Below are 72,089 nucleotides of genomic sequence, written 5' to 3' on the forward strand. Positions count from 1 at the left end.
GGGTTACTTTCAGTTTGATTCAGCCATAACTTTAATTTGTAGGCGTTATAAAACATATAAATTATATACATCATTTGCAAGAAAATAGAGGCCATGAAATCTATGTAATACTACAAGTACACATTTAGTGTTTTAGCGTTTTGTCTTTTTATTTATTTAACGCTTGCCATGGACTGTTTAATAAAAAAAAACATTTGAGAAGTTAAAACACAGTTACGCCCGAGTAATTGCAAAAATTGAAAAAAATTATTTGCAGAGGAAATATTCTTAATGAAGTGTGTCTTAATGTGACTTCTTTTCACAGAAAAGGTGTAATTCTGTCTCTCGAGGAATATACGAAATGAGAATCAGAAGGTCCTTGCAGTCCTTAAAATCATTATGTAAATATGTGAAAAGTATTCAAGTTCTGAAGTTTCGTTAAATAGTGCAATTCGAGGATAATCGTCAAGGATATCGTTTTAATAGGTCGTAATTACAGACACTAGTATTCTCTTGTTAATTCAAAACGCAAATTTGGATTGAAACCAGGGCACATAGCATTTAAAAACCCCTTTAAAGGTCAAGTTCAATACGAATAGCGTTTTCTGTGAAGAATTTGAAATAGAAGTAGATTTTTTGTGTTTGGATGTTTAAATTTTTATATGATAATTAACACCGTAGCAACGTTTCTTCTCTTTAAACACGTCTTAATTTAACTACATGTTCATACGATGATTTTTAAGTCCGAGAAATTGATATATATTTTTTGTTAAGGAACCCTTTGATTACAAGTTATATATTTGTTTCATTTATGAAAACAAAATTTAAAGGTAAAGTTAACCTCTCTCCATTGATAATTTGTTGATTCAATAATGTGATTTTCTATATATTTTTATTCAAAGTTCTTTTTATAAATCATATTTTTCAGGTCGGAAATTTACCGTGTCAATTGGAAAAAGAGCAGAAATTGTATATCTTTATATACCGGTTCACTGGAAACAAGGATTCGTTGATTTATTTATATATCGAAAGCAAGAATGATTTAACACACCCCTCTTTTTTCATCAGTTATAGTCAGTTGTCAGAGATATCAGACATAAGCCTTTCCAGTTTGTAGAATTCCTTTGTAGTGTTTTTTTTAAATAGATATATTGTAGGAGTCGAGATTTGCGTATTTGTGTCAAAGGATTGATAAATTGTTAAAGATGTTTAACATAAACCTAGACAATTATCTACATATATGAAAACTAACATATGATGTAATTTTCTACAAAGCCAACTGTGAAATTGATTTGATTACAATTTCCATTTTTACTTTTACGTAGAAAATTACACGTAAAAACGAAACGTGCCTTAACGAGCAACATGAGTTAAAATGAAAATATAGGCCAGCAAGAAAATCAAATATCTAGTGCATTATAGTTGCTTCATGAAATATGCCTACTTGACAATGCTTTGTGCTTAACACACCAATAGAACTCAGACAAAACTGAAATACATTCCTAATTATTACCCATCGTAATAAAGCTTTCAAACGAAATGATGAACCATGATAACAATAGCTGATCGAAAGTTATTGATATGTATATAAAAAGGATTTATAGCACACCATGACACAATAAGGATACCAATTTCTGCATAATATGGTTTTATTAAAAGCCATTTTTAACCAATCTGATTGTAATGATAACTTCACCATTTTTTTTTATATTTCAATGTTTTGCAAAGTTTTAATAAAACGAATAAGCACAATAATTATCAATGCTTTAAATCTTAGTATAGTGGACGGATAACGAAGTCTGAGAAGGAAACAGAATGGAAGATAACACGCGAGAAAGTAAAGTAAGATTTATTTATATTTTTACATTCATACACTATGTAAAATAACTTACTGCAGTCTTTATATTATTCCTAACAGCTTCATTTCGTCGTGATAATTGAGGTCAAAGTCATTAAATATATGTTACCAGTTTGTAGTTATATCTAATTATAGGACATACGTACACGAACGCTTCAATTTAGGGTTTCATTTATCACCGTAATTTGTAAAAGGTACTTTGGCTTAGAATTAGTAAAGATTGTAAAAGTATCCATTACTTTGATTGTAGATACACATTGGGCATGAAGAAGAAAATGAGGACAGCAATTCAGAAGAAACTAATGTAATTTCATTATCTTTTTTTTCAAATTTTAAACTGGCTGCATGTGTTACATAGTAGCAGAGCGCGTGCTCTAGAGTCGCATGGTAAAGAGTTAAATCTTACGTCGATTCTAACTGTGTGAGACTGATTATACCAGGGCCCTATACATATGTTGCAGTAGGTGCTAGCACGAGAAAGGTAAATCACCATTCTATGTCCCTGGATTCCGAACATCGCTCAAAATTGGATGTCCAGCATGGGCGTCTCTATGTACGCGTGAATAAGTAGTGGCCACTCAATGTGAGTGAAAATTTATTTGAAAGGAAACTTTACTTTGGTGCAAAATAAGTATGTTAATTGGAATTTAAAATGTACTTGCAGCGGAGATTGATAGACGCACACAAACATACATGTATATGATAAGTTATTTTGCGAACAAGTATGAGCATGCTAGTAGTGCATTATTTGTGAAACTCTAAAAATTATCTCCATGTGAGAATATCAAACAATTCATAATTTTTTTCGTAAATTTTCCAATGTTTGACAAATATCTTAAACTACGACGCGTATTAGTGCCATTTTAACAATGATGGATTTTTTAAAGTCGTTTGTACGATTTGATAAATCGTTTGTACAATTAAATAAATCGTTTGTACGATTTAATAAATTGTTTGTACGATTTAATAAATCGTTTGTACGATTTATTTAATTGTACAAACGATTTACTAAATTTTACAAAAGATTTATGTAATCGTACAAACGATTTATTAAGCCGTACAGACGATTTAATAAATTGAACAAACGATTTAATAAATTGTACAAACGATTTAATAAATTGTACAAACGATTTAACAAACAAATTGTACAAACGATTTAATAAATTTTACAGATGATTTGCTAAATTGTACAAATGATTTACTAAATAATACAAACGATTTACTAAATCGTACAAACGATTTACTAAATCGTATAAATGATTTATTAAATCGTTCAAACGATTTAAAAAAAAATATCTACATGGTTAAAATGGCACTAATACGCCGTTGTATTAAACAGACATCGTGACAAAAAAAATCGGAAAATGGACAAAAGCAGGGTTTTGCATGACCTGATTTGTTCTTTTCTTGAATATATGTTTTCATAAATTTACATTTTCTAAAATTCAAAAAACATCTACCTTTAAGATTGATTGATTGCATATTATTTAAAGTCCCTCGAGTTGATTGTATGTTATTTAACGTCTTTCGAGTTGATTGTATATTGTTTAACGTCCCTCTCGAGGATTTTTCAATCATATTGCGACGTCACTACCTGCGGGTGGAGAACTACAAATGTTGTCCAATGCTCGGCACTCAGGGCCATTGACAAGGGAGGGATCTTTTTCGTGCCAGCACTTACTGTGACAAGAGAACTCGGTATATACGGTCTCATCCGAAGGGCTGGTCTCTACCCCCGAAGTGGGCTTCGAATAGGAAGAGAAGCAGGCAAAACTTAGCGCTTAATATAAAAGACATTTTAAATTAACATGGTCAAAATTGACGATAACAATTTTCATTTCAAATCTAATGTTCTAGGAAAAAAATGACCATCTTAAAGAAGACAAAGAGATTAGTTCAGATCAAGATGAGGTAAGATTTTTTTTTTTTTGGGGGGGGGGGGTGGGGTGGGGTGGGGTTGGGGTGGGGGTGTAATTACTGGATGAGCGGGTGGCTAAACTACTGTTTGATTGATATTCTTATCTTTATTTTAACGTAATGCGACATATTTCTCAAATACATTATTGGAAAAAAAATATCCATAGCATTCTATTGGGAATATTATACGTCTGTTTTTAGGATTTTTTCTAATACATGTATAACAAAAAAATGATATAGGCCATTCAGAGGATTACTTACATGGGTTATATAAGAAATATCACACTGTGGGTATCTAGACCAATTGCCTGATAAGGTACCCTCATTTTGTGAGAAAAACCTGTTTAAATACAGTGAAAGTTCTTGAGAAAAATATTTTAAAAATTAAGGAACATGTCGTCTAACCTAAAGAAATAGCAGAACTCTACTAACTTTTATTTTTTGTCAATTGTACCTGATTACAAGATTCCTACAATCGTTTTCAATCTGAAACCCTTGTTGAATTAAATATTGAAAGAAATAATATTGCCTAGGCATGAACATGGTATAAAACCGGAAATCTTACATAGTGCAAAAGTTGAAAAATAAAATATAAGATCCTCTTCCAGAAAAAAGTCTTTAAAGATGAAGGTTATTCAAAAGACAGCAGCGACGAAGATTCTTCTGGATCATATGACGAGGTCAGTTTATTTAAAAATACCCTAAATTAGGTTATAGCATAGATTATTTCTCATAATTTAATTTCAACGAGTGCAATTCAAAAGGAGTAGTTCGTTTTTGATGTACCTCAAGGTGACACATATAGCCTATGTTATATGATATAGATCAAATCTTTTATCCAATCAATTGAAGTCTTACAATTAGATTTACATTAGTTATTTAATATCAGCATTATCCGAGGTACTGCGTGTAACGTTTTAATGATTTTTTTTTATCAAATACAAATAATGAAAGAAATGGAACAGTTCTGATGACAATGTAGATAAACAGAGGAAAGGGGTGAGCAGTCATAAGCTTTTTACTTTACTAGTATACCATTATCTTCAAGGAATGATAATTTGATATTAACCATAACATTTACGATAAATGTTCTATCGACTTATAAAAAATTTTATACATTAAAAAATAAAATTATGCATGTATATTTAAAAATTATGTTTTATCTAGGATATCCAGGACCACCCTACGATTAAAGATAAGATCTATGACTGTGAAACATTTGCAGGATTTAGGATATCCGAGGCATACGAGGGAGGTGGGTTCTTTTAATTATTATATTAATGAATTACATTGAACACTGTAGATTGAGAAAAATTCACGATGGTTTTAAGAAGTTGGTTCACTTTACGCATTAAATGGCCCTATAGATATACTAATTAATTTATTAACACTTGATTCTCTATTTGAAGCTTTAAAGTAAAGTAGAGAATTGATATCCTATTAAAATCTTTCTCCTAAAAGTTCAGGTCTTGGAGAACTGGCTCTTTGAAATTGCAATGTTCTTGAATTTCTATGTAAACAGGTAAAATTGAGTACTTTCAGTGAAGAAAAATAATATGAGCGCACTCTCTGATCTAAAAAAATTCAACATGTCAATTAATCCTCAGAAACAGTTCTATCATTAACTAGTTGCATATTTTAGATCAGAGAGTGCGCTCTATATCAAATAACAAGAAATAGCTTTAAAAATTGGCCGTTTTTGTACACTTTTTTCAGAATATGAGGAAATTGACGCATTTCGTGACGTCATAATGCACTGACTTCCCAGAATATGACGTCACTTTTTATTGATACACAGTCACCAAAGATCTACGTGATATTTAATGCAAATGTTAACTAAAATTATGCAGTTTCAGTTTTTCAGAAATTCACAGGGCCAAATAAGGCAAAAGTGAACCTTGTTCTTTCGCTATGTTTGCAATTAATTAGTTTTCCGCGAATAATTGTTATTAGGTTTTACTTATGTTAAATTGCTTACACGAAATTTTGAATTAATTTTTTGAAATGTGAAAAAAAAACCATCGCAAATGGTACTTTTTGAGATATCGTGAACTTTTATCGCCGTAGAATTAAAACGATTTACAGTAACTAATTAGTAATTTGCTTATAGCATAGAATTCACATTTTTTCTTAATTTAGAGAAACATATTTTTTTTAATAAAGAGTATAACTTTTCTTGAAAAAAAGAACGTTATTTTCTTTAATTTCAATTAGATAAAATCAAACAAGGACAAAGGGTTGTGCAAAATCCAGAGGTCCTTAGAAATAACAGCAGTACTAAAAGAAGAAACTGCATTGGAACCGTAGTCCATACTGAAGATAACAAAGTCCTCGTGCTTTGGGATTCAGAAGATGACCCAGAGGAATATAACGTACAGGATACGACAGGCGAAACTGTCCAGTACAACCTACAGCTCTTTGACAATGCTCAGACTGGTAATTTTGTAGCATACCTTACTAAGAAACTAATATACTGGAACCAGAAATGATATATTTATAGATGTTGCCTTACATTCAGATATAAAAATTGATAGCTATACATTCAAGAAAATTAATTTTGTTCTGTAATGAAAAACATTGAGATAACTAACAGTGTTAAAGCTCAAAAGAACAGTGTAATTTTCTTTACTAAATCCATTATATATATATTTTCTGTGACTATGATATTTGCAAATAAATACATAGTTCTTTTTTAAATCTATTCATTAAACTCACCAACCTGTTCTTTATTTTAAGGAGCTAAGCATGAAGCCCACGAATGTGATAATTGCAGAGAATATCCAATACGTGGTATCAAATGGAGATGTCTTTATTGCAAAGACTATGATTTATGTACACGCTGCTACATGCAGGATAAGCATAATATTAACCACCCATTTCACAGAAAACTAGACAATAATTCCAGGACGTAAGTCATGTACATGCATTTTCAATATTAATGTCAGGTAAAAATCTTTTTCTTATAAAATATGTTTATTGGAGATAGAGAGATTTAAATCATTTTTATCTAATGAAGTATTGAAGTTGGTGTTCGCGGAATGGATTCCAAAGATAACAGCCATAAAAGCGTGTGTGGGATATTTCCCGGTGCAAAAGTCGTTTTAAGAAGAGACAATAACATAAAAGGTAACTAAAGAAAACTTTTTTGATTTTGATTCATAATTCAGTTTCTCTACTTCTAAACAACAGAAACAAATTAAATTTCTGATGAATTCTATTACTAATTAATACCTATTTTTATTATATACGTAATGTGTATCACCCAATTTTACTGTTGAATTTACGCTATCACGTGACGTCGTGATCCGATTTTCCGGATCACCAACATGTTGTTGTCTGAATCCATATCACCACTCTCTGAAACTGATGACGTAGTACGAAGAAATATGGCGTTATTTTTCTTGCATGTTAAAAAGGCCCTTGTTATTACGCTTTCTTTTATGGATAAATGTTATACGATTGATCTCTAAAGTTTTTGCAATATTTTGCTAGTTATGAGGGGGTATATAATAAATTTATCATTATAACAGTAACTTGATCCGAAGAGCCGTATCACGTCTCGTTGACAGGCGCGGATCATCATATCACACTCGACGCTTCGAGTCTCGTTAGATCTGATGATCCTCGCCTCTCAACTCGACGTGATACGATCCTTCGGATCAAGTTACTGTTATAATAATATATATATATATATATATATATGATATTTTTTTCTTTTAAATCATGTACACACACAAGAAGATTAATAGAAAAATATAGCAATGTCAACTTGTGCATTTTAAGAACCTTAATTGCATACTTTAAAAAAAAACAAACAATCTAATTTATTTGAATGTTTGATAAATATACACACATAGAATAAAAAAAATGAGGTTGTGGAATATAGCATGTATTTTCAAAGACTCTCCATGATTGCTTTTGACACCAACGTTTGTTATTGTTAAGAATGATTATTTTTAGGAACAGTGGAGGAACTAAATAATGAAGAATCCAGTCTATTTAACTGCGATGCGTTCGTGAATTGGGATGACACAAAAAGCGAGGAACGTTACAAAGTTGGAAGGAAAGGGAAAGTAGATTTGAAGTGCGTAACTCCAGGAAAAGGACTGAAGTATTATGAAGAACATTTGGAGATTATAACAAGTGGTTCGTAAAACAAATTCAGATTCAAAACCCGTAACGCCAATTAAACAAACGAAGACTTTAGTACATGTATACCTCTTTTAGGAATATCAAATACAGTGATTGAAAGCAAAAAAAAAATCACTAAAAAAACTTATTTAATAGATGATAAAACAAAAAATAATAGCAAAACATAAAATGCTTATATTATTTTTGAGTAGGTTAATTATTCAATAATATCTCAGATTTACAATCATTGTCATAATTTTCAGGGTTACAATTTTTTTTTCTCCATAGAAAATGCAAAACCTGGAATGCGAGTGGTTGCAAAATACAGAAAAGGAAAGAAGGAACAATATGTCGGAACAGTAATTTCAAATGAAGTACGATTTTTTAAAATATATATATTTTTCAAAGATATCGTTTATTCGTATTCCTGTTACATATCTAAACATACTCATCGTCTGTATAAAAATCAACAAAACAAACCAGAAATAAATTTTATTTACACTTGATAGAGAATATACGATAATAATATTTTACAACATAGCCTATCATATTAAACGGATAATCATCATTAATAACTTTGAAATGCAACAAATAAGCAAACTCACAATAAGACATTCTTTTTGTCATACTTTTATCATAAAAACGAATTATTAATCTTACCTTTAGAGCATTCTCGTACAATGTTAAGGGTTGATTTAAATTTCGCTTTTTTTTTGTAATATTGGGGTATTTTTTTATCCAGACAGGAAAAGATTCAAAATTCTTAGTACAGTGGGATGGTGACGGAAAAATAAAAGAAATTGGGAAGAAGAAAACAATATTTCTTTATGATAACAGTCAAACAGGTAAACTATTATCTGTTATACATCTCTGTAGATTAATATTCTGCTTTTCTTACTTTAAAAAGGAGTTTTTCTTAATGATTAAAGTTTTAATGGCATACATGGCGTAGTGGTTAAATTTTTTTTTTGGTATAAGGTGTTGATCCTTACTTAGCGGGTTCGAATCCCATTGTGAGACATGGAGACCAGTCTTTCGGAAAAGATTGGATAAACGGAGCCGCAGAATTGGTGCCATGTTTGATTTGGCATACCCTCTCGATCGGTAACACGCAACGTGTGCTCCCTGAATATACATGTAACTCATCATTTGCATTCGCACTTCCGACAATTAAATAGCAGAATCAAGAAATGATTGAATGAATATCGAGAGTGTCCACTTTATAAAAGAGAATTTTTCCAATATTTAGCTTAATTTTACAGGTATTGAACACAGTAACATTCGATGTGATGAATGTGCAAGGAGAATGAAGGGCGTGCGATGGAAGTGTGAAAGCAAAAATTATGACCTGTGTTCAAGATGTTACATGTCTGGTAGAGGAGAGATGAAATTGAAATTCTGCCGAATGGTAGATCCTTCTAAAAGGTAAGAGAACTCACTGGATAGAACTTTGCAAAAAAGAAATGAAAACTTTTCCTCTTTTTTATCTTTTGGGTTTCGGAGAGCAATAACTTCTACTTTTTAGGGATATTTCTTTTTAACAACCTCTAAATCATTAATAATCTCAATTTATTGGAAATTTCTAGGAACTGTGATTTAGCCACTATTGATGATTGTTTACATAAGGAATTAAGTTTTTTTTTAATTCACTGATGACAATCATTTATTTACTGACTATTTGTTCGATCTATTCGTAGAGAAAAATTAAATCAACCTCGATCGGCGCTTTCATCAGAAAATAAGATCCAAGCACTTGGACTATTTGAAGGTGCAACTGTATGCAAAATTGAAAGTTCAAACGGTAAGCACTTTGGACATAGCAGAGGGGGGATAAAAGTTTTTTTTTTCTTTTTAATTGATGTGTATATGATTTTTCTTAAATAGAAACAAGACAAGGAACAATATCCAGGATCACCGATTACAAAGTTAACACGGGGAGGAGTGTAGTTTCTGTGAAATGGGACAGCAATGATTTTCCAAAGAGCGGATGGAAATTCACAGATCTTAAACTGCTAGAATCATTTCCTTCTTTAAGCTTTTATCCTGCTCATCTGCCAAAACTTCAAAACGGTAAAAGATTTAGTTTATTATTATTTTTTTTATCTGTTTTTATCCTTTTTTTCTTGAATAGAATATGTATTTCTGAGAATTTAAAAGAACCTTGATGCACAGTTTAGAGGTAAAAAAATAAAAATAGCGGCATGAAAAAAATCAAGCTTCATTTTGAGACTTTTTAAATGAAATTATAAACTGAAGATTTGTTATTCCTAGCTAAGGATCAGATAACCTTAAAATGGAGACATTTTGTAAAATCAAAAAAGTATTTAACACTCATACCATATACAGGTTGTTTCAGAAAATATGCAACCATTTAATTTCCTCACAATATTGATATGCAAGCAGTATCAATTGAAAGTCTTATATAAAACTATGCTAAAAGGCCTCAAGTTTTTATCAATATCAAAATTTTTGAAAATTATTACCATTTTGATAAATTATGACGTCATATTTGACATCACTGAAAAAAAACGAGTTCAACATTTTAAATATTTAATTCAATAAAAATCAATCATCAGGAATACCGATACTGCTTAATCAGAGCATGTCGCCAGTTCATTTTATTACGGTAAAGCATAGAAATAAGGTTTACAGAATGCAAAGAACTTACTGATAGCAATATAAAGTGGAAGTTGTATAAATCTGTTCAATTCTGTAGCCAATGGAATAGTTAAAACTTGATCAAAGAAAAGGGAGTTGAGGTTAAAAAGTAGAACACATTAAAACATTTTGAATGTTACTAAAGAGGCATTGATCCAGAGACTCACGTACAATCCTTTTCTGAAATAACCGAGTTGTGAACAAATGAGTGAGTAAAGTGTTGATCAGATGTTGAGATACATGTACGTTTTGAATCTTAAACTTTGGACTTGGTAGAACATATGTTAGCAGGACCATTCAACTCTTTCAAAATCATTAAACTGAGCTCCACACTCACCTGACTTAACACCCCTTGACTTTTATCTACGGGGATATTTAATGGTCAAAGTGTTCAACCCCCCCCCCCCAAAAAAAAAAAAAAAATTAAAAAAAAGAAAAGAAAAGAACTCAAAAATAGTCTGAAAAATGAAACCTTATTCATTTCCACGAAACTCTTTGCAAAAGTAATGAGAACTTTCTTGCATCGGATAGATTTTTTTCTTTCAGCACAAATGACGCCGTTTAGAGCATATTTTTAAACTATAGTGAAATTTAACTAATTTCTTTTTTCTTTTTTAATTCATTTTCTGTTTGCCGTATTAACTTTATTTTTTTTAAGAATAAATCTTGAAGTTGTGACTTTTAATTAGATATGATGGGGCATGGTATTGGTCAAAACGCAATTAAAATCTAATCGATGAAAATGGTTGCATGTTTTCTGAAACACCCTGTATACAGTGTATGACCTGATGTTATTGAGTTAAAATTTATATATCAACTTGTATTTATATGTGTGTTGTTTTGTAATTGATAAAATGTAACAAAACCTTAAAAAATAATCTACCCCATATTAAATGATTGAATATATTTGTCAAAAATTGACACAAAACATAATTGAAGAAAATTGGTATTTTAAATTGATAATTGCTCTTATTTACGCTTTCAATACAGGTAACTCTTGATGGCTCGAACTTCGATCTCTCGAAGTTCTTGATCGCTTGAAGTGAGTCCCCGGTCCCAATTTTTTTCCCTATATAGCTAAGCAAATTTACTCTTGATTTCTCGAACTCTTGATCTCTCAAAACCCTTGATCTCTCGAAGTAAAATTTCAGTCCCGCTATACATATTCTATTGAAATTCACCCTTGATACCTCGAAGTGGCTTTGTGTATACGAAGTTACATAATTAGCAACTTTACCTGGCCATTTAATGACCGCAGGCATAAGACGCGGGTCTCGTGAGACGGGATGTTTATTTAGTTGACACTTATTCTGCAAGGGGATAATTGATTTGTAATTAATATCATTGTACCTATATGCTATCAAACTAATTATCATCGTCTGTATTATGATAATTCAGAAACATAGTGTCGCTGAGAAATTGTAATTGCAGATTACGAGACGAAACAAGTACAATGAACTAATTTTCTAATTTCAAATCGTTTCAAAGTTTAACGAAATATGAAAATTCAGAAACAGCCTCGCTGTCAATATGACGACTTTTTTGGACAAATTCATACAGAATTTCGTTCAATGTACATGTTTGGAAAAGTCACAATGCTATGTACCACGCGCGACGCTGGTCTATGCCGTTTTCATTATATAACGAATGAGTAGAATGATATCCGTATGATAATAAAAAAAATTAAAAACACTAGCTGACGATGTACATTTTTTGCTTTACTCAGTTTAATAAATATTCACTTAAAATACAAAAACATATCGTTGTTTTGTAAAAACCACGTGTAAAATGTTAGAACTGCATGAAAATCATTACATCCGGTATGACTTATTTTAAAACCCGTCAAACAAACCCGGAAAAATCCGGACTCTTGAAAACTCGAACTCTTGATCTCTCGAAGTTTTCCATCGGTCCCGCGGACTTCGAGGTTTCGAGAGTTACCTGTATAAAGAAAACATAATTACTGTACACAACGGAGTTTATTTTGATCTCGAAAAAATATTCTTATCATGTTATTAAAGAAACAATATAATAAAAAAAAATTATAGTAAAAACCTTAAGAGAAAAAATAAATTTTAGCATTTAACGTCGCATATTTATGTGATGTGTGGTTTCAGATATGCATGGATATATCAAAGCTGGGGATGATAAAACAAAGGTATGCGTAAAATTTAAAAGGAAACTCTTTCATCTTTGTTTTAACCATATTACCTTTAGATAGTATTGTTGTCATCTGCAAAGAGAAGTTGCAACATATAAAAAATACGGATTGTTATTTTTATGTAATGGAAACGAACTACATGTATGTCATTAAAATATAATTATGCAATTTCGGATAAAAAGAAGCACCTGTTTTTTTTTTAACAAATAACAAATTTCCAGTATTGCATGTATTTTAACTGAAATAACCTATAAATGCATGACAAGTATATTTCAGCAGTATGAATATATTTATATTTGAAAGAATTAGTATGAATCATATTTATGCACAAGAAAAATATTACTATACCTTTGAATTTATGCGACAATAAAACAAATCCTTAAAAAACCTCATTAATAAGATTTTGTGCTTGAGTAACACGTGATTGATGTGTTTTGTGACAAAGTTTTCTTTGCGCTAAAACATTTAATGGACCAATGAGAGCATATGGATGTCAAAGAGTTCTTTCTTTCATCAACATGAGAAATGATCCTATTGCTAGCCATACCATATCAGAAAACGCTTTGATGGGGCATGTGAAATGACCTAGTTGTTCTTCCGATCTGAAACCTATTTACATAATACAAATGCATGAAACGTTCTTTGGGAATGCATTTTTAGTTCGCTCATTATTTTTCCTAATTGAATAGAAGCGTCAATCAGCCTCGAAGGAGGATTGACAAAAGATCCTACATGATAGCTTTGCGTGGTTTATTGGAAACATCGGGTGGTGACATAAATCAATCATCGTTCACTGGAAGGTCTTGCAAAATAATGACTTTCCTTTTCATAAAATGATTTGACTTTTCTTAAAATTTCTTAATTTTATGTCGATACCTAAAGTAACGAATTTAAGGGTGGCCCAATGGAATAATTCGTTGCTTGTTTTTTGAACAAACAAATCAAATTCTCTATTTATTTTGTTAAACTTCTAATGTAGAATGTAATTCTAAAATCAAAACTTTATTTTAATTTAATGGTCAAATATATCTTTTGAAATATACGTACCTTGGTAATTCTTATCTTTTGTCCACTATATATGCAAAGAAAACATATTTATTAAAAGTAAACTATGTGCTGCTTTAAAGATATAAGAAGAATTATTATAATTTTATAATCATTTCTTTACTCAGTTGAATATTTTGTGTTTCATTTTTTCAAACCTTCTCTTTTTTTGTTCTTTTCCATCCCTTTCTTGTGTCTTTTTGGGTTGAATAGATGTACTAGACAGTTTTAACAAATTTTATTTTGTTGGTATTCTGTTTACTAAAAATGTTCCTTGATTAGAATCTGCAGCTACAATGCCCTAAATTAACAAAATTTGGGTAAATTACACTTACAAGAAGATTTTTTATCATTTCACTGATAAGCTGTCAACTTTTAGCAGATTTACAAATCTTAATTGAAAGACGAGCAGAACGCACACATCATATTTCTTTAGTTTGAGAACTCAGTTTGTAATATGTGGAAGGTTGAATGTATCATGTTGTTTTCACCATTTCGCAATGCAAAACAATTTTTACTTCAATCGTTATTTGAAACTGCAGTAGGAATTTTGTTTCAGAAACTACACTCTGCTCTATTTTAACCATTTCAAATTTAACCTCGTTTGGGAAGGGTAAAGCGAAGAATTAATTTTAAAAAAAGAACAAAATATTTACTGCATAGGGCATCTTGTATTATTATTTCACAAAAGTTGACAAATAATCGTTCATTTTCATTCCATGAACATCCCTTGTTCTGCGACTTTTAACGCAAAGGGATCAGTGGCTTACTAGATGATTAGAGAAATAATTGAGTGAATTTTGCCACTAAATATTGCCATAAATATAATTTTAAGTAGATATTGGATACATTTTTCACTCAGTCTTCCAGCTTTTTTCTGATAATGCAATCTTGATATACAAAATAATTAAAAAATAATAAAAAAAAATAGTTTGATTTCTATCTTCATCGATATATAAATTATATATTTTGTTATCATTGTGTGTTCATTTTCTTAACAGAAACAAATATAACAAGACAATTACTATTAGAGTTTTATTTCACATAATGTTTCAGATTTCCGTCGACTTCTGGTTAAACGAGAACGAGGCCCATATAAAGCAGGAGAAAGTTTTACCATATCTACTGTTCGCGAGTAATCCTTACAAAGATGTAGAGAGTGAACAAGAAGATAATGAAGAAAAAATCATGCAGGACAGAAGCAAACTGCTGCGTATCATAAGAAGTGTCTCTGGTATGTAGAATAATGAGGAATAATAATTCAAAATTGTTTGTTTATTAGATTGTTTTCAGTGAAAATATTTTATTGATTTTTTATTAGAAAAATCAGGGCTGCCATGTTTGGACATCGTTGAGAAGACGATGTTCTTTCAGGATAAAGTTATCATTCACCAGAGAACAACTAAGGAAACGATACAAGTAATATTCTTTTAACTCATTGAAACGTACTTACATGTATTCATTGGCTGAAAAAAATGTATAATGTAAAATCCCTGTGGCGTAGGTCATATTGGCTCCTGTACGTATAAACATCCATTTGCTTGACGGTTTCAAATTGATGTAATTTATTGAAATAATCAAGGGGGAAATTTATAATTTGTCATACGCTAATTGCTATAAAATTAGATAAAACGCTAAGTGTAATATTGATAGCTTTATTAAATTAATTTCTTAATCATGGTAAGTTGAAATGTATCTTTGTATGTTAAAGCATATTCATAGAACATGCAAGGTTGAATGTATTTATCTTGAAATGTTTTAGACCTATACAAGCACTGTATATTTTCAATTGTTCTTTCTCCATGTAGATGTTAATTAAAATGGGAGAATATGCGTTCGAAAGAGGCGATTCGAAATACAAAGAAAATGAAATTAAATATTTCAAACGCATGACTGAAGGTACTGTATATGATAAGAATAGTCAATATAAAAATTACAGAAACTGTGAAATCACAAGTGTTTGGGATGGGAGGTTGTTTAATTTCTTTGAAACTTTCCTCAAAACTGTTTTCATTTTTCAATGTCAATTTAAGTAGATTGCTTTTTTCAGTTTTAATCTAGTTTGAAATCTAATCTTGATACACCAGGTTCAGTCTCAGTCAAACTACAAAATTTATTTACCCTTTTTATTAGACTTCGCAGGCATTCAATTGATAAGATTGACAATAAAATTGAATAATTCCAATTCATTACTTAAACAAAAAATAATAATTAGTAATTTTTTTTCTGTTAATATGTGAGTATTTTTACAGCTTACTCTGGTCACGTGGTACTCCCTGTTGCCTTATCACTGGATAACGGCGGATTTCAACAAGAAATTGTTGCTTATGCTGTTGACATGAAATTTCCTATATTATCTTCCAGGGTAGGTTTTACATAAATTATGTTTAATAAAGTGACTAGTTTTACTTTTTAGGATTACAATTTTTTTGGGTGTGTGTGTGTGCAGAAGTCGGCAATATTTCTCTCATAAATTGATATTCAAATAGGCAACATGCATATGATTCTACCTCTGATGTTTTGAAGGTTTGTGTTTGGTTTTATGGACTTTTGATCTTGAATACTGTTCATCAATATCATAATCATAATATCATAACATCATAATCTCAATATGTCCCATTTTCAGGTTAGTGTGACAATTTTGAAAATGCTGTCACAATGTTAAAAATGTGTGCCAAATTTTGAAAAGAATGACTTGGAAAGCGATACAAAGTGGCTTTCATAAGGACCAAAATATATTGATGTATAATAAGGGATTGATTATTCAAATCATTTTCATTCATAATCAGCCAAAAAGTAATGTATGCCCATGCGTTGGGTTTTTTTTTTTTGTATGCACCCTCAAACCTGGTATTCTGAACTTTATATCGGGCTTACCATACAAATATGAGGTAAAATATATACATTATTTTTATTTTTTTTTTCAAGAAATCTACAAAAGATCCAACTGTAACGTTAATTGACCATTATGGGGACCATCACAACAAAGAGGAATATAGCCGTGTTCTATTAGCAACGAAGTATTTATTCAATGTTGATATTCCCTGGAAAGTAAAAATGGAATACGACGCTCAAGTGTTTCGTTTTGATGTGTCCACACTCAAAGACGCAAATGAAATATCGAATACTGATGAAATGCCACATGATCTTTACGAGTTGGATACAATAGTTTGTTGTACTGTTATTGCCGGTACGTATTTATAAAATTGAAACGCTACTTCAATTCTCATACTTTGGGTTGGGGGATACGTAAAATATAAATAAAATTTAGCGCATTAAAGTATAATGAAAATTAAACTGATTAATGTGTATTTTGGAGAGGATCCTTAGAGTGATTTTTAACTAAATATCTTGAAGAGAAGAAGTCCGTATCGTAGAAATGACACAATGCACATTACAGTTGTCGTTAGTTTATAGGAAATAACACATATATGGTTACCTTTGTTCTTTTCGACGTGTTTAGGATTTTTATAAATTCTTTGGTAGAAGTATGATATATAGGGCCTATGATAAAAGTATCAAATATAACTATCATATACATCAGCATGCCTTTAGGTGTCTTATTGTAAAACTAACATAATGTTTTTTTTCAGTGTATTAATAATATGATAAATTATCAAGTAAGTCAAATATTATAGGGTTATTGAAGAGCCAACAAGTGCCAATATTCACCAATAAAAGTTCAATCACTCATTTATTATATACATGTAGCTAATAAATATTCACATTATTTATTATAATTATTCCAACTAAACACCCCTCAATTTACTGATTTTTCGGTATCGGTGTTCAAATTAACGTCTGCTCTGTTAGCGTTCAATATCGCATCATTCCGATGACCCTACCGAGCGATATAATTTGCTTATTCAGGTTTTAATGGGTCGAATAGGTACTATATTTTAATAAATAATTACATTTTGTGTGTGAAAAATAAACACATCTTACACAGATGCCACTTCTTTTCTTTGATTTAGCTCTGAGAATTTGACCGGACGACTTTTTTTTGTTTACAACGGGGCGTTTGATATTGAACGCTCGTATTCGGAATGTTTCGGGCATACTCATATTTGAAATACAAAGTTAGCTTTCAATAAAACATCTAGATATTGAGCGTTAAAATTCGTTAGATTTTTGGTTGTATTTAATTAGAGACAATTTATTAGCTATATAATAAAATTATGACATTGATCTGTCTTATAAAATGTGCTTTTTACAGTTTGCATGACAGAAAGAGCTCCAATGGATTTCAAGGTACATGTAGGCATAGAAATATGTGATAGTAAGATAAAAAGAACCTCATATCAAAACTTTATTGTTAGATCGGAAAACAGCAAAAAGAGCTACATGTATTTTAAAAAAATATGATTTCAGGAAAAATATGCCAATCCTATTTGCATGTATCTTCTAAAAAGTGGGAAATGGAAAATTCCGAAGGACTGCATCAAACACTTTTTTAGTCATCGGTCCATTGAATATATTTTTGAAAAGGTATGTAATATTTCATATAAGTACATAATTATAATTTTCTTTATTAAACATTTTTTTTGTATCTGCTTATCTTCGGACCCAAAGAAAATAATACATATATACATGTATCTTGAGAGAAACGTTTGCAGATTTTCTTTTCTTGAACATTCTTTTTATATTCTATGCATTTCTTTAAAAGAACATGACAGAGGACTTCAAAAATGGTCTTTGGGAAGATTTAAAAGAAGCAACTAACGATGTATATGAGCCACCTGTTTGGAACGGTATTGTTTTATTCCGCTATTTATTTCCCTTTCAAACATCTTTAAAGTAATGTTAAATTCTCTCTTCCGACTTTTGGTAAACTTATGGGGTAGATCGGTCAGTGGTTATTTTTTTTCTCCTGAAATGTTAAACATATTCATAGATTGAACAATTATAAACATATTTATAGGTGGAATAAGACAGAAATTTAAATATATTTTTTATGGCCTGGAATGTTTAAAAAAATTGGGTCAAGCAATTTTTATTTTATCGGCCGGAGAAAACGACTAAACTTTTTATTAAAAGATGGCCTTGTTACAAATATTTTTAAATGGCTAAGATCGAAATACAGAGATGTATTTTGAAATTTTGCGATATCAACTATCAATGCGTGGAAGTTAAGTACAATAATAATTTTGAATCATTCTTGGAAGTAAAAAACAAAGAAAATCATGCTTAATTCTAAGTTGTAAAGTTTAACTTGGTTTGCTTTTTAATAAATTCCTAAAATTGAAATCAAATATTTTTAGTGATTTATGTTTTTTGTTCCCCTGCTATTGATATACTGAAAGGAAAAAGAAACGCAGGGTAAACTTTTGAGGTGAATTAAATTTGTTTTTCTCAAAATACTTTATAGTTTTTCTATCTACCTTTCAAAATCATCTTTCAAAAAGATATAACCAAATGCTCATATGATTTTGTCTAATTATTCATGAGTTATTAAAGCTCAAATGACGAAACCCCCTAAAAGTGAAAATCGAGAACTCCCGTTATCTTCAATGTCTATCTCGCGCATTTGTCATAGTCTTATTTCTCCTTTGCATGAAATTTCATCAGATTGTTTATTTTTCAAACCCTGGCTATATTTAGCATGGGTAACCAGGCAAAAAATTAGGTCCAATGGCGTGCGCATGCGCCAGTGAAAGGAAAACAACTGTAAGTTGACTGGCTCAAAAAACCAAATTGCGGAATTGTTTTCTTTCAAATTTCGTATGAATGTAATGATTATAATCATCTACTCTATAAATGGCTGTTTTTGTGTTAGTAAGGCAGCGATTTAAGAGATGGCAGAACGAATTACCCGCTGGTAACATGGCTCTGTTTCGCGTAAACGTCATCGTCACGGTTGACTGAAAACCACTCCAGACCCTCTCTGACAACGGGTAACAAGTTTAATGGGGGGAAATTTACAAGAAACTGCCTAGTTAACCATTGTTGCCTTTTTCATTAATCAGGCAATTCGAAAATAAGACCCCATTGAACTTCCGTAAACTTTGCAAAGATTGCAATCAATTCACAATGTCTCTTAATACTGAAAAACGATGTGCAAACTTCATATGCATCAAATAATGCAACAAGATTTGTTGACAAACTCGTTGTTATCAAATTTCACGTGTTTTGGGCTTTTTAGCGTTTTCCCTACGTGACGTCATAAATTTTGCGCTTGAGTAATTCTGAATACTGATAGTGATGCACAGTAACTAAATTGCCCTTCTGACCAATTTTCGTAATTTTCGGTCATGTGGTCAAATTTTTATCGAAAATTATGCTACCCTGCGTTTCTTTTTCCTTTCAGTATATGATTTAGAATAAAAGATTATCTCTTTTGTTCACTGATTATCTCTCTGGTGTTTTAGAGACCAGTGTTTACTCTGTTTCAATATTGTTTTGTTTAATGAACTTTTGATCGTGAATACTTTTCTTTATCTCCATATATTTGACTACCTTAGGTAAAGAGCTTGAAACCTCAATTTCTGGGCTGTTTGGACTCATCTTTCTGGCTTTGTTAAAAGAAAAATTCTACGCCGGCGCAAAGCAATTCATTGAAACAGGATGTGTGAGTTCTTATATATATACAATCATTTCTTTTTTTTAAATTTATTGATTTATATATTTTTATCATTGTTTGTTAACTAAGTCACTGGGATATATTCGTTAAAATAATATAGCTGGGGATCTTAGCTTGCTATATCAATTGATTTGCAATATCCCTGATCATACTTAACGAATATTACCGTATTTACATTAACATTCCAAATAGGATTCTACATTGTCTCTTTTTTGCCCTGTTAAATTATGAAATTCGAAACTTTTAAGTTAAGGGTGACATATTACAAGGACGGGACCATTTCCTGCATAAATTTACCTTTGCTCTTTAATGATCAATGTGATATAATAAAACTTCAACAAGTGACTTTTGATAAACATGATCACAACTAAATGATGACTAAGATGCAAGACGTATGACACAATTTTAACCTTTGATTTTCGTTGGAGCAGAAATAATCCTAAATGTTTATTTATCGGATTTGCTAAGCAATCTATATATACACATACGATTACGATAAAACAGAACAATTTGATCTTTGTTAAAAGTTGTCTGCTCATTTCATTCATGTTAGTTTTGTAGTTAAATGTAACCAAATGAATGTAATTTTAATTCTTTATGTTTGTACTGTCATTAACAGGTGCGTATTCACTTCATTCTTGTTGGCTGTGTCATTCTACAAGAAGCAGTGGACGACTGGAGAACAAGTGAAGCGGATAAAGAGAAATTCGAACTGATGATAAAGTAGGTGAAGAAAATATGAGATGAAATAGTACATATGGAGATAACAATAGTATTCAAGATCAAAAGTCCATAAAACGATACAAATCAGGAACAAAATAAAGGCGGGCCTCTAAAACTTTCATGGCAATATATATGTTACAGGAAATATGTGAAATCAGGAATTTCATGCATTTCTTAAAACATTCAGTAAATACATGTATTTCCTGGCTGTTTTAGGAAATACATGTAATTACTGAATAGCTAGGAAATTCCTGTATTTACTGAAAATTTAAGCCAATTTTACACGTTTTTTCTGAACAAAGCAGGATGAATAATATATGCATATGCTTAAATAGGAAAAAAATTTAGTTAGCAATTTCTTTGTAACCTGACAGTTTGTGAGATCGATGCACAAGAAGTTAAGGAACTTCCTAGGGATCAATCTCCTAAACAATGGGCATACAGGAAAACATGTCAACCAAACGTTATTCCTTTTTAAGTGTCCTGATGCGGATTTATGATATTTATAGCCAAAATTAAAAAAATCAATTTTTTCCTGTAAATTTATAGCCCATTTGGGATATTATATCCCAAACAGACTATTAAATCGCATTTGGGTGATTGGTCCGAACCTGTATATGGGGTACTTCTGTTTATTCGAGTTTCACATCTTTAAAATTATGTTAAAATAGATATGTTTTAAAATTTTCAGTTAATTCAAACTCAATTTGTTTTTTTTTATGATGAATTATTAAAATTCTAAGGATGGAAAATTCCTTTTGAGGAAACAGCATAAAAACGTTTTTATTTGTAAATAAGATGCTTCAGGGTTTTTAATTTCCTGTCAAAAACTGTAGCATTGTATGAATATCTAATAAAATAAGAAATGCCAGTAAGCGAGTTTAGTATTTTTTTTTTTACATAATAATATATATAAATAAATGAAAGTTAGTTAAAGTATGTTGTGATATAGAAAACACATTCCAGTGAAAATGAAGCAGAGCATCATTATATTTTAAGTTAATATTTACAAATAATACATTTTGAAAATTTATACATAAATAAAATTTTATTTCAAATATTTATTTATTCACATATGGTATGAACACTGATATGAACATTGATTATACTGACCATCTATTCATATTTTATGATTTAAATTTTAAATTATCCCGCGAAAACATATAGTTGGTAAATATGTGTAAAAAGGAATTGAAAAGTTCAGTAATTACGTGTATTTCCTAACTAAAATTAAAAAATACGTGTATTCCCTAAGCAGAATAGGAATTTCTTGTATTTCCTAAAATTTAGGAAATACGAGAAATTCCTGGTTACATATATTTACTGTAACATATATAACAAATAAGACTTAGAAAACAAACAAGTATATACTGTATATAAAAAAAAAATCGAGACACGTTATTTTCGCGGGATAGTAATTAACTCTTTATTTGCATGATATAATTTTCACGAATTGTTCTTATTCCTTGATAAAATTTTAAGAAATACTTTCATAGGCCAGAAAAAAAATATTGCGTGCTCTTTGTCTCGCTTTGCTTCGAGAAAATAAAGTGGATTAAAAGTGATTTAAAGTTTTAAAAAATTATACATTCAGTACGACAGTTTCTTGTAAATAAGTCTTGTACGTATTATTTTAAAATTTTTGCAATGTTTATTATTCAACAAATCAATGTATTGATTCAGAAATATACGTATCTAAGGTGATTTCTTGTTAAAATATTGTATTTATCGAACTGTCTTAATTTTGTATATATCTTTCAATAAGTATCAATAGGAGATTTACACATCAATTTATTCGTATCCTCAGATCAGATGCGTTATGTGTTAAAATATTGTACTATGTCAAATGCGGTCTGACGATGTTCATACTTATTGTTAGAATTTAAACTGTCCACGTTTTTTCCCGGTACTTCCCAATTACGACATGGAGTACACGGCAGATGTGATCGGTCGTTAGGGGATGCTCACTTTTCCATGGCACCTGATCCCAAAGCTGATATTTATGACCATGATTGCTCTGCTCCAACTTTGTATTGTTAAAAGGACTTTTGAGCTTCTTTACTGTAAATAATGTCAATATATTTCATGCTTGTATTATTAGGATTTCACAATCGTTTGACTTATAATTAATAAACTATCTTGATTATATTTTCAACATTTATCATCAGATAATATACAAAGAATTCTTCTTACTAGAATATGCTTGCTTCAGAAGGTTTCTTGTGAAATGCTCGTGTTTTTACTGTGCAACCCTTATTTATTTATTTAAAAGGTATTACCGCCTCAAAAATTGTATTTTTACTTTACAATTACCGGTTTACATTCACTAAGAAATATAATATTAAATAGACACATCTATAACACTGACCTTATTTCTATTCACGCTTTAAATGTACTTGGACACAGATTTGAAGTTATTTTTTTCATTATAATATCACGACTTTTATATTTTAATAGCATATTACACAAATATTAATTAAAAATCTTATTTCGTTTAAAAGATATTGAAATTTCAATTTTTTCGGCGGGTTTGATTGACATATCCTTGCACTCTCACAAATTATATTTTATTCTTAATCCTTAGGAAAAGTGGCAATCTCGTTTTGTATATAATGAAAAATATTAATACTATAATCCAGAAAATTCAGAGTAGACATGTTCGAAAGCAAAACAAACACACAGTATACTGTCCGTCCGTGCAGCTGTGGTAAGCAGACTGTGATGATATAACGCACCCGGTGAATTCTAAACATAAACAATAACAGAACTCGAGCCATGTTTACAAAAACTGCGTATACATAACACGAATGTGCTCGGTTTGCTAAACTCTGTACGCATCTCTTAGTTCGGAATGACGATACTTGTGAAGGTGTTTTGCTTTCTAACATTTCTACTCTGACTAAAATTATTTTACTTGATAAAAGTTTTAATATTTCTCATTAAAACACATCAAAATTGCCACTTTTCCTGAGGATTAAGAATAAAGTTAAAATTTGTGAAAGTGCAAGTATGTGTCAATCAGACCTGCAAAAAGTTTCAAGTTTTAATAACTTTTAAATGAAATAAGATTTTTAATTAATTTTTGTGTGAAATGCTATTAAATCATATAGTTCGTGATATTATACAGAAAAAATGAGAAATTATTAACATCAAATCTGTGTCCAAGTACCTTTAAATGTATATCAATAGAAAGTATACACATCAAGCTCTGCGAATAATCAGCTGTGTACATGAAGAAGACAAACAAAGAAATGCAAAAACACAACAACAGGAAAATAAATCGAAAGAAATCACTAAAGAGGAGCAAAAAAATTGGGGCGAAAACATTCAACATTCTGGAAGACTTCTCCTCAACCATGGTTATCTAACTGGTGGCATTCAAACAGAGAACAGAACTTTTCTTGACAATGAAGTTGTGAAAAACATTCTAAACGAAATGTGGTACGGTGTTGAAAAGGTTACCAAATATAAAGTAAGTATAAATACTTCTCGTTACTTTTGTTCATTAGACATCACATTTAATCTAAAGAAAGGGAAACAGGAGATTTGATTGCGTAACTATTTAGTTGAACAAGCTAATTTAAATACCAGTTTTGACAAAGTATTGGCATGATTTTAGAACTTGACTTTGTCCTATATGTCACTCAATTTTCAGGTACTGTGTTTTGTGCTATTGGCAATTCTTCATGTCATTCTACTACCATTGCTGATGATAACACTAGAAAACAAGCCTCTAGAATGGTAAGAGTGTAATATTGGAAAACAAGCTTCTTAAATGGTAAGATGTAATATTATCATTTCAATTAGGTTTTCTTAAATGAATGATATGTGTATATATGCATGATCTGTTGTAATATGTAACTTTTTTTCAGAATTTCTTAATTTTTTATAGGTGTATGTAAGTTTTTTAGTCTTTCTTTTATTATTTAGATTTTTATATCGATGTAAAGCGCTTTAGAATTCACAAAAGATAAGTTGCTATATAAAATTTTATTATTTTATTATATGAAACTTAACTTGCATGATAAAGTGGTCTCGCATTTTATTCTAAGGTTGTACAGACAATATAAAATTCCATTCATGAAGGTTTTCCTGAACGTGGTGAGTATATTTTAAAAGAATTGCAAACGATAGTATTGTTCTCCCGCCTACGATCAAGTCAATTTTTCAAAAGTTAACATATTCGATGAATTTTTAATATTTTTTACATAGATTATTAATTGGATTTTCAAAAAAACGTACTTATTTGGGAAAACAAAGAGAGATAACTCTAAAATTTTGGTAAAACTTGTGTTTTTCACTATAGAAATAAACGGAAAGCGGAAATATTTTTATTACATGTTCCCCCCACCCCCCGTGTTACAAAAATTCCTTTTCACGGGTAATATGGAATGCTCATTCACAAATTCATACCAAAGGGGGGATATGTTTATTGACAAAAAACGACAAAAATGCTTTTTTCCACCAGTTTCAAAGGGACTTACAACTGAAACATTATATGTTATTGATATATTTATGTTTTATTTATTTGCTTAAAACATAAGAAATGCTATATGGAAAATTTTATCATATCCAAGACTATTTCAAAATATGGTGTTGCTTGAAACTCTGGTTTCAATGGAAAATATCGTCTACCCCGTCTTTTAAGAACTGGAATAATGGATAATTTACTGTGTAGCGCTGGTATTAAGTCAATTCATCAATTACCATTGAAATGTTTTTTTGTATTAAACAAAGATTTTATGGCCAAATTGCTATTTATATTGAATTAAATGCTTATAAAATGTAGAAGAGAATCGAGTTAGCGTGCGTATTTCTTTTAACGGGATGCTTTATCCTTATTGCTATTTGATCCTTCCCATAGAATTCCCAAGTTCCATGTTCATGCCTTAGTTAATGATGGTATTAGTTTTGCTGTTCTTTATTTTCAAATGTATTTATTTTACTTCCAGATGAGTCTTTTCGCTCTCCTAACAGGATATGCTTATATGCTTCTGTTTGACTTTGATAAAGGGATATCTAACTCAGACATTTTTGTTATTGCCTGGATGACTAGCTTTTTCATTGAAGAAACAAAGCAGGTAGTTTTTCCAGCCGCTCTTTATATATATTTTAATACGAACAGTTACTTTTTTCATAAACTACCTTATTATTTAAAGACATAAAAGAAATAATAAAAACTGAAAATGGCAGTTTAAAAGAGTTGAATTTGCTTTGCTAAATATTTATTGAAAATCACAAATATTGTTCATTTCATTATTCCTTTGTACTACATGTGTTCAATATTAACATCAATAACTTATCTTTTATTGACCTTGACACGTAGATTATATTTTTAATGTGTTCTTGGAACATGTATGAAGGTGAATTCAAATAACACGTATTAATTTTGAAATATCATTAATGTTCTCGAGGTATCGTTGATGTTATAAGGCAAAGGAATAATTGAATACTATAAACCACTTTTCTTTAACGGGAACTTTGTTTTCGAGTACATTAATACGCGAGACATTGTGCTGGCGATAATTTCATGCTTATCTATATTACTTTTCTTTATATTAATATGAGGTCAAAAAAGACAATTTGTATAAATTTGTCTGGAAAATAAAGATTTACGAATATTATGCTAAAATTAGGTGTCACAAAAATATAGTGATCTATGTACATTTTCAAAGCTCTGTAACTTGAGAGAGTTTAATTTACAATGTATTTTGAAGTACAGGAAAAACTGTCTATTTTGACATTTTTGAAAATCCGTCAAACTTTGATTTGTGAAGTTTAATTTCTCTCCAATTTTACCGTTGTTTCCTTTTTTTAACACTGTGCAATTCGACATCCTGCCTATTTTGACACAAAGACTGTCTCCAAGAGCATGTCAGATTAGATAAATTTCATTGTATACCGCGGTACATAATGACTTTTCAGGTCTTCGTGGCGGCTATAAGGAGAAAGAAGAAACAGTATATTACGGACCCATGGAACATTCTGGACTGGTTGTCTTTGACTACGTATACATGTGGCATGCTTATGAAACTTAACGATATGTACGACTACTTTACTGCATCTAAAGTTCTGCTGGTTGCGGCTTTCATCATGTTGAGTATACGGATCCTTCATATGTTTTCCATGTCCGAGTTGTTGGGTCCTACATTAGTCATTATCCAAAAAATGGTAAATGAATTATAAGAACACCTTTAACTGTTGCTGATTTTCAATTTTAAAAAAATGTATTTCGCATGAGCTAACTAAATAAAGTTTCAAATTAATGATTTTTTAAAAATCATGTTTTAATAATTTAAAAAAAGAACAATGTCCTATGGGCATAGTTTAATTTTAGATGTAACACGGCATTTGATAGGGTAAAAGATTTAATTAATTTTGTATTACATAACTTGCCTACAACATGATGCTACGTTAAAATCTTTTATTGAAGACTCCTCCGGAGGAAAAATTGTCTTATTGTTTCGTACATGAATTATCACACCATACGTTTTAGGAATGTGACATTTTTTACTACTAATGTAAAAGTATAATACTTTTAAATATATGTGATTTTGTAATGTATGCATAAAGATGATGTATACCTATAAAACAATTCTTATTATACATATAAAATACTTGTGGCAGTACCCTACTTGTATGTCGTTCTTATCAATCAAGCAAGCCTTTTCCTCTTTTTTCTATTGATATTGTATTTCTTGTTTATGATTATAACTATTTTATGGATTTTAACAATAGACGTGTACATTCTTTTTGCCTTATGAGGGCCCTTAACTGGTCAATACCGAATTCAGCAATCATATTATTAAAACTGAAACAAAAATGCGCTAAGACGTCTCGTCTCGTTTGACTTCTTTGCATGTTCAGGAAGGAGTATAATGATTTTTTTTTTCATCTGACGATAGAAGCTTTTATAACTGATTTTTTTTTACCTATAAGCATTTAGTGATGGAGGCAATGCAGTTTCACCTTTTGTTTTTTGTTTTCAGTTTAAGGACACAATTGCTTTTATGGCAATCATGTTTATAATCTCCATGTGCTATAATATCTCCTACTACGCCATACTATATTCTGAAAACTCGGAATTTACTTTTGAGGAACTGGAGAAAATAACGAGAAACGGATACTGGATGTTATTCGGAGAGCTGAATTTGGAAGGAGATAGATGTAAGAAGAATAGATTATATCAAACTTTTTCAATCGATTTCATCAATAATAAAAATCAGTGAAATGATTTGATATACTTTGATCTTTCCCGTACTCTGGACATACCGTATAGCGGGTTTTCTTGGCGGGTGTAAAATTTGGCGTTTTGCCTACTCAAAGGTATGGGAATATTTTTGGCGTAATTTATTTTAGCGGACGTAGGGTTTCACCTCTTTGCAGATGGACACTAAAAAGAGTCCTGACTATTTTAGCGATAACAATTTTAGCAGATCATCATCAAAACGCTAAAATAAGCCAAAATTAGCACCCCGCTAAAATAACCCGCTATACGGTAGTAATTATGTTTTATCATATTTGTCCCGTTTGCAAAGAAGTTTGTTTCATATGTATTCTAAACATATTATTACGTATTTTATACATAGAACTGTTACAATTGTTGAAGATATGCCTCACATCACATAGGTATACCAATCCGAAGAACTAACATGGATTGTTGGGCTGATACACATATATAGCAAATCATTATAGATTATGATATTTTCCGTTATATCCCGATCATGAGAAAGGGCACGTGGCGGGTGTGACAAGTCGGCAGAGGAAGTTCACTCCTCCAAGGCACCTGATACCACCTCTTATGTTTTCAAGGTCCGTGATTGCCCTGCTCCTATTTTGTATTGTTTTATGGACTTCGATCTTGAATACTATTTGTTATTTCCATATGTTTCATACGGATATAACGAACAGTATTCAAGCTTTAACTTCCATTAAATAATAGGAAAGATCAGCAGAGCAAACATGAACCCCAAAAACATCAGAGCTGGGATTAGGTGCCATGGAGAAATGAGCATCCCCTGCAAAACTTTCAATGATCAACACTTCTTATTCTTCTATTTTTCTAGTGACGGAACCTGATTGTACATTCAACGAAACTGAATATAGAGATGGGTCACAAGAAAGGTGTCCTTCATCACTAGGGAGGTTTTTGGCCCCCTATCTAAAAGCTGTTTATGTTCTCACGGCAGTCATATTACTTTTAAATTTGCTGATCGCCATGTACAGGTATGTCTTATACCTTTTTGGGTTAATGGTTTATCTTGACTTTCTAAAATCTAATGGAATTGTTCTTTTCAATGTTAATTTTTTCGTGTTTGGATTTTTTTTTTTTGTAAAATTTTTAGAATTGATTAAATTCAAATTTCATTTCAATTTAAAAAAAAGATATAATATAAGAAATGTTTCAGAAGAAATGAAACACATTAAATTTTACCTAATATCAAAAGCTTTCATTGTCAAATGATGTTTAGAATGCACAATCAGTATATGATATTTTGCATGAATAGTTTTTTTTTCAAAAAGTAATCAAACTGTAAACAAAGTCGTCGTAGAACTTTCGTATAAAATCAATTTCATGGAAATAACAAGGGATCTAACAATGTTATCGAAATGATTAAGTATTGTTGTGTTTTTTTTTACATACGAGGGCTGTTCGGAAATTATTGAGACAATTACATTTACTCCATAAAGGACGGAGATAATTTCATGAAAATTGATCAACATTTTATAAAGAACGAATATAACACTTATGCAAAATTTCTAATTCCTATGATAATAAGTAAAGTTTCCGTAAAATGATAAACATGCAATTGTCTATCGACCCGGAGCAGCATCGCTACGTCATTTAACGTCACGTCAGCCGGAGATGGTTTCGCATGAAAAACGACTGGGAAGCGTCTAATGCTTTTCCTTCTTTGCTATTACATATAACATTACAAAAATCAAACAGTCTCTATTCTTAAACTATTCTTTAAAAATGTTTGCTGCTGCTACCCAAGTGTAAAATTTTCATTTGTGGGAAAGGATGACTTAGTATCATGCAGTGCCAATTTATGCAACGCGGGTCAACGATATTAATATCGTACGTAAATACTGATAGTCGTCCGGAACTTTTGATTTTACACTGGTTGAATTGATTTTAAAACAAAAAATGCATACCCAATGAAATAACAAACCCTGACACATTATTTTTTCTCGTTGTTATTGTTTCAGCAGGTCGTTCAGTCTAGAAAAGAGTTCTACATTGCGCTACACAAAATTTTAGGTATGTTGGCTGCTCCGCCCTTGACGTTAAAATCCAGTTTTCCGTTCTTAGCAGAATTCTCTACCGCGCTTTTTTATGATCTCCGTATTCCTGATCAAAATTCTAACAATGTTGCACAGCATGAATTTGAAATAAAACAGCAAAAATTATACACATTCAATATCTGATTTCGTGACTGCTCCGGGGACCCCTACTTTTGCTGCATTTATATACCACTGTACAGGAAACATTTAATATTTAATTTTTTTTTTCTATTATTAATTCTTAGTGTATTTCAAACGTATATGCAAATTTTCACCGAAAGACGTTCATTAGAAAGCAAAATATACACATTGTCTCAATAATTTTCGAACAACCCTCGTACTTTGAAAGAAAAGACCGAAAAAAATTACAGAAGATGTATACATTCAGGAGACTATATGTGTTCATATTATAAAAATAGATACTCCAGTTGTTGATTAAAATTGTCTAGAAATGGCATTTAAACTTGAACAGTGTAACAATTTGAAATATATCATTTAATATAAAACGCATACTGATAAAAAGCAATTTTATTGCAGCCCGTAGGACCGGGCTGCTCTATACATATAAGTTTAAGTGTTGGTGTTAAGTGTTTGGAATTGTGTTTGGAAAGGTTATTCAGAATTAAGGGTTTTCTAAACATTACTATTGAAAAACGACAGGTTCTTTTTGGAACATCGAATTTAACCTATCACATAAAAACGTATTCTACAGAGTTTGTGTTTTATATTCTTAAAGTGAAACACATTTTTGAAAAGAGGTGATGCATGAGTCTACTTTCAATTTATATTTTATGCAGCCAACATTTAGTTGAGGAATTGATAAATTGGGTATCTTTTTTGTTCTATTTTCATCCGACTATAAGTTTTCAAAATATTCTCAACTATCGTTCCTAGCATTTAGACGCATCCCGTTTTTTTTTACACATATCGAAGCGATTTGATGATCAAGACTCATTTCCATTGTTTACTTTATTCATTTCCCGGAGGACAATTGAGGCTTAGATCAATTTTTTCTTGTTTCTTATAGTAATACATTTGCTAAAGTTCAAGAGAAGTCAAAGTTCTACTGGTCCCAACTCCAAACTGATTTTTTGGAAGAGTTCAGTCTGAAAAGCATTTTTCCTGTTCACATGCAATTATTAGCGATCCCCTTCTTTGTCATCCACGCCGTTGTTTGGATGGTTACTTCCATACGTCGGTGCTGTAATTCTTCAGTTCATGCTAAAGACGAAAAATCTAATATTCAACATGCTCAATATACACATGAAGATGATATCAAAAAAATGAAAAGAATTCCCATGTTTGTACAAGGTCAGTATATATTTATAAAAAGTTTTATAACTTTTTTTAATGTGAAAAATCGTTTTTTTTTTGTTTTTTTTTTTGTATTTTTTGCTTTGATTGCTTTTGTGTGTTGTTTTGTGAAGTTCTTTTTTTCAGGGAAAGTATAAATTATATTTTTTCACAGGATTTATATATGACAGTAACTACGATTTAAAACTAAAGGAAACACGTGAAGCCGAGGGCCAGGCCGCCTTAATCACTAAGGGGTAAGGTGTACTTGATTTAACGTACATCACCAAGGGGTAAGGTGTACTTGATTTAACGTACATCACTAAGGGGTAAGGTGTATTTGATTTAACGTACATCACTAAAGGGTAAGGTGTACTTGATTTAACGTACATCACTAAGGGGTAAGATGTACTTGATTTAACGTACATCACTAAGGGGTAAGGTGTACTTGATTTAACGTACATCATCCACTAAGGGGTAAGGTGTACTTGATTTATTGCAAGTGAATCATTAAGGGGTAAGGTGTACTTGATATTTTACAAAAGAAACACTAAGGGGTAAGGTGTACTTGATATATTACAAGTGAATCACTAAGGGGTAAGGTGTACTTGATAAATTGCAAGTGAATCACTAAGGGGTAAGTTGTGCTTGATTTAATGCAAGTGAATCACTAAGGGGTAAGGTGTACTTGATTTAATGCAAGTGAATCACTAAGGGGTAAGGTGTACTTGATTTAATGCAAGTGAATCACTAAGGGGTAAGGTGTACTTGATTTATTGCAAGTGAATCACTAAGTGGTAAGGTGTACTTGATATGATGCACGCCAATCACTAACGTACGTAAATATTTAAGGGAGAAAGTGTTTTTGATTTAACGTCCTTCACAAAGGGCCTTGACTTAACGTACGTCATTCACTAAGTTGTAACTGTGATCTTGATTTAAAAACCCTGTTAGTTTTTATTCATGATTTCTTATTAATTTTTTTTGTCCTTCACATGATCCATTTCAGGGAAATGGATATAAACGAAGAAAATAAGTTTAAGGTAATGTATTCCCGTAATTTTTAAACAATTCATATTAAAAATAAAATTTACGTCATAAGTTTTCATATTGGATATTTTTTCACTGAATATCAGCATTTAAAAAAAATCGTTTTTAAGCACGTCGTTGATAAAAATATAAGTGTATATTCCAACAAAGAACGAAATGCTTGGAGGTTATAAATGAAATTGATATTTTTATATAATTTACAGGAAATGAATAGAAACTTAATGAGACATCGCAGAAAAATAGAAAAGAGCATGATAGAAAACTTTCAAAAGGTATTTTATAGCTACCTTATAATCTAAGAAACAGATACGTACTACAATTCTTACAAGGAACAATTATTTTTGTTATATGAAATATATATATACAAAGATAAGGAAAAACATTCAAGTTCAAAAGTTCATTAAAACTACACAGACAAATCCTCTAAAACATCACAGATTGGATCAGAAGCCATGGAATAGTGTGCATCAAATGTCGGCCAGTCAGTCCCGTTTATGTGCTCCATGTCATGAACAGGGAGTGACTGAAAAACTGTCGACGATGTGTTAGATAAATTGATATAAATACTGCCCTATCAATTACTATGAAAAAAATCAGTAAGAATTTGACATAAGGATAGATTTGCTTACAAGGTAATTGAATCGACCATAGAACGTACGAAATGACTACTTTAAACGAAATTACTGATTTCTTTTATAAACTTGTTTGTCAATAACGTACCTCAGTCTTTTTAAATGTTGTCGGTATAGATTGCCCTTGCGCATCAAATCAACATATGAAACGAAGCCTTAATGACAAGCTTGCATTTACATTGAAGTTTTATCAATAAGCTTTAACTGCTTTTGTCATGTAATGGGAAAAGAATTCTTTCAATGTATATACATGTAAATATATGACATGAGTTGCATTTGATACTAAATTCAGAGGTTTTATAAAGGGTAATTTTATAGCATATTGAGCTGTAACATTCTTCATGACCTCAAGGACAGTTGTTACTCAAGTCAACACAAGACTTAAAACAACGCAGCATTAACTTGATAGGCCATATCCATACATGAGAAATTCTTTCTAAAATATGTACTCTGTTATAAAACAAATATGTTTTGCTCCATGAGAATTATCTTGAATTACAGTGCTCATAACATTATCTAGTTTGCATAAATGTATTTATTATAAGATTTCAGTATCTATATTAGGTAAAAATGAATCAAATATCTAGCTAAAATGGAATGTAATGCCTTTTAAGATATTTAGATGTACATACAGTTTTACTGCTTTTTTATAGATGGAGTCGAACCTTCTGACAAAACTGAGAACAGATTGTAAGTTTTAAAACATATCTTTACCATTCAGTATTATTAAGGCTTTGTTATTAAAATATTTACATTTGCTATTGTGAGTTCTTAAGACCAGTTCCTCAAATATATGTTTTGTATCTCTAAGAATCATGTAAAATATTCATATTTGTCACTCTCTTCTGATTTCTACATTGTATTCATTTTTTTAATATAACTACACCAAACATTGTTATATAGGCCATTTGGAAGATTACCCATGAGGGATATATAAGAAATATGACCCCATGGTATCTTATCCAAATGCCCGGTAAGGTAGCATTTTTTTTTTAGGAAACGTGTTTAAGTACCTATACTTCATTACAAATTCTTAGAAAAAATTATAAATATTTTTAAGACCGTGTCGTTTGATCTTTAGTGTCAATAAAAAAGCGCTTAAAGTTTGTCATGCAATCAAAATCTTTCGCTTTTAAAAGCATGTTACACAAGGCAATTGTGACGTCACGTAAATTCTTGAGTTGTGTAAAAACTTAGTATTAAACGTTTTTTTGTTCTTCTGTAATGCAAAACAGAATTCAAATTATAAAAATAAAAACCGTTTAAAGAGCTTCTTTTTAATATGACATAGAGTTGGTCGATGAACATATTCTACTATGAAGTATTTCGGGTTATATGCGATTTTATCACGTTATCAATTTAATTTCCCTAGCCAATAAAACGCAAAAAAGAGTATTTTTTTTCAAATGTTGCAAACACAGGGGATTGATTTTTTTTGTTTTAATACCTTATCTATATGCAATATATCTGTATAGAGAAGCATTTAATTGAATTTAAAGTGGATTAAAATATAAAGTGCCAGAGGCGTACAAGCCACCACAAATTCACAACTTATATTAAAAAAAGTTTTTTTTTTACAAGTATTGACATTCTTATGACAGCTTTTGGTAGCAACATGAAGCAGAGTGACTTGTTCATTTTTTTTTTTCGGGATGGCGTTGGGTTGTTTGGAGATAGAGATTATACTCATTCTTATTCATGTCTTTCTTTTCATTATTTTTGTAAAAAAAAAAGAAGAAGAATCATAACACTTATGTATAAAAAGTTTGTCATAATTGTCCACTTCTTGTAGCTAACAGAAGATCAAAATCTGAATTGAGCCCTCATCCTTCTTTCATGAGATATCGCAGACAATCATCCATCAAATCCAGAATATCTTCGCATATATCTGATTTAGAAAGTGGTAAGTAGCATTTCTATGGATAAAATTTCATCTAGAAAGTGATAAATATTATATCCGATGAAAATGTCTATTCAAAGGGTTCAGAATAACATATTCATTATTTTTATGAAAGATTCTTACACATCGAATTGAAGTTTATATTGTCTCAAACGTACTGAATAATTTTTTATGACGTATACATGTAGTTGCTATAGCATAACGTACAAAAATATCTCTTATTCCACCTCGTACTTATTGGTTTTTGGACGCAATTGATTGACATATCATTGCACTTTAAAAAAAATAATTTTCTTCTTAATAGTTAAGAAGAGTGCAAATTTTGCTATGTATTAATGAAAGATATTCGAAATATAATGCAGAAAATTCAGAGTAGAATGTTCAAAAGCAAGCCTTCTCAAAGTATAGTCAGTCTGTGCTCAGGTGTGTGTGAACAAACCCGATGAATCATAAACATTAATAACAATAACGGAGTTTGTGACTTCTCTACAACAAAATCAAACTTAAAACTGGTGAATATCATAATAAAAAAAGAGAAAAAAATATTTAGAGTAAAACATCTAAATATATAAGTATATATATAAGTTGTTCAACTTTCCCGCTACAAAATAATCAAGATCTTTATTCATATTGAAGAAGGGGTTCAAACACATATAAGGTGCCTTGATATTTTGGGAACTTGAAAAATCAATTACTTATAGATGTGTTATCATAATAACCTGGCTAAATAACGTTTACCGTCGCATAATTTGAAAATTCACATAGTTCTGAGGAAAAAAATAGTTAATTCTCCGTGTCGATCAATAAGTCCATTTTTTTTTATTTTAAGTGCCCACAACCTCTCAAATAACATTTATTCATACTCTTTACTTGAAAGAAAAGTATTTTTGAAATAGGTATCAACTGAAAGGTTACTTTTCAAAATAAACTTGATTCTGATTAATTATGGTGTGATATTGTACCTTATATCAAGATAAAATTCCAAAGTAATTTACTAGTTCTTGATCTTAATCATGAATCTGATTCAGATAGAGGTTATTAATGTGATTTATTACGGAATGAAGCTACCCAGGTTATAATCATACAATGTATTTTGCGATTGAGCAGTTAACGCTTTATAAGCTGGTACATTGTATACTGGTATAATTTGTATGTGTTTTCAAGTCATTCATCACAACTTAATTTCACATCAATAGGTACAGAAAATTAGAAGAACAAAAATGCATTGAAATTGTACCTTTAAAAATTGTAAGGATAAGCGTATTAATATAAGTTAACATAGGTTATGAAACATAAAATAATTCTGTATTTAGTCAAATAACGAGTTACGTAAAAAATTAAATGAAAGGTGAATTGTGAAAAATGTATTTTAAAAAAATCACTCAGTTTTAAAAAAGAGTTAGGATCAAACAGAGAAAAATAAGGGGGAGGGAATGGAAATAAAAATCGGATCAAAGGTACAGTATTATAGGTCGCATATGTATTGGATGATGGAATATTTATTGTTAAACTTTTTTGTTTTCATCAAATGCTTTACTGTTTGATCATTTTGAATACATTTATATTTCAGACTCAGACACATAGAAATGTAGACTTTTGCCAAAACATTCACTCCAAAAGAGATCAAATTGAAAAAAGAATGGAGGGCCTCTAGTTTACTTTTTAATTTTCTTAATTCTTTACAGAAATTGATATATTGTTTTAATTTATTTATAAACGGGTTTTATGAACCTGAATCACAATTCACATGATTATTGCTCAGGAAATTGTGTGTTAATTACATTAGAGGTTCTCAGAGAAAAAAAAACGATGATTGAATTAACAATCAGATTTGATAATTGTGTGAATATAAGAAGTGTTCGTATATTAACAATAGTTAGCGTGACTTTTCATTCTATGCTTGACCAATAAATTTGAGGTGTCGTCAACGTCGGGACTTAAAAACAATATATCTCTTTGTACCCAAGAGACAAGAGAGAGAAAGAGAGTTACAGTCTAGCTCATTTTCTCATAAATACTCCTGTCAAATATGACTCTTCTCATATTTTGTACATGTACATTTTGTATCTTCTTACATGTAAATCTAAAATTATTTCTATGATGAAACAGATCGATAAATAGAAGCTTACATTACAGTTCTGTGAACAAAGCATTTACGATGTATTGTAAACTTTTGATATTCAACTTCAACGAAGTAATAGTTGTCATTTTTTATTACTATCACATTATTTCTTTTCAGTCCTTATTAAATGAGTACATTGATATTTTTAATTACTAATTATGTTAAAAAAATTATTAAATTCACTTATTCAGTAACTTTTGATTCTGTTGATTTTCAATATTATGTATCTGTTGAAGTTTTCTTGTCGCCTGATGTTTTTATACACAATTTACAACTCTTTATATCAAAATAATTGATAAGAGAAAAAAAATGATTCTTTCACATAATCGGGAGGAGGGTTCATGCTTCTGAAATTGTCTTGGTTCGAGGTAAGTGGTCGGATTGTGTCAATGAGAGACCTTAAAATTACACCTTCCCCTATCCCCAATGCATTTCGAGATGACTGAGGTCAGAGAATAGTTTCTGAAGCACACTTCTAATTAATATTAGTTTATCTTTTATTTGAAAATTAAACTGGGCCTGCCTCAGGTTCTTATGAATTCCCTCAATGTAAATATAGCAGCAGTCATTCTTATTTTCTAAGTCGTATTTTTCTTTTTGTACCATTCATAGTATTATGTAAAGAAAATTGAAATCATGCAAATGACTTTCAAGATCAAGATCAAAATATACGAGTATATATTTTTCAGATATTTTTTTTTATTGTTTTGGGTTCATTGACTAAAATCCACTGAGTTCATTTTCGTCAATTATATCTTTCCTTGTTTTACTTTAAAAATGTGTGTCATAACGCGAAAATAAAGATAAGATAAATAATTTATCTTTGAAAATGAGCAGAGTTTGTTTTTTTTTTAATAAAACTGATCTTTTCTTTTTTTTTTTTTTTTTTTGGGGGGGGGGGGGGGGGTATAAATGCTGACACTTTTGCTCGATTGCAAACTCTCAGAGTTTACTATTATACTCTTTATTGCCTGGACGTCATAACGTCATCAGGAATAAGGCGGACACATGACTGCTTTGACCAGGCCCTATCGTCGCCAGCCATGCATCTACCTTCAGAAAATCACTTTAAATCATTATTAAGGAGGATCAGCCATAAAGTATAATTTATTTTTGTTGCATGTATTTGTTTCTAGACTCAATACCAAAAACATCAAGTTTCTATAGAAGATCTGGGTGGATATATGTTTATAAATATCAGGTTAAAAGGTTAAATACAATGAATAAAATATCGAACATTTGCCGGATAAGTGCTTAGTTTATAATATACCATTATTTCCAGAACAGTTGGATTGACAAATGTATTGGTATCATGAAGAGACCCTTGAATGACATTGTAGTTCGAAAAACACTTTCCAACTGTGCATTACGCACCATTTTTGCCCGGTTATGAAATTCTGGATCACTGAAGGTGGTCTGTTAGGTAGCCACAGAAGTAGTCCCCCAGTTATAAATCAGATAATAAACAGTCAATGTTTTTCATATCGCTTTGTTATCTTCCGGTGCTTTAGTGTCATTACCAAATCCACTCAACTTCCGATTGACCCAGTTTTGTGGAACAATTCTTAACTTATTGTATGCTTCTAACTTAAAGGCTCTCTATAGTAAACTTTTTTTAAAAATGTTTGTTTATCTATTTGCAACAATTTTTTTCATGAGTGAGGTTCATTAGCTGTTTATTGTTTACATGCTAAACATTCAATATTCTGAAGTCATGTTCGGAGTTTTTACGTCATAAAAATTATAAAGTGACGTCACAATATGTATACATTTTTTCTGATCTTTCCAATGATATCAAACTCAATAATTTCCGTAAACGGTTAATCTTTTATTAAACAGTTGCAGAACTTTTGAAATGCCCCTCGTACCCATATCCTCTATGATTATTTTTTTTCTACACAACCATATGGCTTACTTGTCTATTTCTTTTAAATCCCCGTTAACAGTCAAAACCTTGCTTGAAGAGTGGAAAGTCGAATTCAACCATAAAACGGATATGCTAATCTCGGACAAAGAATTAGATCTTGAATTTGATTAGCTAAAATCTGTTTATAATCTTTTCATAGGAGAAATATCGTAATGTCTTAATGGAAAATAATAAAAAAAAAAAAATCAAACTTCATTTTTTCAATGCAATATTTATTTGCAATGCTATATTAATTTGTAATTGAATATCTAAACCCAATCATTTTTTGAGATTAGCACATTTCCCATCGGAAAATGGAATTCGAGCCAACGAGGAAAGGATCAAATTCGTACTTCTCGACTCTTTGAGCAGGCGTTCTACCTACTGCGTCGTAGACTATGGATTTTATTATAACAGAAATGTCCGTGTTTCATTAACATTAGAAACAGAAATGTAATTTTAAATTACATTTCAGAGATGAAAACAGCCAATTCTTGTTTTATATAATTTTTTTTTTCATGATGACATTGTGATAATAGAAATATACAATAGCACTTTCATGAAGAAACAAATTACACATATGTAGACAACATGAATATCCGTATGAATAATTTAAATTTGAAATGATAAGTTTTGGTCTAGTTGTTTTTGTTAACGAAACTAATATTGTATATTTTTGGTTTTCTTGGTCTTGTTAACGACACAAACATTGTATATTTCTGAAAATGCCAATACAATTTTGATTGCATACACAAAAAAAATTAAATTCTTAGACTTTTCTTTAATTATCAACAAAAATATATAAATTTATAATATTAACGCGTGTCTACAAGATTTATATCAACCCCCTTATACTTACGCCCACATCTGCGAAGAATATTTGTTGAATGTTGTTGAAAAAAAAAACTAAAAAGAGAAGACCATATTGAGTGATTGTAGTTCAACCTCCTTATATGCCAGTATCGAGGGCATTGCTTCGTTATTAATTAAACTCTATATGTCCTCAGTATGTATAAAACCCATGTGATGTGTTTACAACTAGCGGTTACAACTAGCATTATATCTCATTCTCCCTTGAATTAAGGTTGGATATGCTTTTTTTTTTTAAGGGTTTTGTGTTTCAAACCTCCAGCTTTGATAAGCTGTCAGTCCTCTTGAGGTTTTGATTCGGTAAATATTGTGGTTCCTTAAAAATTGTCCTCGACGTCACTATGTTCATGCCCTCACTGCACATTTGTCCGCCAAATGGTTTATATTTTCACCGAGACGACTCTTATTTCACTCCTGAGTAACAGACGATTAAATGTTTTGTTATGAATTGGCAGATATTTTCGTCGATGACATATTGTACAGTCAAGCAATGGCATATATATATTGCCGTTGGTATACTGTTGTACTGTTTTGAAGAGTATTTACTAGGGTTGTAAAGACAGAAGTAGAAAGTACGTGATTTAGAAAGAAACAAACACATACGGATGTATGGATCCTAATGGAATCACATGAAAAGTGTGTCTTGTAATACTGTAAGTGCATTTTGTATTGGTCAGAAAAATCGTTTTCGGGATTATTGAACACGACATTGACATACAAAGATTTATTTTTTGTAGAACATTATTTTCTTTTCTCAATTTGAGTATTTTTGGATTGTATTTTCCTCTGCTTGCATCAGTGACAGAATGATATAGAATAGATAATATCTATTCTGATAGAAATGCAGATTTGGGTTCACATTTTAGCTCATCTAATCTGATTTTTAATATTGTCAATACAATTAATCAGTTAGTTAAATGCTGACTTACGATTTTCATATATTTATACACTGTATTGACAACGGATATTTCTGTTATTTCTCGATCATCAAAAGAAGCACACGGCGGGTGTGACCGTTCGGCAGAGAATGCTCACTCTTCCATGGCACCGGATTCCATTTCTGAAGTTTTGGAAGTCCGTTTATGATCTGATCTTATTTTGATGTGTTTTATGTTCATTTGATTTTGAAAACTATTTGTTATCTCCATATGTTTCATTCATATGTTGTTCGACTTCCTTTGTTAACTCTTCCAATTTTATTTTTTTTTTCTATCAACCACTTTACAAAGCATCTCTAGGTTTAGGCATGAAGGGCAAAATTCCTTTCAAAGGGAAGATAATCGAGGAAAGACAAAAGAAGTATAATCATCTAATGAAAAAACACTTAGTCAGAAAAGCTGAAACGTATATGGAAGGTGTCTTTTGTTGTTTATATTTAAAACAACAGATTTAAAACTTCTCAATTATTATCCCCGTTGGTAAGGTCGGAGCAAATTCGAATCATTATTCAATTCCTTAATAAATAAGCTAACTCTTAATTTTTTTTTTGTAATTTTATTATATATGAAACTAAAATACGTTGATATAAATGAATGGCTACAAGGATGTAGTAAAATCATTTTTAAATATGAAGATCAATTTAAGTAAAAAAAGCACACTCTTGTTCTTGGGGATGTTCCCATTTCGTTTATAAATTGTACATACACATGCAAATAAATTTCTTTCGTGTGGATGTTATTTGAAGGTAAAGGTTACCCAATAAATGGACATTTGTGTTCTAAAAAATGATGATTCGAAAATAGAAACAGATATAACAACTTAAGGTAGAACCTGTGACGGAAAAGTCTTTTCAAAATGATGAATTAGCACTCGCATGTCAATCAGTAAAATCATCACACATGTTTTCTCGTTATTATGTGTAGTGCACCCTGTGAAACGTGGAATTGTAATATCATACTGCGACTACTTATTTTTAGACATTCTATGCGTACTTCTCATAAAGAGAATAAGCAAAATCACAAAAATTTCGTTTTACATAGACTTTATTAACCGAACAGTATTAAGCAATATTACTCGAGAATATTTTTTATTCAATTGACATAAAAGATAAGTCCACGATTAACAATATACGCAAATGAACTTTATTTTTTAGTCAACTTTCCACCCTAAACTTTTAAAAAAAGATATTTTTCAGCAGTCATTGTCAGAATGTTTCCAATCTTTAATATGATAGAGAACCCAAATTATTTTTTTAAGGTGATTAAAACATCACAAAATTTACACACAATCTTAAAGACATCTTTGAATCTGATACATTTCATCATGACATTGTACTATTTAGTAATGATTTTTTGCATTCCTTCAAAATTGTTGCATGCCATTCAATTTTTCACAATAAGTTGTGGTCTTTCATTTCACGAGAAAGTTTACCTTGATTTGTCCACTTAAGATTAAGATCTAGTAAATGAAAGGTGACTAGTTTGAGGTTTCTCTAATTTGAGTAATGTATCAAGTCATTTCGCTTTATAAGCAAAATTATATTAAATGAGTAAAAGTATGAAGATTATTTTGGCATGATTTTAAATTGAATTCCGTGAATTTCAAAATGCTTTATTTTCTATAATTTTTATAGAAAAGTAGCATTAAAATAATTATGTCGTACGTCATGATGGATCTAGCACAGGCTAAACATATTAAGTATATGATGTCATCTCACATAGGTTCTACCTTAAAGTGTATTATAAAATACGTAAATTAAACCCAGAAATCAATCAATTTCAAGTACACAAATAGGCTATTTTTACTTATAAACAAATATCATATGATGATGTTAAAAAAAGTAAGATTATCTTTTTTAAATGTCCTCTCCCGACTCAGGATGAAAAAGTGGGCCTACTGGTAGTCAGAGGAATTCCGTTTTAGAACATTTAAGCATATTTTGCTAAATTAAAAAAAATATCAAAACTTATTCAATTATGTAACACAACTTAATATATATTGACTTGTTCAAAATATTCCTGAAATACATGAACCAAAATTCCTATACAGAGGGATAAAAAAAATCGTCAGTCGATCAGATGAGGACAAACAAGCATTTATTTTTTTGATTATAGAAATAATCACGTATTAATAAACGGTATTCTATAAAATAGTTTAATAATCATTTAAATCTTAAATAACTTACAATCGAAAAAGAACAATTATACATATTTTTTTTTTTTTGATAAATCAATCTTGTTTTTAGACCATCCAAATTCACAATGATAGCTTTGAGTGAATAAAATACTGTTATAGCTTATTTAATACTCTCAGCTTTAACCTCATCTACGCTTTGTCACTATCCTTCTGTATTAAAAAGTCGTCTGCAAATTTAAACTGCTATAGGAATAAATAATTTATCTTTCATCTTCTATATATTTTAAGCAACCCAAATAAACTTGCTTAATTGGTATATCTTTTAAGCAACCCGAATAAACTAGCATATAAATAATATTCAATCTTCTTTGTTATATTTATGGAAAAACCTGAAAAGTAATCCTTATACAAAAGCAATTACTGTTCAGATTTGTCTAGGGGTGTTATTTTTAACCAAAGGAGACTCAAAAAAAATCTATAACTGCATTTTTCACTGAAACTTAGTTTTTTTTTTATACTTTTTTCTCTCTAACTTATGTTTGAATATTATCTACAACCAATTAATTCTGTGAAAAATATGGTTTAAATTATATACACAAAAAACCATTATAACATGACATGATTTATAATCATTAAAAAAAACATTAAAAAATATAAGATTGAATTATATTTAAAAAGATACATAAGAAAACAAAAATAACAAAAATATAGATGTTGTACAATGTACTTTGCTTTTATAGTAAGATACATTTACCTGTACAAATACATTTACTTTCGATTGGATATAGTTCAAATATGCAGGATATGTAGAAAATGCATTCACGTTTAAGATAAACATGGTGTTTCGTAAAAATAAATGTAAAAGTAAAATAATTTTTTTCATCTGTATTTTTTCCCATAAACAACTTTTTTCCTGATGTGGGTGTAAACACCTGCAAAATAAGAAATATATTGGACACTCTTTTTTATAAAAAGGGTGATTCAGAAAACATATAACCGTTTTAAATGACTCTTATTGGTGTTTTATCCAATATCAACCATTAGTATATAAAAGTAAAAGACACAATTTCAAAACTTGTTGATAGCAGATATTGTGAAGTTTCTGAAACTCATAATAAAAATGGCCTTTTAGTTGCCATACCTTTTTTTTTCTTTTTTTTTTTTTTTTGTTTTTGGTTTTGCTACGTTTAATATATTTAAATATTTTATTACTTTGTTGTAAATTTGGGCATTTTGATCATTTTTTTTTTAAATAAATTTTAAGTATTTGTGAGGGGGTGGGGTTTGATGGGGTTGGGAGGTAATCGCCAGAATTAAACATTTTAACATATTACGTTTTACTACCGCACCGATTTTGATAATGGCAAAACTGCTCGAATAGTGCGCAAAGTTTAACTCGAGCCAACGAAAAATTGTACAAGAAATGAAAAAAAATTATGTCTATTATTTTATCATTATTATTTTTTTTCTAACGGTTCAAGAATTATTTTGATATTTGCAGTATTAACGAAGATATGAATGTTTGTTCAAAATATATTTGTTTTCAAGCAAGATGCCTAGAAATGCGTATATTCAATGAAAGCCTTTAAGGGTTTAATTATTGGAGAAGAATTAATATCCTTCTTAGATACATTTGAACTCTTATACAATTTCTTTGCAGCTAAGTCATTAATTCGAGTTAAATCCCATGTTCATTGCCTCTTTTTTTTACTTATTTTTCTTATTTTTTCTTGAATTCTGAAACACTATGATGATTAAAATGTTAAATTATATTCCCTTTTTACATTAAAATTTAGAATGAAATCTCAAGTACTTAAAAAGCGCATTTTAAGACTATATTTCGACATGATGATGTTTACACATAAAGCCCCGAATGTGCCCCGAAAACGTCTATAAAGTAAGGATTTTAGGCAATATTAAGCAAGCGAGATAACTTTATCTCTAAACTTGACAGTCAATTAATAATAAATTTGGCGTCTTATCATCATGATCATTCAATGATTTCAAATGATATTCTTGACCCAACGTTTCCTTTCAGTTTTCTGCTTTCCTTACACTATATTTCCCATCTTAATAGTCACAATTACAAGAAAAAGCGACATACTTTGATAATTCAGTGCCAATACCTTAAATATTTATATTTTTGATTAAATTACCTGTCTTTCATTGTTGTCAAATATACCATCACAGTCAAATTAAATGATACTTATTGACATTTTTTTTTTTCTAAAAATAAAAATAACTAGTGCTTATTGTAACGGGAACCGTTACAGATGTTCCCCAAGCGCTCCCTAACTCCTTTTTGGTGCCATATTCCCTGTAAGCTTCATTAAATAAGACAAACTCTGTGCATTTTTGACTTTAACAACGTTTTCTCAGAAGGATACCAATTATATTCAAATTTAGCATTGCACCCGTGCGCATGTGAATGCATGTGCGTTATGATCATATCATCTTGTCTACACTATCTACATATCTTAATATATAATATATTAAAGCATTCAGTCCAAAAGTATGAAAAATCACTCTTTCAAATGTATTTTTCATTTCACCCGTTCCAAATGCACGCACGTGCGTGCACGATGACCATACCTTCTTGTAGGAGTCCCTTATATCTATCTATATTCTAAATCCCATCCTGTTTGGTTGAAAAACAAGGGAGTTATAGCCATTTCAAGTTTAAGCCAATCAGATTGCAGCACACGTGCTGTGCGTGATTTCATGATTTTCTTTTCTACATCATATTGTAGATATCCTAATGCATGACTATGTTTTAAATTTCAAAGCATTCCGTCAAAAAACAAAGGAGATATAGCCATTTAAAGTTTCAGCCAATCAGATTGCAGCACGCGGGCATTCGCATGCTTTCATGAAAATTCTTATATATCACGCTGTAGATCTTCATAATGTAGGTCTATGTTCAAAATTTCAAAGGATTATGACAAGAAACAAGAAATATATTGAGACTTTAGTTTCAGCCAATCAGAGCGAAGTGCACGTGCATGCGCGTGAGATCTTACTTTTTTGACCATGTCATTTTGTCTATCCTCCTAATATACTTATAATATGAATTTCAAAGCATTTCATCAATAATTTAAATAGGTACGTCTGTATCAATTATATTGGACATTTCTCGTGTTGCACGTGCGAGCTCTTGCAAGCACATGTTCATGCACATGCTTTCATGATAAATCTTATATAACAGGCTGTAGATCTCCCTAATGTATGACTATGTTCAAAATTTCAAATGATTTTATCAAAAAACAAAAAAAGATGTTGAGACTTTAGTTTCAGCCAATCAAAGCGAAGTGCACGTGCATGCGCGTGCGATCTTGCTATTTTGACCATGTCATCTTGTGCACACTACTAATATATCCTTACATTATAAGTTTCAAAACATTTCGTCACAAAATAGAAAAGTTACGGTTATATCCATTATATATTGGTCATTTTAAGTTTTGCACGTGCGCGCAAAATGACCTTGATTTCGCAAATCTACATAACATGCCTACTTACCCTAAAAAGGTTTCACCTAAGTCGGATGTGTAGTTTACAAGATCACTCGCGGAAAAGATTTTCCCAGGAAGAAAAATAATAATAATAAGAAGAAGAATAACTAAAGCAAAGCTCGTTGCAAAGCAACGAGTAGGTCTTCCGTCCTGTTTGACCGGAAGTATCTTTCATTTTTAACAAAAATGAGAAATAACGCCCAAAAATGCTTTGAATCCTCTAAAACTATGTTAATTAATGCAAAAATAAGCCATTTTTGCTACTTCCGGTTTTACCGGAAGTGACGACGACGGACGGAAAATTAATTATTATGCTCCCAGAGACATTTGTTATTCAAAAACCTGTCAAGAACGGCAAAAATACGCGTTTTCTGACCACTTCCGGTTCGGCCGGAAGTAATTACGCCGGACGTATTTTCAAGACTCCAATAAATTTAGCTTGACATTTTGAACAACTTTGCTTCTTTAACCTATTACAAATTCTCAATACTTTTTGAGATATAAAGAAAACAATTTCGGCCCCTCTAGGCCCTTTATTTTAGGGGCCAGCTCTTTTTTCGACATATCATTTGAAAGGTCTTGAAATTCTACACTTGTTTTGTTCTATATGTTTTTACAAAATATTTCCAGGTAAAAAGATCTTGTAGAAAAGTGCGGCACTTCCCATAAAAATGAAATATCATACATATCTATAGACTTTGGTCTATCATACCTGAAAGTTTCATTTTTCTATCTTGAGCCATTATTGAGAAAACTTCCGGACAAAATGACCCTCTAAAACTCACTAAATCGCAGAAAACTCCGAACCGGAAGTGACGTCATCAAATTTTTAAAAAACGCCTTAAGTTCATATAATTTGTCATCAATGCTGAAAGTTTCATAAAAATCCACTGGTGCATTTACGAGAAATCGCCTGCACAAAATCGGTAAGAATAATAATAAGAAAATTTGAAAAGAAACAACAGAATAATAAGAAGGTCTTCCGTTGAAACGGAAGACCTTAATAATAATAATAAACAGAGTAAAAACAATATGTTCCCCAACTTCGTTTGGGGAACATAAATTTGGCCAACGAAGTGAGTCATTCAATACAAAATAATTTGAAAATCATTTAACAATTATGGTTGTAAGATTTTGTTGCTCTTTACTTACTGAAATTTGAACTCATTCATACAACTCTTTTAAAAGGAAAAATTAGGCAGCAAGGGAAAGGGATTGAAAACTGATACATAAAATTCGCAGCATTGTTGTTGTATTACACGTGGTAAGACCGAGTGTTTGTTTGAAGTTAAAGGTAGATAATTAAATCTGAAACTTTCCATCAAATTAGAGGAATGACAATGGAGGAATGACAATGAGACTATTGCATGGATTAATTGGAAATATTACATGTAACCGATTGCATATGCGAACAAATTTAATAATCACTACTATGAATTTGAATTTGCACATCAATAAAGTGAGAAATTCAAAATAAATTGTTGCATGTTTTCAGAAACATCCTGTTTATTAGACTAAGTATACATTACCAAGGGTTTTCATAAGATATCAATTGATGAACATTCTTTTAAAATCCATAGCAAAAGAACAAGGTTCACTCTCAATACGAATTTAGCCCTGTATTTGATAATGTGTATGTTATATAAAAATTAAAATTTATTATGTTAGATTTTGAGATAAGCCTTTTCGCAAATCAATATATATAAATTTCAGCAAAAAATGCTCACTCCTCCATGGCATCTGATCCCAGTCCTTTGTTTTGGAGGTCCGTGATTGTTCTGCCTCCTATTTTGTATTGTTCTATAGACTTTGATATTAATTACCGTTCGTTATCTCCATATCCTTAATGCAAAAATTAAACTTTTCACTGTGGCAAACACTGTTTTTAAAGACAATAAACCTAGAAGTGATTCCTTCTGATTTATCATATTCATCTTTTCAACTCTTGATAAAGTCAATTTCATAATTTTTAAAGAACAATAAACTTGTAAGACATAATGACCGGATCATGTATCTTCTTCTGTTAAAAATATGCGAAGATTGTTAAAGCTCTCTCTCTCTCTCTCTAGGAAAATAGAAATGGAAAGATTACCGTAAAACATCATCCGGACGACTTTTCTCCTTCAACTGAAATTGGCTTAAAAAGTATATCCCGTTTTTTCATTGACTTTTCCAGTGATTTCGTTCCCTATAAAAAAGACAAAAATTATAATTTGAAAAGTTATAAGGAAAAATATTTCTTTCATCATTCCGCCTACAATTGTTTTTTTTTAGTTTTCAAAATTAGACGCCCCTTGACAAAAACCACAAGCTAAGAAAGTATCGCCTTGCTAGTTTAAGTAAAATAGAGAGTGCTCAAACTATCCATTCTGTGAGAGAACGAATTGTTCGAGGCCCGAACCTATTGAACACATTTCTATACTGTTTACTGAATTTTCTGTCCCAGGTGATGTTTATGTGTAATTAATTATTATGTGTAACACACTTGATTCTACAGAGACTGACGCAAGTGAGTGAAGGCTACGTTTTGGATTTTCTATGCAAAATATATAGTTAAAACCTGTAATTGCTATACATACCGCAAAGAAAATGCTTAGACTTGTTTTTCTAATACATTCTTGGTACCAACGATACGCAATAGCCAGAAAAAAATATGACGTCATATTATGACGTCATCAACCTTTACTACATACTACTTTATAAGAAACATCAACAAAATCGCCTTGGTTCAAGGGCATACATTACCTTGTTTTACAGAAACAAGGTATAAAGAGAAGCAGAATTTTCCAAGGGTTTAAGATATTGCTGCACAAATGTCGACACTGCAATTGTTAAGTTACTATTCTTACAATACTACGTTGAAACAGGGTAAAAATGCACAGCCCAGTGTAAGTTTAGTAAACTTTTTATCGTTTGAAGAAGACAATAGAATTTGTGCAGCAATTGTATTACTTTAAAGAATATTCTCCAAATAATACATTATGTATTTTAAATTGAATACGATATGCCCTAGCACCGACATTGTTTTGTTGATGTGTTTTATAACCTTCAATTGGAAAGAACTATGAGGTTTTAATGTGCACTTGCAATAATATACTGTCGGTACTAAGTATGTATAAGAAAATCAATTTGAACATTTTCTGTACATTTATTACACAATTTATGCATTTTTACTGGCTCATTTGCACAGAAAACTCACTTTTAGCCTTAACTTACTTGCGGAGGGGTGTAACAAAGAATTGGAAAATAAAGTTGTATTGTTTATATTGCATGTAATACACATTGCTAGATAGCTTTAGATTAACATTCGCTTGAATTTTGAGTACTTCCCATGTTAAGCTTCATGGGTAAAGAGGTCTTCATCAGATTGAGAAAGTAAAGCATATTTCTCGAAAATACAGACAAAATCTCTGAATAATCAGGATTTAAGGACACTATACGAAACATTCTTTGAGAACAAGCTGAGATCTAAAGAGCTAATAAAAGAAAAAAAGGGTCACAAATCTATTACAGTTTGATCCTACAATTTTACCAACAATGAATAGCAACAGAGAGGGAATGATATAATTCAGAGAGATATGGGAAATTAAGATGATCGCAAGTGTGTTAAAAAGATGATTTTTTTTATCACTGTCCAAAAAATTATTCCACCTGCATTAAAATTTAAACTGCTGTTTAATATATTTTAAAACATTTATGGAATGGATCTACCTCGTCCTGTTTTTATTTTGAGACATTACTTTTAGAGTTTTCTTGGATTATAACATGGCATTGGTAACCTGATAGAATCCTAAAACCTTTTTGGGAGTTGAACTATGTTCAATCTCCGATGGTCATCACGCATTTAACATGCGCAGTAATTTGTGTTGATTATATAGAGCCTAAAGCGAGGCTACTGTGTCGACCAATTTACTCCGATGATATTCAACAGAAAACATGCATAAACATCCCCCACAGATAGTTCATGTCATATTCTTCTGAATTGGTCTAAGAACAACGAAATCTAGCTCTCGATTCCCGCCTACATTTTGCACCCATTAAATTCAATTTTAATGGCAATTTGGCCATTAAATCTTTGTTTAATACAAAGAACAGTTCTATGATAATTGATTAACCATTTTAATTCCACCGCTAGATCGTAAATTATCATAAATACCAGCTCTTGAAAAAAGGGGGGTAGACGATATTTTCTAGTGAGATCGAACTTTCAAGAATCAACATTTTTTGAAAAAGTCTTAAATATGATAAGATGTATCTCATATCTTTTCTTATGTTTTATATCGAAATAAATAGAACATACAAAAATTAATTAAATACAATTATTTAGTTGTGCATGGCTTAAAAATTGGTGAAAAATCAGCATTTTTTTCGTTTTTTTTTTTTTGTCTTTAAACACGTGTTCCCCCTGTGAAACACAAAAAGCTTTGGCAAAAATTGGTAAAATGACAGTCCATATTACCTGTTAAAAGGAATTTTTGTTTCACGGGAGGAAAAGATGTTTTAAAAATATTTTCCTTTTTCCATTGATTTCTATAATGGGAAGCACAGGTTATACCAAAATTATATAGTTATCTCTCTTTGGTATCCCAAATAAGTCACGTTTTATTAAAATTCATATAAATATCAATAAAAAATTTACAAATCATTCGAATATGTTAACTTTTGAGAATTGACTTAGAGGTAGGCGGAAGAACAATACTATCGTTCGAGGTTCTTTTTATCAGTTGAAATGTAAGTAATTCTAATAATGAAGAAATCTTATTTTGAATATTAAATTTCTTTCAAAGTAAAACTAAATTATAAAAAAAATCTCAAACTTTATCGTAATGGAACTCATTTTTATTGTAGCGTCTTCATAAACACCGAAAGATACGAACGACAACTCTACATACTGACGGCAAGTTTTCAGTAAATGTTTAACCAAGCCTGTTACTTGGTACTCTTTACTAAAATATAAAAAAAAGTGTAAAAAAAAAAACAGAAGTGTAAAACGCTATAACCAAGAAATGGTGTATATCACAAGTGGATACTTTGTAATTTCAAAGAACATTTGGAATATTTGAAATCACAAAATTTCAAGAAAACCAAGAACAAAAAACATATTTGACTTTTCAACTCAATATACAACCATTCTTCACGACAATTAAAGTCTAGGATTCGTATGCATAAAAGTTTTAAGAATTTTCCTAAGTATATGCTTAAATTTCTTTAGCATATTCCTAGCTGAGTAACATCCATAAAAATTCCAATCAACATGCTTATTTAGCGATTGTTAGCTAAGCAATTCGTAGTAGTCTACTTAAGTACACTGCTGCCATGTCGATAAAGTTACGTCCGCATTCATTTAAATGTAAACAAATACCTGACATGATGAAGAACAAAGAAATATTATTTTGAAAAATAAAATAAAATTTATTTATTGATTCGCCTTCCTATTATAGTTATAACTATAAATATTTTTGATTGATTTATTTGATCAAAATAGTTTGTTTGATGTCGATGACATGTTTATTATATCTTCCAATCAGACAATTTAAGCCAAAAAAAAATGAAAATTGAAATAAATTGTTGAGAAGGTAGAGAAAAGGTGGCTCAATACCGAGAAAAAGAGCAAATCAATTGAATTGAAAATTTAATTATTTTTTAAATAATAACAGGATATGGTATATATATCTGCGATGAATTTAGGATTCTTTTAGAATTTGTGCACATAATCTAAAGTGTACATGTAATATTTGACAATTTTTGTGAATATCGTCATTTAACTCTCTCTCACTATCTCTTTTTCTCTCATTAGAAGTTAAAAGCTATTTTTTCGAGACATTTCATAATTGTATTCTTAATTAAGGACTGAGGTGCCGACTAAATAATTGTATAATTTGTGCACATAATCTAAAGTGTACATGTAATATTTGACAATTTTTGTGAATATCGTCATTTACCTCTCTCTCTCTCTCTCTATCTCTCATTAAAAGTTAAAAGCTTTTTTTTTTTTTTTTTTAGACATTTCGTAATTGTCTTCTTAATTAAGGACTGAGGTGCCGACTAAATAATTGTATAAATTACCTGTAATATGTACGAAAGCCCAGAAGGCTCATTCGAGATTCAAGTTTCGAAATACGAGATTAAAAATTCGAGATTCGAATTTCGAAATTCAAAATACAAACTAACCAATCAAAAGCGGGTTCAACTTTTGATTACTTCCCTTTGATACGTTTTTACTATCACGAAATCGTTGAATATATTTATAACAAATGGATCATTTGCTAAAATGATAATGCAAGAAAAAATGTTTTATGTATTACGACGAAATAAAAATAAAATTTGGATTACATTTTGAAAAATACATATATAATCTTATTTTTCTAATTTTACAAAATAGTAAATTGGTATATATGGAATATTACATGGTCATATCATTGACTTGCTGAATAAGTAGGCCAAATTAAATTTATGTCATCAGATCATTGCTGATGGAGAATGATGCATTTAATTATAATTAGATATGAAATATTATGAATCGTAACTACACTGCACAATAACGTAAAGGTATATATTTCATTACATTTATAAAGGGTACATTTGTGCAGTACTAGTGAGACTGCAGTTGACTGCTGAATCGAACTGTAGCGTTATATAAGGTTTTATGAGAGGATATTTTAGACTTTTGCCATAAAGCTATGGCCAGAGATATAGTTCTGCATCTAATTTAGACTCATCTACTATTTGATATAATAAATGCCGTATTTATCTTAATTCATATCGCCAAGCTGTATTGTAAATATAATTTTTAATTAATTCAAGAAATCAAAGCCTTAGATGAAGATAACTAATTAAATATTTAATTTTTATGTACATGTATTCCCTCTATCAAGAGGATCTAGGGGTGGGGTTATTGTTAACCTTTAGACACTTGCCACATATTCATAACTTTATTTATATATCATCAACCCCGTAGACAAAGTAGACAATACAAAAGATATATAAATTCCTGATAAATGTATTCTATTTGATATTTAAGAAGCAATAATATAAACTGAAGTATATCTTGCTGATCAAAAATCCAATGATTATTTAAATTTCCTTCTTATATAAATAGTAAAATCATAAAAAGAGGAGTAATCAAATCTTGAACCCGCTTCTGATTGGTTAATCTGGATCTTGAATCTCGAAATTCGAATTTCGAATCTCATATTTCGAACCTTGAATCTAGAATGAGCCTTTTCGGAGCTTTTGATTGGTTAATCTGGATCTTGAATCTCGAAACTTGAATTTCGAATCTCGAATTTCGAATCTTGTATTTCGAACGTTGAATGTCGAATGAGCCTTCTGGGCTTTCGTAAATATGGGATACATGTACATTCTTTTGATGCTACGTAAAAAGAATTCAAAATATTTAGATCATAGGAATTTGTTTCGGAAATAATTTTTTTTTACCCTTGGTATGACTATAAAGAATACTTCGCAAGGGTTAAAAAACTTATTTAAAAAAAAATTTGATGCATTTTTCCGAAATATGTCTTTTTATAGACACATTGTACTTAAAATAGCATTAAGATCTCGCTTTATTTTTTCTTATCATGATACGACACTACTAATTAAGACACATTAAGACATACATAAGATAGTAAAAAAAAATTCGAAGACATTTTTTAATGCATTCCTAGACTTGTTAATGGAAAATCCTACCCTACCACAAGTCACATGAAAGATAAGTAAATGTTATACTCAAGAAATTAAAAAAGTAGATTTTATATATTTTACTTTCTTAATTTCTTTATTTTTCAATTTGCTATTATCCCAAAAGCTTATATATGTATATTTTAAATTTTGAAAAATGCCCGCGTTTAAAAAGAGGTAGTAAAAGAAAGGAGCATTTTAGAGATACCTAAACAAGCAAAAACTGTTTCTGACAATTACTAGAATAACAAAAGGAGAACCATGATGATTAAACTTCTGAGTGCCATATTTACTTACCTCCTCTGTTATATCAACGTCTTCTGAAATATCCAGTTCTCTGAAAAAGATAATTAAAATATCAGAGCATAAAGCCTTTAATTCTTTAATTAATCTCATTTCTTTGCTGGAATAAACCTTCAAATACAAAGTGAATGACATTTGACCATTACAAAAAACAACATATTTCCCTTTACAAACAATTAAATTTTAGATGTAAAAAGTTATTTGTTTAGATAAAGGATTCTTTTTACTAGTATATGGTACAGCATAAGTAAAGCATAAGTTGTTTACTTCACAATGAGTTTTGCAAAAACGTGTTACTTTGATTGACGTTACTTTTAAAATATGCTCAGTCTGAAACCATTTTTGAAGATATAAATGTCTTGCTGTATTCACTGATATCAAATTATACGGACTGAGGCTTATTTTAACCTATGTTATACGATTTAATATAATTTAGTTTATGTTTTTATAAAGCGTCATCAATTACCCGTATACCGCTTCAAGTTATATTATATTGTATGACATTGGTTGATATAAGCTGTATTCCTTAGATGTATCCACCTGTTCAATACATTGCGATCGTTTACGGTAGCCTAGGTAGAGCGTTCGCTTCATGATCGGGAGGTCCGAGTTCGATTCTCGTTACCGGCGCCGCATCAAACCTAAGATGTAAACATAGGTAGTGACTGTTCCTTCGTCAAGCGCTCAGCATCAGAAGTGAAAGTCACGGGTCTTTCGGATATGACCTTAACAACTTTGGTCCCGTGTCATGGTAGGCGCTGGCACGATAAAGAACCCTAACTGCTCAATGGCCCTCAGTGCCAAGTATAGGTCTAAATTTAAGCCCTTCACCGGCATACGGTGAAGTTTCCATACGAGTGAAAAATTCTCGAGAGGGACGTTTAACAATATACAATCAATCAATCAATCAATCAATCAATACATTGCGCTTAAATCGCTTGCAACTACTTGACAAGGAATGATTACTCCTCCCAGGCATCTGATTTCTTCTCTAAAAATTCCAGGCTTCCTTTTCTGTCTTGTTCATGATGAATAAATCAAAATTCCAAAAATATTATAATAGTAAATCAAAGTTTAAAGTGTTTTCCATAGCAAATCAAAGTTCCAAAGTTGATATCATAATAAATTTTAGTTACAAAGTCTTCACTACATAGTATAACAAAGTTCTTAAGTTTTAACTTTGGTACTATATAAAACTATAGTAAACTATAGGTAACTAAAGTTTACTTAAGTATTTTTTGATAGAGAAAGAACACTTAAAACATCTTTTTTGCTGAAAGGTCAACCGCAATGTAGTTTGAACTTTTTTGGATTATTCCCTGGAGTTGAAGAGTTCCAATGAATGAAGGACCTGTGTGCAATACTTTTAATCTCTATATATGGATTTGTACACTTCTTCTAAAACAATTTTTGATGAAAAAAAAAATCTGGAAATTATGTTTTATAATTTTTTTCTTTACATTTTTATTTGAATAATGCAATTTTTTAAAAATTCGATATTTTTTCAAAACCCCTGATACCGCATGCTGTTTTTTGTCTAAGAACATGTTATGATATCATAAGTTGAAATTTAGAATATCTTGGAAAATTATCGGTAGGAGAGGTACGTTGCGTATGTCCTTAAATATGAAGCGGCGCTGCCAAAGAGAACAAATATTAGGCCTTATGACCTCGAAGCAAACACTTCCGCTAGCTTACCATCGAATGTATTCTGTCTACATGTATATTATACAAGAGTCTATACAGGAAGAGGGGACTGAAATTATGTTGGAATATAATTAGTATTAAACGTATTAAAAGATAGTAATATGGCGATATGAACACCAGATATCTTTTCCGTTTTCAGATGACCTAAATTGATACAGAAGAATACATGAAAACTATTTTTTTAATCTACGAACAAAATAGTTCGTCCTAGAAATTTTTCATGTACAGTACTTGGCCATAAGTGAGTCATAATTTTATTTTTCCACTATATATTTCATTGAAAAACGCATTTATCTAAAATATTATAGCAGTGTCATTTGTTGTTTCTTTTTATTGTCTAAAACACCATAAAATGCAGAATTTGATGTAGTTTCTTAACATTTTTTTTCAAAATAGTAATATCTTTATGCATTAGTGTGAAATCACAGGTCAAGTGCAAAACAAAAATTTTAAGACTTCGATGTGTTAAGAAATCATAGTAATTTGAGTTAAGAACATTTTGTCTTGACAATATTTTATAATTTATTCTCAATGGTTTAAGTTTCATTTTGTTCATCATTTAATTATAAGATAAGAAAATTTGAATAATTCTGCATGTTTCAGTGACAAAAATCATGAAAATTGAGCTGAAATTGACTTCACAACAAGTGTTTATAAAAATAGGGTTTCCAATGAAATATATAGCGTAAAAATTCAATTATGACTCACTTTTGGCCAGGTACTGTACACACTAAATGAAATTTAAAGAAAAAATTGTAAATAAAAATTATCAATCATACGCGACAAAGTAACTTTCGTACAGCTAAGGAATACTGAAATAAAATCATAATTTTAATCAAAACAATTAAGCAAATACAGAAAATTTACTAAAATGGATGACATTCGTAATATAACTCTCAAATAAAACCTTTACTATAGAGTGCGATATTATGATAAACAATACTTTTTCAGTGTGGACTAAAGACTTAACCTGCAAGCAAACATAACATCCCTTATCATTTGCCCCACCTCAGCCTTTCGGTACAGTTTTTTTCTTCTGCGATGTAAAAACTATTAACTATCAAGTAAACGTACCCTCTTGTCATATGTGCAGCCCGGCTTTCAACGTCTGATGTGTTAGGGAGTTTCAAATCGTATTTTTTATCATATAGAAAAACTGTAATAAAAAATGATCTTTAAAAAGGTTTTAATACATATAATAAACCATTTTAAACATGTCAAACGCAAATATTGCTTCAAAAGCTGAAAAGTATATAGTTTTTACTGTACATTTCAAGATGAATGAAGTCCACAGAGTGATTTTTTTCCTTCTTTCAAAAACAAAAAAGATAAAAAACGAAGTAAATAAATTGATTATTTTATCATTTATTAAAGATATCTGAGACACATGTCGGTTGTAAAGGTAATTTGGAAATAATGGTCTCCAACGCCTTTTGTGGAATATACAAAAGATCCCTTTACGAGGGTTGGTCACAAGGTTCGTGGACTACTGTCTTACCTTTTTTTTCTCATATTGAAATTGGGTTTGATGATTCGACATATTTCAAAATATTCTTGGTTATGTCTGATTGATCCTGATATCTTTTCTTATATTTTATATACATCAAACGTCGCCCACGTGGCGCAGTGGTTAGAGCGTCTGCTCTAGTGTTGCGAAGTAAGGAGTCAATCCTTAAGTCGCGGGTTCAAATCCCACTGTAGGACATGGAGACCGGTCCTTCAGATGAGACCATATAAACCGATGTCCCGTGTCGCAGTAGGTGCTGGCACGAAAAATACCGCTGCTCAAAGGCCCTGAGTGCCGAGCATAGAGCAACATTTATAGCCCTCCACCGGCAAGTGGTGGCGTCTCCATATAGTGAAAAATTCTCGAGAGGGATGTTAAACAACATACAATCAATCAATCAATCAATCAATCAATATACATCAAACAATTCATATGATATCAATAAATACAACATTTCAGTTGTTACCCTCTTAAAAAATTTGTGATAAAATGAGACTTTTTATCGCTTATTATCTGTAATTATTACCCCTTCCCTCCCAGCATTGAAACACAAACAGTTTGGTATGAATTTGGGAAAAAGCAATCTATATAACCTGTGAAAAGGAATTTTTACACGCAGGTTGTGTTTTATTTAAAATGATTCTTGGTTTCTCTTGTTTTCTTCAGTGAAAAACACAGGTTTTACCAAAATTTAAGAATTATCAATCTTTGATTTCACAAATAAAATATGTTTTATAAAAATTCATTTGAAAATCTATATAAATATGAAAAATTGTTGAAATATCTTATTTTTTTCAAAATTGACTTAGAAGAGGACTGACGAACAATACTATCGTTTGGGGTGCTTCAAATAAAATGTATAAAGAAATTCAAAAATTTTACTCTTTTTCATTTCAAAGTCATTTAAATCTGAAAATAACAATAACGAAATTCGGATCGTGGAGCAGGTCAAATGTTTATTGTTTACGAGGATGGTACGGTAAAATTTTGGACAGGTTGTCTAGTTTGAAAGGTGATCATCGCTGCGTTCAGAAAATTCCACCACTTTTTTTTTTACATATATCAAGAATATACAAAGCAAATTAAAAATGAATATATGCATAAACAAACACATTGTGAGATTTTATACTATGTATTGTATCGCCCTATGGCGCACGGATGATAACGTCGAAGTGTCTAAAACAGCGTCACTTTTTTCTTTGCTAAAAATAATTTTGGATGAGTCCCACTAAAATTTAGAAATTCCATTGATTCACATACTTGAGTCTATAAAAACAGTTGACAAACCAATATGGCACACGCATCCAATCTTCTGAAGATTTATTAGCAATTTCCGGACAGTATTCTCACCATCATTCAACTAATAGAGAATCTTATATCGACAGTCGACAGTGACAGCATCTTTTGCTATTACAATAGCAGTTTCTCCGTATGCTTTGTACTACCTGGGGACCCGATCAAAAAGACTTCGCTAAGAAAACTCCCATTTCATTTCTATACTAAAGATATGGTGATATTTTTCAGATTTAAATTCTTCTGTATTCATTTAAAGTCTCTTAAGGTGTCACTTCAACACCCTTTTCAAACTGAACTGCTATCTGGTGCGCAGTAATGTCATCAAACATCGCCTTTTTTTGTTTAATTTGTGTTTACCACTTTCCAATTTCGAATGCTTGGGAAACTGTGAAAAATTAACCAAATGCCTTTATTTCTTTTCAAGATGAAAAAAGCGATTGAGGAATCTAATTTGGATCATTTAATCTTGTGTAATTAAAACTTTTTTTTGAAGTAATACTTTTGTATTCTCTAATATAACCTTGGTATTTTACCGTGCTCCGTGGGACCTACCCTGTGCATTATAAAATCTTCATTTTTTTCTTTATATCATAAAAAAACATGACGCAATATGGTAAATAAACATTTACGGAAATTTTCAGCTTAGTGCGTCCATTACTTTTCGAGAAAAACGCTTTTTCCGCGATTGTACCGGACAACCCTCGTACAATTTATATACTTAACACACTTATGTCTGTAGTCATATCCTTTGTAAAATCGCCAAAAATTTAATAATGTAATATAATTAAATAGCCTGTCTAAAATCTGAAAATCATATTTTTTTTATTATAAAATGCATTTTTCACTATAAAAAATAATTTGATTAACCTTTCACAGCATATTATTAATTATGTCATTTTCATTTATTTATTATTTTTAATGACGTTCTGTCAAAAATTCGTTGCGATCAGTTGTTTGCTTTTAACCTTTTGTGTGGAAGAGAGGGATTAACAAGAATTTTCATGCATTGATAAGTTTTGTTGTTTATTTACGCTATTACAATTTAAAGTCTCAAATTATTTCATTTTGATGTCACACAGGGTTTATGTTGGAAGCACAAGACATATATGTACACATTAAAAGGGTAATTGTAAAAGAATACTTACCACGAAAAAACATAGAATACTTACCACGAAAAAACATTGGGGGTCCCTTTTCTTTCTTAGTGCCTGTTCCAGATACTTTTCCATCGCATGGTGTACAGCATTTCCCAACATGTTTACGAATAAACCAAGCTAATGCATGAATAGTGAAAGCCAGTATCGAAAGAAGTCCCATATGGACAGGGAAAATGGTCTTAACACCAAATTCATCTAAAAAATCGTTTTGAAGCTTTGACCAATATAAAGTGGACTTCTCATGTACTTTGGAGAACGTGTGACTGCAATAGAAACATGATTTTAGACCATAAATTACAATAAGGTAGCTAGACTAAGGATACATGAATCAGCCCATAGGTTAAAAAAATTATGATTACTCAGATAAAGAAATTATTAGGATTCTCTAAATGTCTTTATTTATAGATATTCAGAGATATAGAGATATGCAAATTTCCAAGACACAGAGACACTATCCAAATGTAGAATGCCAGCTAGGTCTCGCTGTACTGACTGATATGACGTCATTAACTTATTTGACAAGCAGATTTTCTGTTCTTTAGACGTATATCAATATCTTAGCGAATTTTGAAAATATGCAATACGAAAATGAATCAAGCGTGCTCTGAAAAACTGGGAGATATATTCTTTGATGAATATGCATGTATAAATATTCCACATTCAATTAAATCTAGAAAATGCTTAGATCTTTTTTTAAGCCGTAGTCAGTACTATTGTACCAGGTTGTGGAACGTAAATTCTGCTACTATTATAGATATATTCTCATTTAATCTCAGCCGTGTTTCTCCTCCATCTCATTAATTAAAATGCTCGATGTAAAGGGCAAGTAACGGATGATTTCGAAACGAACACTAATTGACACTCTTACAAGTTAAATTTTTATTAAATTGTAAATGCAACTAATGAAAAGAAATCACATAATAAAATTTACAGAAGAAAACAAAATCGCATGGTAACAGGTTTTGAGAACCGTTGTGATAAATGAAATAGAAATTCATTACATTTAAACATTATTCTCATTAAACCAATTTTGTGTTGTTGAATTGCAATAAAAAGTTACGTGAAATAAAGGTAATTAATGGTTAATTTTTTATCATATATTTTTATCACGCTTAAAAAATTCACAAAGAATAGTGCTTTTCCACAAAGTAAATTGACGTAAGTTAAGGATTAGTTAAACAGTTACCAGCTGGTTGGTTACTTTACCAATATACATTAAAATTACAGACAAACTCCCCAAAAATATCAAAGCTAAACAATATCTTTCTCACAATAAATTAAAAGAAAAATTAAAGGAATTTAATGTTGTATGAACATTAATAATTCTGTTTTGAAAATTCCTGGAAGATGGTTGTACACCATTGCCTTATATTCTGAAATTTAAAACCTTTCAACGTTTTTTATGTCTATATAAGATGTCTATTGACGGACAGATAAATTTAACATATTTCTCTTCAATGAAGTTGCACAAAAGATTTTTAATTTTACAAAATAGCTTTTAACTACATCACAATCAATTTAATTGCGAAAAGTAACCATGCATTTTTTTTCTAATTTTAAAGTTGTCATGCATTGTATAAATTAAGCAGAGACCCAGTTTATACCTAAACAAAAGCAAATGAAACATTTTTTTTCTAACCAGCCCAGTTCAAAAAATAATTACAATGTATTTATTTTCCTGGATTTTTAAAGGCGTCTTTTCTAAAGACGTCCTGAACCTATCTTTTTAAATGGAAGGAAATATTTTTTATCTAAAAAAAAAATACCTGTACATAGCAATTAGCAAGTTAAGAAGCATAACTACGGTAATCAACACATAGACAGCTTTCAGATAAGGGGTCAATGCCCTTCCAAGAGAAGATGGACAGCGCTCCATGTCTCCACTGCTGTATAACGTATAATTTAAGGTGCAATCAGGTTCCTTCACTAGAAAAGAAATAATACAATTTGTCTTATTCATTTGGAATCTAATTTTAGATGTGGAATTGAATTCTTTTAATGATGCGATATAATCATAGCTTGTGGAGCTAAGGTGTAGCAGAACACAATGTTTATGTGAATTGGTTTAAAAAGAAAACATGATTTCAAACTGTCTTACATTTAAAAGAAAATATATATTTTAAAAACCATGTTCTACATTCTGCAGAATTTTTTATATGTTCCGGACCTTTATGAGGCTTCTGTCCTAGACGAGCCTTTAGGCGTTTTGTCAAAACCTCTATGTCAAAATAGCAAACAAACTATGCAGCATACTACATGTCTAACATAAGAGTTGTTTTGATAAATCTAAACACATGAAAATATTCCATTCGACATATTTTCCAGTCTCGTAGTAATAATAAAGTATGAATACCGTTTCCCTACATTTTTAATTAGAATTGTTTTAAAAGCGAAAGCAGTACTGTCAAGGCATGGACTTTTGAAATTAAATATTGTTCGTTATTTCCAAATGTTTCATTGCATTATTTAATTTTTTTTACCTTTTCAAGCGAAAAGCGGTAAATTCATAAAAACATGAGTTACATTTCATTGTGCATCATAATTGAAATTAGAATACCCCTCTATGATATCTTAAATGCGAAATGTTCATACAGTTATTACATATTTACTAGTATAATGTTGCAGGATTTATAAAATGGTTATTATTCAAAATATTTAACATACCGTATATACTCGCCAATAAGTCAGATTTTTGGGAGCTAAAATTTGATCCAAAACTCTGTGTCCGACTTATAGGCGAGATATAAATATACTGGTATTTTAGAAGGTCAATATTTCTAACATAAGCTTAAAAAATACAGTTGACTTATAAGCGGACAGACTTCAAGGTGAGGATATACGTAAAGAATATTTCATTGTCACGGTAAAATCTGGTAAAATGCAAAAGAGGTTGAAGCGATCAATCTAAATGAAACAAATTTAGATAAGTGTAAAAAAAAAACAATTTACTTGCACATTGCTTTTTAAGATTCATACTCCCCAGTCTTCTTTGTGGTTTTGAGTCATGCTTTGTGAGAAGTGGTTATCTAATAAAAACTTTTCAAACATCCTTGATATAACTTATTTAAGGAACAAGACACGGGGTATTCATTGGTTTTATTGAGATTTATTAGCACTCCTGGTAGAGATTTAAAAAAAAATCATTTTACATACTTGTATCGTCATCCAAATTTAGCTCCCCAAAAAGGATCCAATATCCGTTTCCAAGAATTTTTTGGATTTCTTCAAATGTGAATTCAGATTTTTTGCCATATAATATCGAGTAGTATGCGACGTTGAAGCACATCAAAATCACAAACATGATTGTCATGAAGGCACGTGTGTCTGCAAACTAATTAGAAATGATATCAAAATATAAAAATATTGCATTTTAACATATTTTCACAATAAAAAGTAGTACATTTAAATGTTTTTATCTTAACTATACATCATAAAGCAAAATAAATCTTCTTGGAACTAACATTTACATAAGGACAAATTTTCATCAATATCTAATTCAAAAGAACTTTCATAGTATATTAAGATCATGAGGGAAATCTATTCAGATATAAAAAAAATTATACTAAAATAATTGATCTATCCTATTCCAATATATTACCATTTTCTGTATCATAACCAGTTTTGGACCCAGCAATTCCGATAAACAAAACATGTGAAGTGTCCTTACGCACAAAATAATATATGTGGTCACCAACAGAACCTTGGAAGCATTCAAATAATCATTTTCATCTCGAAGCTTAAGGAGCATTCCAGACATATATAGGATCATAGACAGCCAATCTAGATTATTCCATATGTCAAAAATGTATTGTTTCAGTTTTTTTCTCATCCTGGCAACAATCATCTTCAAGAAAGAAATGAATACTTAATTAATACCTAATGTAACAGTCTCATGTTTAAGTAGGAAAAAAACTACCATTATACAACATTAACTGTGTTATTATGTACTGTAAAATGAATTATTATTATCCTATACAAAATATCATCGAGCTTTCTGTGACTGATTTCAATTTCTTAAAAAACTTATGCATATTTGGAAACAGGCTAATTTTATCTTCGTAACAGTATCTAATTATTAGCACTCATTTAATGACCACGAGGTAAACAGTCAAACCACTACCGAGGGACAACAGTTTGACTGTTTCACCGGCTAGTCATTAAATAGGTGTTTTATTACCTAACCTACTTTATAATTAATTAAGTTGGAATACAAACACACAAACATTCAATAAAAAAAAATTTAACAACTGTTTTTTTTTACATTCTTGTCTATTAATTATCTTATTACGTAATACAACGATTAAGTTAATATTTAATAATTTAAAGAAATGCTAAATAAATTGATTGATTGTTTGTGTGTTTTATTTCAATTTAATTAATATAGCAGGTAAATAGTGATGTCGTGATCATAAACACGCTTGAATATCACGATGACGCTTTAAACAGGCAACAGTATACACTCCGCCCTCGGGTAATAGTTCCCTGTCGCGGGTTTGATAAAAGAGCTCACAACCAGTGGATAAGTGTTTTATTATACTGATGAATATTATAATTTCTAAGGTTTGAATTTTCTTTAAAGTTAGACAATACTGCAAGAATAAGCTGAAATCCTGCTGACGTCACAATGCTACTGAAGTCATTATGACATCATCAGACTATGGATTTAACGCTGGAAATTAAAATTGGCGTAAACAATTGCATGAAAATTCTCCCAAGGGTGGAAAGCAAAAAAAAAAAAAAATACCCCGGGGTATAGCTTTCTATGCGTGAAAATTTTCAGACTATGAAAAATATTTATTTTACCTTCTGAACTTTATATAGGAAACATTTTAACATAAGTATAATAATTCATTCTATGACCCAACAACAGTTCGACTGTTTCATGATCTCGCAAAAACATAATGCCTAATTACAATTAATAGGTTAGATAATAAAGTGAACAGTTACATGGTATGGTTGGCCTGGAGATAAAAATAAGGTGATTTTTTTCTAATATAATATGCTTTATACATTGTTTATATTCAGGAAAACGAGTTGGAAACTTATTTTAGTACTCAAAACACAACGAATTCGGAATGCATTAAATTGACGTAAGTGTTTGTACTTTATCCTAAGTATAAAGGAAAGTGGAAAATCTTGTTTATTTTAATGAACAATGTCATAACTATGTTCCAGAAATTTCAGTGTAGATTTCTAAGTGTTAGGTGTTGTGTGATATGTGCAGATTTTAAAAAATGAATAAACCAAATCAAAGTTGAATGTCAACAAAAACCGAATTTGTTACCTATTTAAAACGCAGATGTTTCAGAATTTGATGAAAAATCCATATAGTTAAATGTAATATAATATATTATATGCTAATGAAATATAAATTCGGACTAGAGAATGAACTCGACCAATTAAAGTCCGGCTTTCAATACTTTCAGTGCTTTGATTATTCTAGCTCTTGCACTCTTCACTTCTGAAGCTTACTACATTATTAGTAAGAAGAATTTGATTATTTTATTTATTTGGTATTTGGATAAATCAACGAATTAACTTTGTCTATTAAGGAAAGTGTTGTATCATTACTTATTAAGTGCAAGGACTCATGTAATAGAGAACATGTCTGCTGTATTGCTATGACCAGCTACTTATTGAAAAAAATCTCTTCTTTTAGCTATGGTAAGTATTTAAAGTTTGTAGGTGTACTCTTTAACCAAGAAATACTAACTGAATCATGTAATATTTATCAGTTACTCAAATTCTCAATTACTGACATGGTTATCAAAGTAAGGCTTTAAAGATGATTTACTTGCCACTTAAAAAATACTGGTAAAACATTTAGGCTTAATACTTGTGCTTACTCGTATTTTTTCTGCTTTTTCGTACATATTTGAATTTAAGTTTAATTTCATTTTTACAAGTGGAGTGCTTGTTTTCTGTTAAATAGATTGCCATAGCAACTGAAAAGACTTTAAAATTCTTAATATATACGTCTAGTAAAGTTTATTCAACCCCGCCTCTCTCATTGCCTTTAGCTATGACTTGACTTCTGCAAATGTAAACATGTAAGATGGCAATGACTGTTTAATGAGTCTATAACATTTTATTATTTAATCATATACGAGGGGGATCCAGTTCGTGGATTAGCACCAAATTAAACCCGCTTTAGCTACATCAATAAATTTTAGAATATCTAGTGAGCATAATCGTTTCTATCTATACTATAGAATAAACCACAAATGATGAATTTTATTTTAAATAAATTAGCTATGCTTTTATAAGCTATCGTATGTCCAGGTTGCGCAATCTCCAAAACAACATACGTTTTTTCGACCTAAGTGTACATGTAACTGAAAAAAACTCTTTTGTTTTGAAGATTAATTTGAGATCCAAATATACCGTTAACTCAGGTATGTGATGGGAAATAATTGTTCCATAAAATAGCAATGTTTATATAAGCAATGGTATGTCCAGGTTGCGCAACCTCGAACACAACGTACGTTTTTTTAGACCTAAGGGTAACTGAGAAAAAACTCTTTTGATTTGGAGATTAATTTGAGATCAAAAATCTACAAAATATGGAAAAATTTACCTCATTCTGTAAGCTCTATATTTTTTTTCGTAAATTTACATGGGCTGTCCAAACAAAGAAAGCCTTGAAAATGACGTCAAAATGGGGAAGGGGTTTCCTTTTCCATATTTCTATAAAGTTTTTCCCCTGAAAAAACTGGTATAGATCTAGGAAATGTTTGAAATGGCTACGGAGAAATAATATGTATTTAGAATATTATATGCATCGGAGGCCGCTGTTCAAGATATTGTAAAATCATTTAGAAATGAAAAACAATACGGGCTTAAGTCCTTACTGAGCTTTAGGTAATATAATCAAAATAAGTGTATGAGATAGAAGAAACGAACATTTAAAAACAATGACGTTGTCGGACGTCATGAAACTAAACGACGATGGCGCCAGGTGATCATATAATGTCGTTTTATCGGCAAGGTCATGTGACATCACAATAGTATTTTTTATCTTATACCTCATAAATTCTCCTGGTGAGTTTACTGAACATATATACTTGAACTACGAATTTAAGTCACATGAAAGACCAAAAACAAAAAGTGTGTTTTAATTTATTTTACGATTTCTGAAAGCCTTATCATAGCTTCGTGACTATCGTTCTTATATTTTGATTAGAATAAAGCACTTTTCTTCCTTTATTGCTTTCTGTACAAACATACCTGTTTTATTTCTGTACAAACATACCTGTTTTATTTCGTCAGCGAAAAAATTTGCCATCCAGAAAATGATAAAGGCATCTGTATTGGATATTCCAGTGTCAAAATCAAAGAGGAGCATATATGCATATCCTATCAGAAGGGCCAGATGACTAAACTGTAAAAGAAATTTTTCAGACAATGTGTTATTCCTACATAGTAGGTAAAAATTGAAAAAAGGGTAAAAAATGCAACAGTTAACTGAATATTTCTTTAATATCAACACCCTCTTAAAAAGCATTTATTTAAAAAAATATATATTTCCTTACTTTTTCCTGTTAAATACAATTAAACAATTTGGGAGAAATTTGCAAGAGAAAAAGGTTCAAGTCATACGTTAGAATTCATTGAATTGAATACTCAGGGGTCACAGTTAGTAAACTACGAAGAACAAACTGTAAGAAGTATTAATATTTTGTACTTTGAAAGTTATTTTTACTATCAGGTCTGTAGCGCTTAATGGATTCCGCAATACATTGCAAATTGTTCAAATTACTAATTTGTTGAGAGAATTGTAGAATAATTTTATTTCAGGGTTCTTCATGATTTTTTTTTTAGACTTTATTTGAGGTGGAGGTAGATAACAATCTATGTTCTTTTACTACATGGCATTACTTTTCATTATTAAAAAATCCGTACAGCATGTTCCTCTGAACATATGAATTTGAATGCAATTTTTAATTGCTCTAATGCTAATCTTGTGTACATTTGACAGCATTAATTTATTAAATTGGATTTTTTTTTCAAACACATGTATTGAAGTTTAATTTAAGGAAGTCCCTTTTTAATAACTTTCTTTTTTAAGATCAATTATGGATTTATATTTGTAAAGTTACAACCTCCGAAGACATCAATAATTATATTTATCTCTACTAATTATAAACTTGTATCAAATTATTGTTGTTTTTGGCTAACAAGCATTCTGTTTAAAGTAATAATACAACATCTAAGGCCCTGCAAATAAAAAATATATTACTCTGAACTTTTTACCTATGAGTAAAAAAAGAAATTCGAGAAAGCAGTCCCATAGTCTGCTTTCACTGCAGGTTCTGCTTTTTGAGCAGTCCCACAAAAGTCCTAGAACAATTCCAAGCAGTCCCATATCACATATCAGTTCCAAAGCAATCTCCCTGACTGCTTTCTGGGACTGTTTTGGTATCATGTTGGTACTGCACCTGTTTACGTGTCTTCTTTACTTGACGAGGCCCCATTTTAAGAAATGACCAAAGGATTCGCGATTTACCGTATATACTCGCCTATAAGTCGGATTTTTGGGAGATTATCTCTGGTCAAAAACTCTATGTCCGACTTATAGGCGAGCTATAAAATGAATGGTATTTTATGAAGTCAGTCCCTCTGATATATAAGCTTATTGAATACAACCGACTTATAGGCGGACCGACTTATAGGCGAGTTTATACGGTAATTGAGATTCTTCCATAGAAGTAGTACAATTAGGTTTCAGCGTTCTTTTTTTGTTAAGTAGACTTCACCAATTCAAATGCACATCTTTACCATTTCTGTCCATGCGCAAATCAAGTGAACAAGGCGGTCACGCGATACTTCCGTTTCGTTCTGTTCACAAAAGCTAAGATTTTATCCAAGTCTTATATTTCTTTTTATTATGCAAATATTTTTTGTATGATAAGAACAGCTCATTTGTCAGAAATGGACAAATCTCGAAAAAAAGATGTGTGTACAAGGTTATTTCTTCTCAGAATGAGCATGGTGAAGATCACAACCCGAGTCTTCTAAGAAACGCAATTTACTCTTTACGAATATAGTATCGACGCCTTCTTTTGATCATGTCTGATTTGTTTTAAGTCTAAATTAATCGATTTTTAGAGGTTTAATAATAATATTATTGTTAAGATATTATACTATTTTGCTTTGTTGGTGTTTGACTATGCATGTTGAAAGCTCACTTTCAACTTGGCGTTCCTTCAAAACATATTATTCAACTAACGGCAAATTTTTCCCCAGCATGATTTAGCTGGACAACAGAAAAACATATTTGAACTAGACCTTTTTTTGTCGTATCTCTTCATATGCATTCCAAAATTAAAACATAGAGAGCATATTAGACTCCAAACAGGTTGACAAAGGGAGATAACTCTTGCACAATTATTTTTGAAAATACTTAAAAATACGATATTTCAGATCTCCTATAAGGGGTTAAAAAGTGACCCCACGGACCATAATTTTTAAATTGTCCTTTATTTTTAACTCAAAACTGAAATCAGTTTGAAGATTGGTTGAAAAATAAAAAAAAGTTACAGGGAAAACACGATCTTTAGAGTTGACCCCTAAAAATCCCTTATTGTAAGGGATTTGGTTTTCATAACTTTTTCACCTGAAGAAAATTCTAAATCATTTATTCCCTGTAAATATTACAAGAATTGTTTGCTTCCCTTTTATGATAATGGAACATAAATGATTTTTTTTTTTACTATAGAAACTCCCATAGACAATTTCAAAGCCTTATAGAAACGGAAATTCTGCTCTGATGGACATAAAACTTACATTACAGCCTTAATTACTTTGATAAGCAATAAATAAACTTAAAAAAAAATCCTACATTGTTTTCAAAATTTTAAATTTCACCCCCCCCCCCTTTTTTTAACTTTTGAGCCCTATAACACAAAAATGTACCATAGGTGCAAAAACACTAACGATTACTTTTTTGTAGATAATACTTTGAGGAATATATTCCTAAATTTTGAACCAAATTGCAGGTTAAATAGGAAAGTATTAGGCTTTAAGGAAAATTTCGTTTCTGGCTTATAAATACCGGAAGTGACGTTTCCGGAAGTACAAAACCTAACTTACGGGAGACTTTTAGATATGCTGTATAATGGTATTGTTATAAGATACAAATCCCCAATGATGTTCTTTAAATTACTGACCAAAAAGTGTTAGGGATATAATAATAATAAAACAACACGAAAACAATAGGGCTTTTCGCCTGAAATCGAAAAGCCCTAATTATATCTTTCCCTTCACCTTCAACTACATATTGACGTCGATTATGTCGTCAGAAACAGGGGCAAAACATAAAGTAACATCTGTTTGCACATAATAGAATATGTTATAAACTATATGTGTGAAAATTTTAATGTGATCTGAACTGTGGGATTTTAAATAAAGAGAGTCGCAATAATTTTGATGATACCTCGTACTTGCTGTGCGCATACGTTTCAATGCAGCATTTTTATCAGATACGCCACAGTGCCATTGATCGGCTTCACAACTGAATCCAAAAATACCACAGTTAAAATTACGGCGAATTATTGCGCTAAAACAATTCGCTCTTCCTGGCAGGTGTTTGATTATGCATGTTGAAAGCATTTCGGCGTAAAGCACTGTTAAGGCTTACTATGAAGAAATCAACACATAATACACGCGCGAAAAAAAACTTTTAAAAACTGAATTTATTTTACAAAAGGTGTTTTTTTTATCGCAAAAGTTGAATACTTATTAAAATAACATAGTATTACTTACATTGTATTGAATTAAGTTTGGGCACATCAATGGACAGTCACGTAATAAGTCATAGTATATGTACTGAATGTAGGTCATAAACTAGTTTTAATTTCGCAATAGCATACCCACTTGAAAGTAAAAACTTAAGTTATTAATTGTTTCTGTGCACTGTTCTTTCTGGAGTGTGCTGTTGTATTAATAAGATTTTGCATTTTATAAGTTGAAATTTCAAGTAAATGAGCTTGAATGTCGAAATATGCCTGACCTTCACCAAGTATTTTATGTCCTTATTAAGTCTGGCCCTCCATTTAATGAAAGCAGCAACACTTTTCAGCTTGAGGAAGATACCATTCATTTATACTCAAATAATGTTTTACGCGGTTTTGTTAAGGCAGCACACGGATCAGAATTCGGCGGATTGACACCTTTTTTATAATATGTAACACTGATAAATCGGAAAAGTTATGGATAAAACTTTTGCTATCATTATGCATTCGATATACTTCAATACTACAAGAAGCATGGCACCACATCGTCATCACGTGACGTCTATAATTAGAAAATATGCCTTAATGAAAAATTGAAAAGTCCAACACTAACCTGTAGAAAATTAATTTCAATTTGTAATAATAATTGGGTAAAAATATCTCAGTACCATGAAAAGTGCTGCTAGAATCCTACTGTCCTTTCACGGTAAGAATAATTTAACATTTTTGGACAAATTCTTCCCAAAATTTTTACATTTTCTTCAAAAGATCGAAAAAATGCACCATACAATTATAGTAGCACTTTCCAAAAACAAAAGAATAAGAACTCTAGATTTAAACAAAAATTAAGTTTCAAAGTATGCGGCATGTTGAACTTTTGCATCTTTTTAATTACGAACGACAGAGGAAAGGCTGATCGGCAGTTAAACACACTGTCTGCTTTTATTGTACGAAGAAATTGTAGAATTATATTAGCATACCCTATTCATAAGCTTCTCTCCCACAAGAAT

The 72,089-nt window shown here is 30.6% G+C and overlaps 2 protein-coding genes across 2 annotated transcripts; both read left to right on the plus strand.

Annotated features, from left to right (window-relative positions):
* The first annotated feature begins 1,794 nt into the window (after positions 1-1,794).
* On the plus strand, positions 1,795-16,413 carry LOC134239973 (uncharacterized). The gene is made up of 21 exons (XM_062722104.1): positions 1,795-1,821; positions 2,088-2,141; positions 3,695-3,748; positions 4,363-4,434; positions 4,709-4,753; positions 4,922-5,009; positions 5,969-6,190; positions 6,491-6,662; positions 6,771-6,880; positions 7,715-7,900; positions 8,174-8,259; positions 8,628-8,730; positions 9,148-9,310; positions 9,583-9,686; positions 9,770-9,955; positions 12,661-12,701; positions 14,805-14,982; positions 15,070-15,167; positions 15,557-15,647; positions 16,001-16,113; positions 16,375-16,413. The coding sequence occupies exons 1-21, from the start codon at positions 1,795-1,797 to the stop codon at positions 16,411-16,413; spliced, it is 2,232 nt and encodes a 743-aa protein (XP_062578088.1).
* Positions 16,414-16,714: 301 nt separating this feature from the next.
* LOC134239972 (transient receptor potential cation channel subfamily M member 2-like) lies at positions 16,715-37,460 on the plus strand. The gene is made up of 20 exons (XM_062722103.1): positions 16,715-16,938; positions 17,965-17,999; positions 18,120-18,236; positions 18,415-18,499; positions 20,210-20,316; positions 20,948-21,051; positions 24,241-24,523; positions 24,707-24,792; positions 25,104-25,152; positions 26,004-26,132; positions 26,977-27,222; positions 28,041-28,218; positions 29,118-29,277; positions 31,367-31,650; positions 31,808-31,889; positions 32,642-32,675; positions 32,886-32,954; positions 33,968-34,004; positions 35,107-35,217; positions 36,785-37,460. The coding sequence occupies exons 1-20, from the start codon at positions 16,806-16,808 to the stop codon at positions 36,796-36,798; spliced, it is 2,343 nt and encodes a 780-aa protein (XP_062578087.1). The 5' UTR covers positions 16,715-16,805; the 3' UTR covers positions 36,799-37,460.
* Positions 37,461-72,089: the final 34,629 nt, after the last annotated feature.

The sequence above is a fragment of the Saccostrea cucullata genome, unplaced genomic scaffold, assembly GCF_032062105.1.
Source record: "Saccostrea cucullata isolate Sc308-1 unplaced genomic scaffold, CSIRO_AGI_Scuc_v1 ctg5756, whole genome shotgun sequence".
Taxonomy (NCBI): domain Eukaryota; kingdom Metazoa; phylum Mollusca; class Bivalvia; order Ostreida; family Ostreidae; genus Saccostrea; species Saccostrea cuccullata.

What these genes read in the sequence shown, in the direction of transcription:
- LOC134239973 (XM_062722104.1), top strand. Translation starts at nt 1,795, where the DNA reads ATGGAAGATAACACGCGAGAAAGTAAA. An exon ending in CTAGACAATAATTCCAGGAC is followed by an intron (nt 6,663 to 6,770) that starts GTAAGTCATGTA and finishes TATCTAATGAAG; the next exon opens with TATTGAAGTTGGTGTTCGCG. An exon ending in CTGGGGATGATAAAACAAAG is followed by an intron (nt 12,702 to 14,804) that starts GTATGCGTAAAA and finishes ATAATGTTTCAG; the next exon opens with ATTTCCGTCGACTTCTGGTT.
- LOC134239972 (XM_062722103.1), top strand. Translation starts at nt 16,806, where the DNA reads ATGGAATACGACGCTCAAGTGTTTCGTTTTGATGTGTCCACACTCAAA. An exon ending in TTGCTGATCGCCATGTACAG is followed by an intron (nt 29,278 to 31,366) that starts GTATGTCTTATA and finishes TGTTTCTTATAG; the next exon opens with TAATACATTTGCTAAAGTTC. An exon ending in GACAAAACTGAGAACAGATT is followed by an intron (nt 34,005 to 35,106) that starts GTAAGTTTTAAA and finishes CACTTCTTGTAG; the next exon opens with CTAACAGAAGATCAAAATCT.